The 72,089-nt window shown below is 35.7% G+C and overlaps 1 long non-coding RNA gene and 1 pseudogene across 1 annotated transcript; one reads left to right on the top strand and one right to left on the bottom strand.

Moving 5' to 3' along the window:
* Positions 1-18,328: 18,328 nt before the first annotated feature.
* Positions 18,329-55,062, top strand: LOC116561777. Its single transcript, XR_004273600.1, has 3 exons — positions 18,329-19,219; positions 52,803-52,920; positions 54,579-55,062. It is a non-coding gene; the product is annotated as an uncharacterized LOC116561777 (long non-coding RNA).
* On the bottom strand, positions 19,515-19,619 carry LOC116561867 (annotated as a pseudogene).
* Positions 55,063-72,089: the final 17,027 nt, after the last annotated feature.

Here is a 72,089-nt window from a genome sequence, read left to right as displayed (position 1 = left end):
GGATTACAGGGTTTGCTCTTTCTGGCCACTGTGAGCTTGGCTCTCACTAAGTTCTTGGGGGAGCCGACCTTAATCTGAGAGCCATTTGTTGCTCCATTAGCTTAATGATATCTCATAAATGCATGCTCAGTTTCAAGCTAAGTACAAGGGAAGCTTCCCAGAGTAATCAGATTGACTATAAACATTTATCTATATCTGTGGGGTTTCATTTTTCATTTGCCAATGGTCCACCTTCATCAGCCTTGTAAACACAATCTAGGGCACTAAATGCCAGTATACTAGTCAATGCATCATCACTGACTTTACATGGGAATTCATCTGTTTCTGAGAAACCTTCCTGAGAAAGCTGAAGTTTACATGTAGTTTCCAGGACTCGCTTAAAAGCAAGCAAACAAACAAACAAACAAAACAACTCAGGTTTTTTACTGTCATTAGCAAAAACATCAAAGCTTGGTGTCATGGATTCCAGAAGTGGCTGAGCTGTAAGACTGCTCAGCTCTTGCCAATGTTATGAAAGCATAACAAGGGTGAAGCACCTCACACCCTCACTTTGCAATTGATCTAATAATGTATTTTGTCATGCCCATAGGCTACAAGTTTCCATCTATTCTCTCTCAGCATAGGTGCTCAGCTGTTTAACTTTTTTTTTTTTTTTTTTTTCCTGAAAGGAGTTGGAACTTTTTGCCCTCCAGGACAAATCTTAATACTGGTTGTTAAGATGGGTAGACACAAGGCTGACTGAACCCCTGAAGGGAGTTAGCAGCATGCCAAGCAATGGTCTCAGAACCTACTTCTTGGTACGTTCACCCTGCAACCATACCTCCAATCCACTGACAGAAGGACGATATATTACTTGGTTGACCATATATTTTAGTCAATATGTTTATTAATTCTTATGGACTTTCCTCATATCATGTTAATCAACTCATGAGGTTCCCATCCTTCCTTTTCCAAAAATCCATGTTTCTCTCAGCAACCCATCTTTATCACCAGAACTGTTAAGAATTATGAAAGGACAGAGATTGTTTCCTTATGTGCAAGCTAACACATTAGCCTGCTGCAGTTTCATGAAAGCAGAAGATAAGAGACTCCTGAGTTAGAGACAAAGGATTTTATGACTCACATCAATAGTCATACCCACTCTATCAGCTTTTATCATGCCAGATCTCAGAGCTCCAATTCCCACAGGGTAACATGAAGAGGGCTAGGTGACATCTCATGTACACAGTGGATTGTGTTATATAAGAAGAACCTTAAACATTTTATAATGGTGATTAAGCTTGACTGTGTTTTGCTCCAAAGGGAGATGATATTTTTTTATTCTGGTAAGTAAACATGGCTGCCCTTTGCCCCAAAAGATACTGCATCTGTCTTCCATAATTGGCTCATTCCTGCCAATTCAGTACATTACTGAGCAATGTTCATTCCTTCTCAATAAGGGTATCATGTATTTCCATAATCCACATTTAATTTAAGGTCATCCGTCACACCTAGAATTCTCTATGGAGGTTAGAGTTTTAGTGGACCATATTTTTCATTAACATTGACTATCATGTCTTGAGATAAAAGTTGTAAAATGATACTGATTTCAAAATATCTGCCTAATATGGTAACTATTAGCAAATGCAGTTAGTTAGACTCTTCCTTTCAAAATGTGTGTAAAATGAGAAATACAAAGAAAGTTTGAATCTATAGTGGCAGTAAAACAAGAAAGAAAATGCAAAAGAATATGCACAGATAAAACATGCAAAAGCATTTAGAAGTATTATTTTGTGTGTGTGTGTGTGTGTGTGTGTGTGTGTGAGAGAGAGAGAGAGAGAGAGAGAGAGGGAGGGAGGGAGGGAGAGAGGACAGAGAAGAGCAAGAAAGGAGAGAAAAAATCTTCTGATGTGAGAAAATTAGAGAATTCTGAAACTATGTTGAACCTTTGAACCTTTTTGGTTCCTGACTTTCACACACATCAGACTCTGTGTAACCAGGGGTTTGCATTACAACAAATTTCCTAAAATTTTGGTTCTCCCCGTTATCCTTTGAATGATCATCTGTTATATGATAATATATAAATAAATCTGTATTTCTTAGAAGGAAAAAAGCCTAATGTTGATGAATATCCTAGAATTACCTTGCTTTGCATGACTCTCTTTGTAAAATTGTTTTAGCAAAGCAAATTTTCCTGGGGGCTTTAAAGCAGAGTTGGATGGATTTGTTTATATCGCATAGTTTTTACAGCATATACATTAAAAAGACAGTTTTCAGAAAGTTTTTTATTTTTATTTTTTTCCCAGCCTTTGGGGAATACCTGAGCAAGGTTGTGTGTTGGAAGGGGCTCAGGTTGGACAGGAGCGGACCAATACTAATAATAATCCTGCTCCCGCGTGGTCAGTCTTTGGCTGAAAGCAACCTGGGCTTCAGCCATTTGTGGAGGCCGTCGGTCAGGTACGCACCCAGCTGCATGTTATCTTGAAAGACATATGAATGGAGCCACTCCATAGCCGTCCCAGCCTACATGGAGCGCTTTTCTTACCCCAACTTGTTTACTATATTAGAACTTAGCCTCCATTGTGTTATGTTCTTGCCTCTGCTTCTCAATTTCTGGGGATGTCATTTTCTTGTCTTTACGTTGATCCATTATAAAGCTCAGCCTTTAATCAGCTTCAGTAACAGCTACAAAAATCACGCACACCAAGCGTATTTGGATTTTACAGACTTTAAAACAAAGCATTTTTAATTATATTGAAGAGGGTTTGCATCTCTTGGCTATGCCCATGGGACCATTCCCCTGGTTGCCATGTTTATTTTCTATATCCCTACTTTTGATCACCTCCTTCCAGGTTGGGGCTCTACATTCTCCCACCTCACTTATCTAGATAGCCTTCTTTTCTCATTGGCAAAAAACACACAGGGACCTAGAGTGATGCTCATATTCAACCCAACGCTGTCATTCAATTATGCTTTCCAGGAAATACTTTGTTCCCTATGAGAACCTCTTGACTAATATACTATCATTCACCACGAGAGACTTGTACTTTAGAATTTTAACCATGTCAATAATATTCACTCTGTAAAGTTTGTTAAATAGCACAGCTAATTAAAAATCTTATTCAGAGTTGAGATAATTTCAGAATCCAAGAGTCACATGTAATCAGATAGAAGTGCACTTTTTGGCTGTTCATGTCAGACTCTGAAATAATTATTTTACTAATTACATTTTTACTTCCAACCATAAGACCTGTTACTTTATTCCAAATAACATACATTTCTAACTCCCTAATATAAAATATCTACTGCTACTGTTGCTGCCCCAAACACACAATATGCAAAAATCAGTAACAACAAAATCCTGTTGCTGTGTCATGGCAGAAAGCAGTGGCCTACTCCAGTCACAGGAGTTTTATAAAAACAGTGTTGTTGATGGCTCTCAGTTGCTTGGTAACCACCTTGATGTTGAATCCTGCATGTGTGGTATGCTGATGTTTCAGTTGTTCTTTTACCCAGAAAATCTCTTTACTGGGTGAAGCTTTAGAAATCCGTAGTTTTGCAATCCAAGTGAATTACAAAAGAAAGTCATGAAGAAAATGTTTTTCACCTTTTCCTGTTGCTCTTCTTATAAGACTAGAGACTACTATTGTCAAAGTAAAAAACTACTCGTGACAACGTAAAAAACAAGCAGATTTAATGACAAGTGGTGGGAATACTTTCTGCATCACACTGTTGACATGGCTTCCCATTCTGCTCTACAGCAATGATTGGTAGGGTGAGACTGTACTTGGCAGACAGAGTGACAGTGACATGCTCTTAGCTGCTAACTGATCACTAGAACCAAAGGTTTTTATTTGTAGGATGGATGAAGGGGACAGGTGCTTGGCAGTTGGAAGGAATCTATCCTGACCAGAAAGAAATAAAAACCTATTACACTGTACTCTTACTATCTCGAAGTGGATACACTAAAGAAAATACAATATCTTCAAACATTGTACTTAGGAATATTTTTAAATGATTCAAGGTCACTGTTAGTAATGTAACAGCAATTTTTCTCCTTTTCATCCTTATTAACTTCTCATGTGAGCAAATTACCATTAGCTTAAAATAAAGTTAAATACTACTGGCAATTACCTCAAAATTGAGGCCTGATTAGAAATACAGGCTTATTCATGTAGTTAACATACATCAATATCTTCATTCTTTACCATACATTAAAATCTTAAAATGGAAATTTAAAAATCTTTCTAAGAATGACTGTTAAAAGTAAACCTCAGGTATTGTTTTGTTTTCTGTTTATATGAATACATAATTTGGTGCCACCACAGTTAAACAATGTTGTAACATTTAGCTCATATTTGGATGTCTTCATGCTGCTATGAAATAATCTGTTTTCCACATAGATTTCCCTACTGGCTATGGGGTAAATGTTAGAAAGGCCACAGCCTGAAGATTGCTTTTCTCCTGGAGATGCAGACTTATTTTCAAGCATCTGACTCCTTAGAGTAAAAATTTCAGCTATCTACTCCACATACTACTCTCTAATATTCACTTACTGAAATAAAAGACGTATTCTATGATATGAGCTCTTATCTGCTATACATTTTAAGCACCTCCAAATCAGAATACATGTCTATTTTGGGTAGTGGAGCAGCAGATTTGAGACACGGTTTGTATTTCATCCAACAGAGGAAGAGTGACCTGGTGAGGAAAGGACAGTGCTTAGGACTCGTGCTGCACTGGGCTAAAAATGAACATGCTTGGACCACAATTTCAGTCCAGAAACAACCTTAACTATCATGTGGCTCACTCACTCACTTCAGAGGAGAGGAAAATGAGATGGTTTGGAATCAAATAATTGACCTAAGCCCATTATACTTAGTTATTGCTGAAAACGATTAGAATCTGTCTCCTTGACTCTGCTGTAGAACTAAATTCTAAGGAATAGAGCCATAGCACATGTGGGAAAATGACATATTCTATTTGTAAATCATTGTATTACAATATGATTAATTTTTATCAATTCAACAGTACTTATTGAATGCTAAAATGCCAAAATATGTTATTTAGTTTCCAAGAGGGGTTGACATTCCCAAACTTCAGCAACTTGAAACTGGATTTAGAATCCCAGGGGTATGGGGAGGGTGGCATATTAGGGGCACAAGATGAGGTAGAGTTTGCTATAAATGCAATAATTGTTATAGAGAGGACAAGAAACAATGTATATTAGAACAGCAATACAATGGAATCAATGATAGACATTGAGGTTAGGGAGTGGGGAGGCATACATTGGGACTAAAATTGATAGAATAAATGGAGAAAGACTTAAGTAAACATTTTGTCAGACTGTGGTACAGAATATTTTAAAAATAATAATAATATGGCTGTGCACAGTGGCTGGTGCCTGTAATCCCAGCACTTTGGGAGGCCAAGGTGGGCAGATTACCTGAAGCCAGGAGTTCGAGATCAGCCTGGTCAACATGATCAAACCCCATCTCTACTAAAAATACAAAAATTACCTGGGCGTGGTGGGACATGCATGTAATCCCAGCTACTCAGGAGGCTGAGGCAGGGTAATTGCTTGAGCCGGGAGACAGAGGTTGCAGTGAGCTGAGATTGTGCCATTGCAGTACAGCCTGGTCAACAGAGTGAGAATCTGTCTCAATCATCATCATCATCATCATCATCCAAGCAATTAAATACCGTTTTTAGAAAATCTACCATATAATACTTAACGGAAGCATGATGAAGACATTACTCCCATTATTAGTCAATACTATTCTAGAAGTAGAAATAATGCAATTAATAAGGATAATGGATATTGATATAAAGGAGAAAAATGATCATTTTGTCTGATAATATAATTGCTTACTGGAAGAAATAATACAAAACAATTAGAACTGAAGACAATTTAGTTGTCAGTTATAAATAAATTAATAAGTAAATACAATTTTCCTCCAAATTCTTCAAAACTTAATAGAAAAATGAAGCAGAAGAAAGTATTTCATTTATCCTAGATACAAATATAAAACACCTAAAATAAACTTAACATGAATAAATGGAGAAAATATGTTGTTGGATGATATAATTTAATATAATATGCATCTAGGTTAGCCTCAAGATGATATATAAAAATAATGCAATTATTTAAGAATCTCAAAAATAATTTAAAATACAAAAATGTACTATTACCAGATTGGCCAAAATTTAAACACAACATTAAATGCTGGAAATAGGCTTTCCTCCATCGTTGGTGGGAACATAAAATGGTACAGCCACTGTGGAAGATAGTTTGCCAGGTTTTTTAATTAAAACAAATCATATTCCTATCATAGGATCCAGTGGTTTTGCTCCTTGGCTTTTACCCAAATGAACTGAAAACTTATGTCCACACAATGACCTGCACATAGATGTTTATAGCAGTTTTATTTATAATTGTCACACCTAGGGCACCACCAAGGTGTCCTTCATTGGGTAAATGGATAAACTGTAGGACATCTGTACAGTGGAATCTTACTCAGCACAAAAGAGAAATCAGATATCAAGCCATAAAAAGAGGAAAGTGTGGTACATACACACCATGGAATCTTATGCAGCCATCAAAAAGGTTGAGTTCGTGTCCTCTGGAGGGACATGGATGAACCTGGAAACCATCATTCTCAGCAAACTGGCACAAGAGCAGAAAATAAAACACCGCCATGTTCTCACTCATAGGCGGGTGTTGAACAATGGGAACACATGGACACAGAGAGGGGAGCACTACACACTGGGGTCTGGTGGGGGGAAATGGGGGAGGGACGGGGGGGTGGGGAGGTGGGGAGAGATAGCATGGGGAGAAATGCCAGATATAGGTGAAGGGAAGGAAGGCAGCAAATCACACTGCCATGTGTGTACCTATGCAACAGTCTTGCATGTTCTTCACATGTACCCCAAAACCTAAAATGCAATAAAAATAAAAAATAAAAAAAAAGAGGTGATGCAAACCTAAATGCAAATTACTAAGTGAAAGAAGCCAATGTGAAATGGCTTTATACTATGTGATAACATATATATGTGTCTTACTATATGGCATTCTGGAAAAGGCAAAACTCTGGAGACTGTAAATGATATTGGTTTCCAGAAGTTGGTGGAGGGCAGGATGAAAAGGCAGAGCATAGAGGATATTTAGAGCAGTGAAACTATTCTGAATGGTACCGTGATCTATGCATGTAACAACATAGCACTCATACCCCATAAATTTATATAAAAAAAAAGAAAAAGGAAAAAAATTTGAAATCTCTTATCAAAAGCTTTAAAAATGAGGCCCGGCATGGTGGCTCACGTGTGTAATCCCAGCAGTTTGGGAGGCTGAGGCAGACGGATCATCTGAGATCATGAGTTCAAGACCAACCTGGCCAACATAGTAAAACCTGTCTCTACCAAAAATACAAAAATTAGCTATGCATGGTGTTGGGCTTCTGTAATCTCAGCTACTTGGGAGGCTGAGGCAGGAGAATCACTTGTACCTGGGAGGCAGAGTTTGCAGTGAGCCGAGATCACACCACTGTACTTTAGCCTGAGTGATAGAGTGAGACTTCTCAAAAAAAAAAGAAAAAGCTTTAAAAATGAGGATATGAAACAATTTTACAAAGGTTTAGCTCTTGTAGCATTGTTTGTAAGAGTAAAAAAGAAAGGAAATATAATTGATATGGATAGATTAAATACATAATTCAATAATAAAAGAAATATAATTTATCAATTATAATTTTTATTGTATGAAGTTTTAGGAAAATAATTATGTTGCCAGAATATGTAATTACTATTCCTTTTTGTAAAACAAAAAAAAAAAACTAAAATCTAAATACTGTTATCCTTGGTTTTAAAAATTATACGTGTGAAGTTTCTATCTTCCTGTTTCCTGATATGCATGTTTTTTTCTCCCTAAATTAAGCATATACTACTTTTGTATTAAGTAATTCTGCTATTTATAATTAAAAGTAGTTTTATCTGGCTTAGCTCTTGAGAAGCTAAGTGAGATCTCATGAAAAGTTTTAGGTACTCACAGAAGAGCTGATGTTAAAGAAAAAAAAAAGTATTCATGACCCAGAGATGTTGCTTCATATTACACATGAGAAAGTGGAAAAAAAAAACCCGCTGAATTGTGAGAATTTAGTGAGGTCAATAATATTAACAGGAAAAAAAAACCCATCATGATAAAAAGGGGTATGTGCCCCCTTTAAATCTGATGTTGTATTGTAGTCTCCAGTGTTGGAGTGGGGCCTGAAGTGGGGCATGGTGGGAGGTGACCAGATCATGGGGATGGATTTCTCACGAATGGTTTAGTGCCATCCTCTTGATGCTGACCTTGGCGATACTGAATGAGTTCTCATGATGTCTGGGTGTTTAAAAGTGTGTGGCACCTCCCCACCCTTCTCTTGCTCCTGCTTGGGCCATGTGATGTGCCTGCTTCCCCTTCACCTTGTGCCATGAGCAAAAGCTCCTTGAGGCCTCCCCAGAAACCCAGCGGCACCAGGCTTGTACAGCCTGCAGAATCATGAGCCAATTGAGCCTCTCTTTATAAAGAAATTACCCAGTCTCAGGTATTTCTCCTGCAAGAATGGCCTAATATAAATCTTAATGGGTATATTTTGTCAATCAAATTTGAGATATAGAAGCTACAATACAATATAATATGCATGGTGAAAATTACTTCGCATAAATAAGACAATATGTGAAGATACCTCTAATTAAACATTTGTATCTAAACAGTATCATAGATTTGGGTAAATAGAATACTACAATATGACAAATAAATGAATGTATCAATAGAAATTAAGTGTGTCAAGCTTTATTCAAGAGTACTTAGATTAGAAGCAAGCAAGCAAGCAAACAAACAAATAGCAGCAGAGTTCATAAAAACCCTGGGATTCTATGCATTCAAGGATAGTATTACTGCTTCATCTTATCACTGATGTTAATTAAGTGCCAATTACTCTCTTCATTCCTATTTAAACCTAGGTTTCATCAAATACTGATTTATGCCACCTGCAGCCTAAATCAAGCAATTCTCTGGCAGCAATCAAGCTTCTGTCTTTTCAAATTCAAAACAATTGTTTCTGCACTGGAAATAGCTGTTTAGGCTAGGGCTGGGAATAGGGTGAAGCAAATGAGCTGGTCACTTTGTCTACAAAATTTTAAGAGGCATCAAAAAACTTAGAAATCAAGATACATGATATTTCAATGCAATTTTAAGAATTTTAAATTAATGCAAATATCTATATGGAACAAAATATCGAGATTTTATATAAATTATCTGATTATAATTTATTATAAAGCAGGTAACAAAAATCTATTATTAAAATTAAGTTGATAGGTGATCAAATGGCAAAATTAGCAATTTGGCTTCAGTGTTTAATACCGATCTCTTGAAAATCTTCTGTAATTTAACTTTTTAAACTTGACTTTATGAAAGTTTTAAGAATAAAAAGCAAATGCTTGAGAGACAAGTCTAAGTTACTAATTGGTTGATCAAAGTAATAATTCAACAAATTAATTCTTTGACAAGGAAGGTCAAGTTTCAAAATCTACCACAAACAATAACAAAAACGAGACTGACCACCACCTGTCAATCAGTTCACCAAGTGGCAACAGAATCTAATTAAACTAGTGAATGACTAGAAATATGGGAGCCTTTGGAAACAGTAAAAGGAAAATAAATGAACTTATTTTTTACCATTCTGAGAAATGTGTGGTCCATGTATTGCCACCAAACATATATTCATTATTTCAACGGTTGGGGGTTACAAGCCTTGAGTATAGCCTATGGTTTGGAATCTGAAATGGAGTTGGGTCAGAGCATGAATCACTGGCACTAGATCCGAGAGTCCTCTTTCACTTGCTTCAGCTGCTTTCACTTTCGTTTGTTGCTGAAAGAGAAACTGACAGCAGAAGGGTGCATGAGCTAGAACTGCCAGTGACTGAATGGAGATAGTTCCCTGATTCCTTTCATAAGAAGTGTGTGCATAGGTATGTATACAAACACACATGGATAAATATGTGTATGCTCATATAGGCATACATACACACATGTATACATGTATGTCTGCCAATATGTGCATACATACACACACTTTACATAGCAGATTATATACTTATATATTTATAAGCACATGACTCAGCATATGTAATTTTTATAAATACAATGTTATATGCATACACAACAGGGAAATCTGAACAATAATTTAATAAATTATTTTTAATTACTGTGTCTGTGTGTCTGAATAGTGATAGTATAACAGTTTTTAAAATGTCTATCTTTTGGTATATTTGCAGATGAAATTATATGATATCTGGAATTTTTCTACCTATTTTGTGTTAAGGAGGTTAGGATGAAGTTGGCATTACAGATTTAACATGACTGGCTATGGGTTGGTAATTCTTGAAACAAGGAGATGGGAACATAGAAGTTTTGTATACTAGTTTTGGTATCTGTATCTATTTGAAAACATTTATAACATTTTTTAATCAAAAGGATAAAATATTCTTTTACTTCTTTATGTATGCATTAGTAATATGTTAGCTATTGAATGGGGCTACATCAATGGACACATTGCTTACAGTGGCCGGACCCCAAGCTTACTCACTCACACACCCCTCACCGCTCAGTGCCTGGCTCGCCCTTGGCAGGCGTGAGATCTGGGCTGGTAGTACAAGCCAAGCACAGTCTTCTGGGCCGAGTGGGCCAGATGAGCCCAGTGGGCACAAGCAAAACTCAAGCAGAGATGTCACCAGCCACAGAGGTTTCCGGCTGGCAAAGCAACACCCTGAAGATCCTGTGACAGTGTGATGTTTTCTTACAGGGCAACTTTGATTTTTAAATAACAAAGCTTTCCCTATTTGCTTCATCTCTTGTTTTTTTTTTTTTTTTTTTTTTTTTTTTTTTTCTTAAATGTGCCATTTGCATAGAACTAATATTAAGATGGGCCCTCTTTTATTCAAACATTAAAGAATGAGATTGTTAAGAGTATGTGGATTAATTATATACCATTTCAATTTAATAGCAGCAAAATACGCTTTCTGAATCAGCCAGTCACACTCGTGTTATAGGCCATATTCTCAGATCTATAAATGATAAGGATAGAGGCTATAATCTTTTCTTAGGTAAAATATTTTCATTCATCTTTGTATGACATAAATTAGACTCAAAAATATGTCAATCAGCTTATTAAAAACATGCTTCTCATATAAATAGGAAGTTAGAAATGCAAATAGTTTATTTTTTCACCTCAAATATCACATAATGCCATTTTCATTTTGGGGATGAGATTCCACGGTTGAATCATAAAACTGATGCTGCAGAAAATACTTTTCTAGATGTTTTAAATGTATCCAGTGGAGAATGGAAGTGAGGCTGACTAGATAACATAGTGGAGTCAGCCAGGCATGATGTCTTATGCCTATAATCCTAGCATTTTAGGAGGCCTACGCGGGTGGATTGCCTGAGATCAGGAGTTGGAGACCAGTCTTGCCAACATGGTGAAAACCCATCTCTACTAAAAATACAAAAAATTAGCTGGGCATGGTGGTGGGTACCTGTAATCCTTGCTACTCAGGAAGCTGAGGCAGGAGAATCCCTTGAACCCGGGAGGCAGAGGTTGCAGTGAGCTGAGATCTTGCCTTTGCACCCTCCAGCCTGGGCAACAACAGTGAAACTCCATTTGAAAAAAATAAAATAAAAAGAATAAAAAAAAAAAAAACAGTAGGGCTGGTGGGAGCATGGAGAGTAAAACCTGAATTTTCTCTCTAGGTACCGATAGAGGAATCATTTTTTCTGACCTGTTGTGTTTCTTCAGCAAAAGAGAACATACTGAACAGTTGTATTGATTCAGGAATGATGCATGTGGACATCAGGGCATGAGACTGTAGTTAGGTTGTAATATAACTGTGGGGAGAAAGAATATGAAGATAAGAGATCCCTGTTGGGAGAGTATTCAGGCCAGATGTGGACGATCTTCACTAGAGCTAGCCCTAAAATGAAGGTTGGGCAGAGCCCTTGGGGACAGTAGTACCAGAGTCAGAGGAAGCTGAAGAAGAGCATAGAAGAAAAGCTGCTAAGAACTGTAGGTGTCCTACAACATGACAGCTTGGGAATGAACCAATTTTTCTATTGTGTGTAAGTGTTGTCTTTAATCACCTTAATGTGCTGAAATAATTGATTAAATCAATTTTTTAAAAGTAGTATTTTAGAACACCTGTAAAATATGTATGTGTAAAATGTATAGGAAAATGACGAAAACCTTAACCATGCTATTTATGTAATGACAACTTCTTTACAAATGCTGCTATTAAACAGGTGATTAAAAATAACTTGCAAAGGTTAAAAACACCAAGCAGTTATAATATTAAACTAAAAATTGATCTACTATCACTCTTTGTAAACTGCAGGCTTTTTACACTGATGATAAAGAAATTTATCACTTAACAGTCTTTTATTTATCTTTTTTTTTTTGTAGTTACCATAGTATGTTTTTTATCCTTGCAAACTGTAAACAATTTTATGAACTCAAATACACATTGTTTTAGTCAGAATATTTCTTTTCTAATATCACTTCAGGTTTTACAACACGTGATGGAGGAACTGAGCTTGCTCTGTCTCAGAGGGGTTTTTGTGACATTAAGTAAAACTGGCATACTTTTATCAGTTTCTGTGTCATTTTTCCAAAACAGCTGTTTCAAGAAATATCAAGTGAGTTCACATAAAATATTTTGCCTTCTAGCTTCAGAAAGCAGCAGGTGGATCTTCCTTTGTTGGTGTGCTTTACTGTGAAAATAAGAACTAGTGCCAATACTCCAGGGAAAAGAACAGTATCCTAGGGATTGGAGCCAATAATCTCATCTTATTTCCATTATTTATGGAAGTAGAGAAAAACTACACTCAAACCAAACAATAGTACAATATTCAATAAGCAGATAGTATTTTACCGTACAGAGCAAGTACATATATCACTAAATAGCAACAGAAACATCTATCACTATGTTCCTAGATCTGACAGGGTCAGCCTTTGGGTATGTGTTCCTCCCTCCAGAAGCTTTGAATACTTGATTCTTGCTGGTGTTCTACTGCCAAGAATTCTGCTTGCAAACTCCCAAGCCAGACAAAAGAGTTGGTTTCTAAAGTCCAATAATGTAAAAAGGTACTTACACAAAGGATAAAATTATAAGGTTCTATTACAAAAACTAGAGATAATTGCCCATTTAATTTAAGTAATATCTGAATAATCAGTACAGTGCAGTGCAACACACTCAATTATATAAACAAGATTCATGTAATTTCCAAGCTTTCACAAATACAAAATGTTATTTTATGTGGTCAGAAGCCAAAATACAAAGCAAGTTGGGAAAGTTTGTTCCAAGAATTCCAGAGGAAACATATTCTCCAATTGCTGAAATACAGTTTCTTGAGCACTTCTTGCTTATTCTCAAAATGCAAAGGAAAACTAACAGGTTTCAAACTACCTCAGAAAAAGTAGCCTACTTTTTAATATCAGCAGAAATACAAGCAAAATATATCTCCTTTTTGCAAAGATAATAGTAACACAGTGTTCTCACAGTTATAGAATTTTTGTAATGTTGTCAGTCACATACCTTAATTACAGACTCTCTGTGGGTGAGTCAATTCACAGAAATTTTATTTAGCCTCTATATTTTAAGTTTATTGAATGAGAATGTCAAACATCAATTTTATATATGTCATTTAACAAGAAAATGAGTACATAATGGACAAACAGACTTCCAAGAATTTACCGTGTCTAATATCTGATACTTAAGATTCTCTGAGTGTTTTTTTTTTTTTTTTTTAGAGCTACGTCTCCTGCTGGGACAATAATTTAACACAAATTTAACACATTTTACCCAATTTACGTACTGACAAAGAGATGAACTGTTACCACGTGTGTAACGATAATTGCAGCAGGGTTGTTGAAGCATCTTGTGACAAACTCTACTTTCTTAGAAATTGTTTACAAATTCCGAATGAAGGCATCTGACTTTCAAGGTATTATTTTTTGTTGTAAGATAAATTTGCTTTATTGATAAAGATACACATGTACCAGGTATGTTTACGCTGAGAAGAAGCAAAATGTTGATGATTACTGAAAAATGTAAAGCCATTTATTTCGATCATGTTGTTATCACCATTGAAATGAGACAATCTGGGTGAAATAAAATTTCAGACAAGATTAAGAGCCCACTTTATAGATATTAGACACTAACTTAAAATGAAGGACAGAGAGATCAGGATGTATTCATACTTTGCTACCATATTTATGACATTACCTGTTACAAACCATTGAGATATACTTAGTTCTTCATAGATAAAATCATGTTAGTCTCATATAATTATTTTTGTTTAATTTTACAAATTTGAAATCTTGAATCTCTACATATATGGAATGTTACTGCTCTGCCAATTTTCCTAACACCATGGCTTAGTCTGTTTTGTACTGCTCTAACAGAGTACCACAGACTGGGTAATTTATGAACAACAGAAATGTATTTCTCACAGTTCTAGAGGCCAGAATAAAATAAAGGTACCGGCTGGTTTGGTGTCTGGTAAGGGCTTGGCCTCAGTCATCCAAGATGGTGCCGCGTCTCCCAGAGAGGAAGAACACTGCCCCTCACGTGTTAGAAGAGCAGAAGAGAAAGCCGTCTCTTGCAAACTCTTTTTATAGGGGCATTAATCAATTCTTAAGGGTGAAGCTTTTATAACATAAATGCCCTCATTAGACCCAGCCTTCCAACACGGTTGCATTAGGGATGAAGTTTGCAATGCATGAGTCCTGGAGGGAACAAAGACAATCAAAGCATAGCACACTATTTGCCTGGGGATTGCTACACAAAGTTCCACTCAATAATTTTCTACTCATATGGTAAATATTCACTCATTACATATGTAGACAGCATCTCTTAAGTGTCAAAAGTGGTGCGAGAAAATGCAAAGTAATGTTGATAAAACAGCCACAATTCTTACTCTCATAGATTAGACTCCTATCATCTTTTGTTCCAATTGCTCACACTTGCTTTTCTTTTATCATGTAGGTAGACAAATGACATCCTTCAGGATGCCTTCAAAAAGGGTATTTTGAGATTCGAATGTCAGACAATGTAGAATGAATCATTTTTGAGGATGGATTTAAGAAAGTGTCTACCTGCGGTCCTGGAAACCACTCCTCCTTTCCAAATCTTGGTTATTTATTTATTTATTTTTCTGCTTCTGGAAGTCATTCAAAGCCGCCAGTCCCATTTCCATATCTCTATTCAATTCTCAGACTTGGCTATATGTGGCCTGGCTCCAAAAATAGACAAACATTGCGTAACTTACCAGGAGCTATCTGAGCTACAATAGAGGAGCAAGTTTTTCTGCTATGAGTGAGGTGCTAAGAGTTAACATGAGAACTTCAAAAAGAAAAAAAAAAAAAAAAAAAAAAAACAGGTTTGGAGTAGTGTGTTAATGAGATGTCAGTAAAACCTGGCTGTAGATTAGTAAAATTAATACATGAAAGGGATAGACTAAAAGTGCAAATATAATAATGCTGGAATGAAGGAGAGTGGAAGACATGGACATTCTTACTACATGCAAATCACAGATAATACTTAGAGATATATTTATAAAGGATATTATTGCAGTTATCTTATATTGCCTCCCCAAATTGAAGGTTGTTTGTACTATTTAATCACACATGCATAGAATATGTAGAATACCTACATATATATATATGATATTTATCCATATACGTTTATATACCTACTTGTCAAGTAAAAATGAGCATGATACGCTGCATTAACATTCACAAAGCTCTTTCAAAATACTGTGAAATAGTCAATTCTCATAATTGTCCTTTCATGCTGTCAGATTTCACACTGATGCAAGGACAACATTTTCTAGCACCAAAAGAAAAATACTTGTCAAATGTTAAATTACAAGATTCAGGAGGCATTGAGCCATTATTTACAAAAACTTTCAAAAATGGGCTGCCCATTAGCCGGAAGTGGTGCTTTGAAGATGATTCAAACATAAACAGGGAGCCTGACATCATAACCTTTCCCACTCCTTCAGAACATTGTGATTCTCTAATTATCAGAACGATGTCTTTGTTCATACCCCTTGGCTCTGCTTCACTGTGAGAGTGTTAAACTCACTAACTCTACTATTTTCCAGATGATACTCAGGGGCCATTTCCTAATTAACCTGGTTCTTAGCATGGTATTCATTCATTTTTGGTATTACTGACACTTTTATGAGCAAAACCGCATTTCCTACTTACACAGCTTATCAGCTGCATTTTAGTCAAACTGGTACAACAAGGATAATGTTCTCAACCTCTAATGAAGGACTTATAACATTTTTTGCTATTTTCACTTTACTCTATTTAATTGCTGCAATGATAAGGCAAACAGTTTGTTGAAAGCTTTTATATTTTCAAGATCTAAATAAATTAGTTTATTAGTCATGAGCATTTTCTATTTAAAACAAATTAATATTATTGAATGTTGAAATTATCACTCTTAAAACTGCATGGATAGTTTAATTCAGCTGAAATATAACAGTGAACAAGGGAGAGAGATCTGTCAAAACATCAGCACTCTGCAGAAGACAGTGTAGTTTGGTGGTCATGGCCTTCACATACTATGTGTCTTAGATGAAGTTATAAAATGACATTAAACCTTGTTTTTAATTCTGTGAATGAGAATAATAATAATGCTTTTCTCACACAAACATTGATGGTATTAGTTGAAATTGTGCAGTTAAAATATTTAGTACAGTGTCAGATACAACAGTAATTAATCAATAAATGATACAGGACAAATGTCCTAGAAAAAGAAATACAGAATCTTGTATTTGATCTATATCTCAAGTGAGAATTGCTTTCCAGAATTAACTTGCAGGTAAGCTGGGTCATTTAGAAATAGAAGAAATGCCATGCGTAACCCCCAAATGCTACTGCACTATCCTTTCACAGAGATAAGTTTGAAAAACCCTGTGCAAGCAGAAGTTGGTTTTCCCTGAACATCAGGAAGAGGATTTTGCAAGCCAGACACCTACCAGTTCTGATTCTATCTCCCACCTCCCCAGGCATTTTCTCAAAATGACACAAGTCTTCTTGGATAGTCAAAGGAGTCACTGGTGTTGTGCTCTACAAAACCTAATATCTGGAATCATTGTGCACTTTATGGAGAATAATGCACAGGAATTGCCTGTGAATGCTTTTTAATAGGAATATAAGGAATCTTGGAGTCAACATCACTGAAATTATCATAAATGACCTAATGGGACCTTCTATAGAGATTGTAGACTCTCTCTGTCTAACTACAGAATTAAAAAAAATTAATTCTAACTATAGGTTTAGGTATCATAGAATAACAAGAAAATCCCACACTATATTTTCTTAAAAGTACCACCTTTCCAAAGCATATACTCTAGTGGGAGTGTGTAGTATATCATTAAGGGCTATAATTAACAATCCGCAAAGGCCTAGCTCTCCTTCCTGCACTGTTGGAACAGACAGATGATATTTTAGAAATTTCCAGTCTTCAAGACAGAAATTAATAATTCATCTGAACTAATTTATTTCAGAGCAATGTCATTTTTCTAAATATAGTTCAGTTACACATCTGTTTGTTGACATTGTAATTGAGTAACCATCAGACTATTATAAATGTAAGACTTTTTAGTTTGATTTAAAAATAATTTTAGATTATTTTTGTGGAAAGCAGACTAAATAACAGTGAATCATATAGGAAATAAGGAGCATTTATGAAGATGCTGTGGAAGCCCTGCTGAGTTTTGCCTAAAATGTTATCTTAGTCATTCACTGACAGATATTGATCAATCAATTAAATTGTTCCTTATTCAGTGAGAAATACAACACACACACACACACACACACACACACACACACACACATATAAAAGAATGTTCTTCATATTCAAGTATACTACTTGGTAAATAATTCCACAGGTGCCATTGGCCATCACATATTATACTAGCACTGTCCAAATGCATGTGAATGACATATGGTGAATTCTTGTTGTATGTTACAAAGGGTATGTATGGACTTTAAAGTCAGAATATTTTTATTATAAATTTTAAGTTAGTTTCTTTGCTCTATGACCTAGATGTTTACTTTATCTAGTGTTGAGTTTCCTAATATGTACAACTCAGAAAATAATTCTAATAATGCCACTGCAATAATGGTCCAGGTACCAACACATTATGAGGGATACATAGAATGTTAATCTGAGTAACAGACCCGAGTGTATTAAAAATCCAACTGAAACAATATATATGGTGCTGGAAGACAGAAGTATTTTCTTCATCCTTTCACCCCACGTGGGCACCATATGTACACATCCATTTTCATCGTCACCTTCATTTACTTTGTTTCAGAGCTACCTATCTCTTCAGCACCACTCAGTATACATATATACATCTCTTCAGGTTCGTTTCACCATGACTTACTCCTTTTACATAAGGCGGTCCATTCTATCAGGCAATAAAGGCCAACATTTTAGCAAGTTTTGGCACTTGCAATCCTCTTAATTTAAGGTTAAAGCTGACAAAAAGCACAATGACTCAGAAGATGTTTAAGAGTCACATCATCTGGAACTGCTGGCAGATTGGCTTTAAGGGATAAATAAAAGGAAGATTAAGGAAGGCTCTGTGGATTCAAAACTATGTGGATGGTGACACTATTTACTGAAATGGGGAAAACCAGGAGACAGACAGGTCTGGATGAGGGGGTGAAATTAGGAGCTATAGTCTAGGCAGAGCAAGTTTGACAGGCCTAATGCATACGCAACTCAGAAAAGGTTTGCAGAAAAGAAAAGATTTACAGAACAAGCAAAGATGCTTTAAAAGTTAGCCTGAATAAAATTCATCAAGGCCTAGTATTGCAATTATTATCAGGAATCTTCGTTATTATCAATTATTAGGAATCCTCATTCCTAAATAATGGAAGATTTTGGACCCAAAGCTATACAGCTTATAGGAATCTAATATAATGCCAAAATTTGCTTATTTAAGCTGTCACTTATCAATTTTGTTTTATGAAAAAAATGTTTATTTTTTCAATTATCACTGCTTTTCTTATTTAGTGAATATCTGTATTTCACATATTTGTCCAGGAGCTAAGAACCAGGAAAGGAAAGATGTAGCTCCTGCCTTCATAGACTATATTCCAGTAGAAGAGTCAGGAAAAAACAGGTAAATACCAATAAAATAACCTGAAGAAAAAAAATTAGAAGACTGACATCAATAATACAGGAGGAAACATTCTTTAGTAATTTTAGAGAAGACCTTTTTGTGGATTATATTTGTGCTGAAAAATAACTAATGAGAAGAAAATAGCCATGAAAATAGTGAGGTTTCATAGCATTTAAGGAGGAAGAAACAGTATGCCAATGGCCTTGAGTTGGCACAAAACTGATCATGATCAAAAAACTGAAAGAAAACCAAAGTGGCTTTACTTTATTTCAATAGGTTGCATGGATGCATAATTTAAGAGTCACTGACTAGAAAAAAACTTAATATGAAATATGTCAGTATTTTGGGTAAATCATAGTTAATTCTACACTTGATCTTAGCCAAAAGGCCAAGAAGCGATAATCATAGTTAATTCTAAAAGCAATGGATAGTCATTAAATAATTTTAAGCAAGAAAGCAATACTTCCTTATGTGGGTTTATGCTTTCTTTTTTTATTATTATTATACTTTTAAGTTCTGAGGTACATGTGCAGAGCGTGCAGATTTGTTACATAGGTATACACGTGCCATGGTGGTTTGCTGCATCCATCCCCTGTCATCTATGTTAGGTATTTCTCCTAATGTTATCCCTCCCCAATCCCCCCATCCCCTGCCATACCTCTCCTAGCCCCCAACCCCGACAGGCCCTGGTGTATGATGTTCCCCTCCCTGTGTCCATGTGTTCTCATTGTTCAAAACCGACTTATGAGTGAGAACATGTGGTGTTTGGTTTTCTGTTCTTGTGTCAGTTTGCTGAGAATGATGGTTTCCAGCTTCATCCATGCCCCTGCAAAGGACATGAGCTCATCCTTTTTAATGTCTGCATAGTATTCCGTGGTGTATATGTGCCCTATTTTCTTTATGTGGTCTATCATTAATGGGCATTTGGGTTGGTTCCAGGTCTTTGCTATTGCAGACAGTGCCACAATAAACATACGTGTGCATGTGTCTTTGTAATTGAATGTTTTATAATCCTTTGGGGTATATACCCAATAATGAAATTGTTGGGTCAAATGGTGTTTCTAGTTCTAGGTCCTTGAGAAATCATCACACTGACTTCCATAATGGTTGAACTAATTTACACTCCCACCAACAGTGTTAAAGTGTCCCTCTTTCTCCACATCCTCTCCAGCATCTGTTGTCTCCTGATTTTTTAATGATTGCCATTCTAACTGGCATGAGGTGATATCTCAATGTGGTTTTGATTTGCATTTCTCTAATGAGCAGTGATGATGAGCATTTTTCCATGTTTGTTGGCTGCATAAATGTCTTCTTTTGAGAATTGTCTGTTCATATTCTTCGCACACTTTTTGATGATATTGTTTGTTTTTTTCCTGTAAATTTATTTCAGGTCTTTGTAGATTCTGGATATTAGCCCTTTGTCAGATGTGTACATTGCAAATTTTTTTTCCCATTCTGTTGGTTGCCGGTTCACTCTAATGATAGCTTCTTTTGCTGTGCAGATGCTCTTAAGTTTAATTAGATCCCATTCGTCTATTTTGGCTTTTGTTGCCATTGCTTTTGGTGTTTTAGTCATGAATTCCTTGCCTATTGAGTTTAAGGTCTGTTTTGCAGATATGTGGAGACTACTTTCAAAGATGGGAGGAGAGAAAGTGGGAAACCAGTTACTTTCAAATTATACTTCCCATGAAATATAGTATATATACTTCTATCATGCTGTAGAGTTGTAGAATTGGCATACAATAATGCTAATTAATTTGATTACATACATTATTTTCATATTGTTTATTACTTTTTCTTAAAACATACATAAAGTGGCCTTTGATAGAGAAAACTAATTAAGAATAGATGTGATTTTTTTCTCACTAAACATTTCTTTCTTTTGAGTATGCCTCTTCTCTAGGTTGATAAAATAATGTTATCAACAATAGGTGCACCCTATGTAATTGTTTTCTTACTGTATGTAAGTTTGTGCCTCAATTTAAAAATTATTAACGTTATTAAGGAAATAATACTTGTCATCTTAGCTGAATGGTTTTTTCTTTTTAATGATACTTTGAAAACTCTTGTATTCAGCAAATAGATCTCTGTTGCTTACTTAAAAATAGGTTAATATTAAGATATTAATCAACACTTCATGCCAATTATAAAGATGTTTTTCATTATTGTATTACTCAAGATATATCATGAAGAAGTTCAGTTCTAAAATATAATGCACTTGAACTTAACTATAGTGTTCATTATTAGCAATGCTTGGTTTAGACATGAATATTTCATTTGGGTTTCTCAGTAAATACTTTCTAGGCTGTCTACACTGATATAGGCAATCATTTGGTGCATTGCAAATTATATAACATTCAAGGCACTGTTCTCTCCAGGTGCCCCTCTTCCAGATGTTAGTTCTAATTTAATAATATCATTTATTAAATAATAAACTATTTAAAAGTATGCAGATTTCTTTAAGTCTTGCCATTTGATTTGTTTTAATGATGAAAATCAGAAGTATTATGAAATAGTGGAGAAAGGACTATTGGAAGAGTTAATATGAAGGAGTTGGCAAAGGCAAGAGTCTGAAAATCTGTGTCTATGGGGAAGCCACTTCCCAACATTTTCTTAATTGATTGATCGGTTAGATAAATGCACACTTCAATATAAATACTAATGCAACCAGTGGTAATTTGGAGGATTTTTAATGTTGTGTAATGGCAAATCATAAAATCTACTTGCTGTGGTCTAAAAACTGAAATGAATAAAATGAATATGCAGTAAAACCAAGAGTTGTTAGTGGTAGGGATAGGTGTTAAACAAAACGTCTCAAGGCAGTGAGTGAGAGCGCTTAGCGGTAAAAACTTTACTAGCCTTCTAAGCTAGACTGCCTGGATTTGGATCTTTGTTAGTGAAGTGATCTTGGACAACTTAATGTCTCCACATTTCAGTTTACAAACCTATACAATAAATTTAATACTTGTACACAATTTCCCAAGGTTGGTGGGTGGCTAAACAAGTGTTAATATGTTTAACAAAAACAAGAACTGTATCTAATAGGTTCTATATATGTTTCAAATATTCTTACAGATCAGAAAGCCCTTACATCCTATTTAAGAAGCTTTATGCATTTCTTTAATCTGAATACTCCCAGATAGTAGCTGTGTAATGAATTCTGCTTATTTTGTTGTCTGCACGAGTTTCGTTGATGAGGGGAATGATTTATTCCAGTGTGCTACTACTGCATTGAATAATTATAGTGATATTGGGCATCATAATTATTCTTGACTTTAATGGAATTTCTTTTAATATTTCATCATTAAGTATTTTGTTTACAGAAATTCCTGGTAGATAATTTTCAGTAAGTTGAGAACATCTCTTTCCATTTATAGAAAATTAAGAGTTTTTTCTTGTTTTAATCAGAAATGAATATTCAATTTAAACAATATCCCACTAGTAGGTCCACCTTTAAATCTCTCCAATGAGGATGACATTCTATTTACATACATCTTATTTACATATTCAGATACTATTTAATTCTATCTTATCCCCACTTAATAATTTTTTCCACTTCTCCCACTGGAATACTTTTCCACAGAAGTAGATTATACTCGTCTGAATCACAGTACATGCTTTTAATCTTGCCAGAGTGTGACTAACACATTTTTTGTGAGTTTATGTAGCAGGAACCACAATTACCAGGGATATTAAAAAGGCACTCTCCCTGCAAATTTTGCTTCTTTCTCTCTGTGTGTGTGTGTGTGTGGGCCGGGTGGGACGGGCGGGGGGGGCTCATAAATTTTACTCAAGAAAAATTTTTTTTAAAATGGTCAATTGGATAATCCATCTTCTGTTCCACACTGTCTTGTCTACTCCATGTACCAAACACTAAGCCTCCTACTCACCAGCTAGCATCTGATGCTTCTCCTCTGAGAAAATATCTTAAGTGACTGTGTTACTTAAAAGAAGAAAATAGAAATAACAAAAACAATTCTGAATTTTACTTTTCTCATCATTATATCTTTATCACATTTGTGGTCCTTGTAGCAGCAACATCCCAGGAGGGTAAAAACCCAGAAGTCAATATTAAACTCTTCTCTTGGTAAATTCTCACCAAGTCCACATGCCCTTATCAGTACATGAGGAAGTTTGGTAATTTAACTCTAAAATTTATCCTGAATCAAATCACTTATTTCCCTTGCACTACCACTTCCTCCCAATCTGATCTATTTCATTTGTCAATTCCTCTCCACTCTCCCAGATCCCACCTGGACTCCTGAAATAGACCCAGCACTGGTCTCCTTTGTCGCCTTTTTATCCTGTCTATACAGCAACCCAAGTCATCATTTTAAAATTACACATCAGCTGACGTCTAGCCAGCTTAAAGCTTCTCAGAAAGTCAAATATGGTATCTTCCGATTTATAAGTAAGTAAATAATATGCACACATGGACAACCAGTGTGGAATGATAGGTACGGGGGACTTGGAAGGGTTGGAGGGGGTGAGGGATAATAAATTACTTGATGAGTACAAGGTAGGTTATTTGGTTGATGGTTACATTAAAAGTCCAGACTTCGCCACTATGCCTTATATTTGTGTAACAACACTGCACTTTTACTCCTTAAATTTACACAAATGATCATTAAAAACTTTTCTTACAGCTTATAAAGCATTTCATAACCTGACTTCTGTGTAAGTCTTCAACTTCATTTCTTGTTTCTCACATTCATTCAGTTTTAGTGACAATGTCAGTCAGCCTGTCTTTTTTCAACCTCAGGGAGCTAATCATAGTCTTTGGTGTATTCATGTCATCAAATTAAATTTGCTTTGTTACATTTTATTTTCTATTTTGTTCCCTTTACCCTGGTCTTACTCTTCGGCACAATCCCCTTACACTCGCTTCTTACGTTAGACTTTCATCTGCTTTTACTGTTTAAACTTCATCATATATTTTGAGAGCTGTTTATATTTATATTGGAATATTGAGCTCGTTACTTCTTTCACCATGCACTATTTCATCATTTGCACATGGCAGATTTCATGGTAAAATATGCTTTTATGTCATGCAGTGCTCTTTCCTAAGTCAGGGCCTCTGCATCTGCCTTTCTCACTTCTGGATCTGGCTTGTTCAGAGAGACTAATTTGGTTAAGAGAAAGATCACTAAGTCAGTGATTTCCATCATCAAATCCAAGATGACACACTGTCAGAGGATAATTTCAAAAATGTTTAAAATATAATCCTAATATACTTATTATTAATCAATTAATTATATTACTTATAATTGATATAAATTAATCTTATTGTATATGATATTACTTTAATAATGTAATAATGCATGTTACACTTTTATATAATTAATATATGTAATATATCATTTAAAGTAATACTTTATTATTTAAAGTAATATTACATGTTATATAAAGTAATAAGTAATACTTAGTTAACTACTTGGTAGAGTAGTTAACATCTCACTGGAAGATAGTAAAGTTGCTGTATGGAGAGGAGTGAATAGAAAGTGAGGAAATAAAAGCATATTAAAAACACATTTGAGAAATTTTGCTGTGAGAGAGAGGAAGGAGATCTGAAGACAGCAGCAGGATGATGAAGGGTTAAGAAAGGGGTTTAGTTGTGCTGCTTTCCCCCCTTAGTTGCAGTGAGTTTAGTAATAAGTGGAAGGAACTTCTAGAAACGCACAGGCTTAAAATATATGAGAGATAAGGGATATACTTTGGGGTAAGGTTTATGACACCTTTATGAATACCAAAAATGTCACAGAAGGTATTACTTAAGAACTCTAGGGTTATGTTTTTAATGATCTCTATTATACATATTCATTTGTATATTTCAAGGCTAAAAAATCAAAATGAAGAAAATTCATCTTCACTAGGTTTGCTTACAGAAATTATAATGTGGGTGAATTGTATTTCCCCAAGTTTATTAAAGTTTATGCTATGCCAGAAAGTGACTTTCCTTACTACCTACTATATGAATGATTGAAGCCGTAGAAAAGATCCTATGCTAGTTTCCTAGGAAGGCCTTATAGGCCCTGATCCCACAAAGAGCAACAATAATGTTGCATGATTATTGTTATCAGCATTATTGTCATAAATCATGTCTGATTTTCATATGAAGTTGATTTTAAATACGATCCCCAAAGTAGGAACTTCACTGTACAAAGTATTTGTCTAACTATAAAGTGGCAAAAATAGGTTTGCTTTTTACTGAATGCATGCAGATAACAACATTGCTCTTAAAAGTAATATCCTTAGAAAAAGCATTTTTTTCCGTAAATTCTCTGGCATCAGTGAGAAAAAGATGTCACTCTAGAAGTGTTGCATTTCAGTTTATACAAGAATGGTCTGCTAAAGTTACGGTTAGAAATAGATGAAGAGGAAGGTGAAAAGTCTTCTTCGTATGTCTATTAGCATATAGACAATAGCACAGTAACAACAGTATTCCAAAGCAGATGACAAAATTATATTCTTTTATTGTGTTTTTTCTTCAATGAGTTCCTTTTTTCCTGTAGGGTCTTAGATGCATAGTCATATTTCATTAAGTCTCGTTCTTTGGGATGAAGAAAGAATCATGGAAATCCACGTCCATCTCTTGAACAAGTCTGATTTACAAGTACACTGTTTAGTGGAATGGTGTTATCAACTCCAATGGAAAAGTCGCTACCCAGGAGTCTGTCACTGGTAGTATTAGAATTATGAATACTTGGTAGATTCTTTTACACTAATCTAATAGTGCCCTTTATCACTTGGAAAAAAAAAATAGAGGTCACATGTTGATGATAGAATGGGTTGTTCTAGTTAATTTATTAGAGTGATTAACTACCTCAGTGGAAGATGGTGAAGTTTCTGTATAGAGAGGAGTGAACCGAAAGTGAGGAAATAAAATAATATTAAAATATGTTTCAGACATTTTGCTGTGAGAGAGAGGAAAGAGATCTAAAGGTAACAGCAGGATGATCAGGGGTCTGTTGTGCTGTTTCCCCAACTTAGTTGTTGTGAGTTTAATAAGAGAAAAATAACTATTTGAAAGGCACCGGCTTAAAATATATGAGAGATAAACGATACACTTTTGGGTAAGCTTTATGAAAGAGAGCTACAAACTACTGAGCAAAGGGATTAGCCTTTCATTGGAAGCAAAACTCCTCTACTTTATCAGGTGAAAAGGAAAATAGGTTTCTAAATTTGGTATCAGAAAGTGAGAGCATTCCTTTCTGAGGCCATCTGTTTTCTCTATGCAGTGAGAAGTGAGCTCATTTTCTGTGAAAAATAGATGAGAAGGTTTACAAATTTGAGAAGAGTAGTGAAGGTTTCAAATGATCTGTTGTGATGCTTGGTGAGTGAACTGAAAAGATAAATATCAGAGAATCAGAAAGCAGCATGGAGACCCAAATGTATTTTGTGATTAAAAATTTTCAAATGCACATAAAATATTCACACATGTCAGTAGTAAATAGAATGTATGATCGCAAAACAAGTCTCAATATATTTAAAGTCTTAAAATATTTCAAAATAAGGTATTTGACCAAACAGAATTAAATTTAGAAATAAATAAATTACATGTAAAAATAATGACATATTTAGAAATTAACATAATTTTAAATATCACATGGATAAAAGAAAAGAATCTCAAAGTAAATTATAAATATTTTATTTAAAAATAAAATTGAACATATGAAAATTCATAGAAAGCAGCTACATTAGTCTTTAGTGCTAATATTAGAAAGAAATAAATCTTTAAGATTTGTTTTCTAAATTTTAACCTTAAGGATATAAGCAAAGATAAGATTAAATGGAAAATTAAAAGCATAAGGTAATAAATAAATTAGCAGAAATCAACAAACCGAATGTTAAAAGCATAAAACAAGTGAGCAGAAATCAATAACACAGAAAAGAAAAGAAAAAGAGAGAATTAATGAAGACAAAGTTATTTGAATAGAAACAATAAATTTATAAACTCTAAATTGATGGAGATGCTTTTTATAAAAGGAGAAAATATTAGTATCAGGAGAGAAAACAGGATATTACTAACATCTTTTGATTATTGAAGGCATAGTAAGGGAAAATTATAACAATTTTATGGCAATAAGTTCAACAACTTTAGAGAAAATGAAAAAAAAATCTTTAAATAGATAAAATTTTAAAATTGACAAAAGAAGAAATAGAAACGCTATATATCAGTATATCATAAATGAATTTTTAATGAAAACCTTCCAACAGTGAAAATTATGGAACCCAGTGGCTTCACTGATAAATTACATGAAACATTTAAATATATAATACCAAGCTTACACAAATAAATTTAAAAATTGTTAGAGTGAACACCTCCTTCTCAGTTATGATGCTGCCATATCTAACTTGAAAAATGAACAAATAAATATAATATAGAAAAAGATAGCTATAGAAGACTTTCCCCATTAACATGGGAAAAAAATTAATAAGTATTAACAAGTGAGATTCATCATTATAAAATGAGATAATCAGTAATGACCTAATGGTGTTTATTCTAGGCTTGATTTACATCCGGAAATTAATAAATTCAGCTCACAAATTTGCACAAAAAAGAAAAACATTATTTTAATAAAATAAGAAAAAGCATTTAACAAAATTCAATTCCCACTTATAGTAAGAATGATCAAAAAGTAAAAACAAAACAAAACAAAACAAAAAAACCTTGTATATGAAAAGGTACCTTTTTAAAAATTTTTTTTTCCTTTTTGGTTTTGGGGTACATGTGAAGAATATGCAAGACTGTTGCATAGGTACACACATGGCAGTGTGATTTGCTGCCTTCCTCCCCTTCACCTATATCTGGCATTTCTCCCCATGCTATCTCTCCCCACCTCCCCACCCCCCCGTCCCTCCCCCATTTCCCCCCAACAGACCCCAGTGTGTAGTGCTTCCTTCCCTGTGTCCATGTGTTCTCATTGTTCAACACCTGCCTATGAGTGAGAACATGTGGTGTTTGATTTTCTGCTCTTGTGCCAGTTTGCTGAGAATGATGGTTTCCAGGTTCATCCATGTCCCTACAAAGGACATGAACTCATCCTTTTTGATGTCTGCATAATATTCCATGGTGTATATGTACCACATTTTCCCTGTCCGGTCTATCATCTATGGACATTTGGGTTGGTTCCTGAAAAGGTACTTTTAAAAAATATCTTACAAAACATATTGTGCTTAATGATAAAAGACTGAACACCTTTTTCCTCAGATCAGGGATGTATCACTCTGTTCTTGCATTGCTGTAAAGAAATACCTGAGACTGGGTAATATCTAAAGAAAAGAGATTTAATTTGCTTACATTTCTTCAGGGTGTAGAGGAAGCTTGGTGGCTTCTGCATTTGGGAAGGCCTCAGGAATCTTCCAATTATGGTAGAAGGCAAAGTGGGAGCAGGTGCCTTACATGGCAAGAGTAGGAGCAATAAAGAGAGAGGGGGAGGTACCACACTTTTAAACAACCAGATCTTCCAAGAACTCACTATCATGAGAACAGCACAGAGGAGATGGTGCTAAGTCATTAATGAAAAAGCCACCCATCAATATAATGACATACTATACTATCACTGAAAAATACCACATAGTAATATTTAAAATGGTTAACAAGTGAGAAATCCTTACAAATATTAAGTGGGAAATGCTTACAAATAGCAGAATAAAAAAAAAAAAACAGTTTAAAATACACAATTGTCGATATGAATATGCATTGGAGGGTAATTATTATATTCTCTCTTGCCCACCAAGAAATAAGTGGGGTGAATAAAGAAGGCAGGAAAAAATCATCAATGTCCAAAGAATTTTAAGTCAAAGGATAGCTAATATTTAATTTGAAGTTATTTTTGTATTTTTCTTTTTATTCACTTAGGCAAACTTTAATAAAATCTACTAGATATACTATTAGGGGTTAAAAGAGAGAGAAAGAAAGAGAGTGAGAGAAAAAGAGAGAGAGAGAATTTGATGCAATCCATGCAATTCATTTTAAAAATCATTTCCTCTGAGGAGGGTGGATCATGAGGTCAAGAGATCGAGACCATCCTGGTCAACATGGTGAAACACCGTCTCTACTAAAAATACAAAAATTAGCTGGGCATGGTGGCACACCTCTGTAGTCCCAGCTACTCGGGAGGCTGAGGTAGGAGAATTGCTTGAACTCAGGAGGCAGAGGTTGCGGTGAGCCGAGATCGCGCCATTGCACTACAGCGGGAATAAAAAAAAAAAATTTCCTTTAAAAAAAAAAAAAAAAAAAGCCATTTCCTGTTAAGGAAACGTATGTACAAAAGGTTCTTCTTCATCAGTATGTTGGCTAGCTATTGTATTGGTTTCCTAGAACTGCTGGCATAAAGTACCACAAACTAGGTAGCTTAAAGAACAGAAATCTATTGTCTCACAATTCTGAAGCTTAGAAGTCTAAAATCAAAGGATCAGCAGGGCCATGTTTTCTGTGGCTTTTTCAATCTCTAGCTCTGTTTTTGTGTGGCATTTTTCCTCTGCAAATCTGTGTCTCTGTCTCTTCTCTTTATAAGGAAACCCAACATTTTTGTCTAGGTTGGCCTCTTTGTAACATTAAAAGTGGAATACGGAAATTATATACTATAACCGTGCTGCCATATATTTTACCTTCCAGTTTTCTTAAGTTTTGGGTGTTCTAATGTTGGATGCACATATATTTATAATTGTTGTATCTTCTTGGTTAATTGACCCAGGAATGATATAACATCATTCTATAATGTCTTCTTTTCTTCTCTTGTGATAGTCTTTGACTTAAAGTTTATTTTACTTGCTGCAAGTATAGCCACACATGCTGTATTTTGGTTATTGGTTGCATTAAATATATTTTTTCTATTCTTACACTGTTAACAGATATGTGACCTTAAATCAAAAAGAGTCTCTTATAGACAGCATCTAGTTGGATCTTGCTTTTATTTTAATTCAACTACTCTATATTTAATTCATTAAATTTAATCTGTTAGAAAATATCTGAGACAAACATTAAAACACAATATCCCAAAATTAATGGGAAAGAACAAAAGCACTACTAAGAGAAAAGTTTATAGTGAGTGAAATATTCATTAAAATGGAAGAAATATCACAAACCACTTGACTTTACACCTCAAGGAACTAGAAAAAGAAACACAAACTTTGTCTGAAACTAGCAGAGGGAGGAAATAATTAAAATTCCAGCAGAAATAGATAAAATATAGAACAGAAAAAACAATTTTAAAAAATCAAAGCAATGAGTAGTTTTTTTTACAAAGATCAATAAATTTGTTAAAACTTTAGCTAGATAACTAAGAAAAAAGATCCAAATGAATAAAATCAGAAGTGAATGAGGAGACACTGAATTCACAGAAATTAAAAGAACTGTTAAGAAATAACTGTGAACTCAATACTTAAAAATAAGACCTAAAGCTATACAACCCTAAAAGAAAACATAGTAAAAAACTTTACAACATTGGTTTTGGCAGTGCTTTTTTGGATATGAAATGATAAAAAACCACCACCCCAAAAAAAAAAAAAAAATATATATATATATATATATATATATATATATATATAGAAACAGGCAACAAAAGTAAAAATAGGCAAGTGGGACTTACATCAAATTACAAACTTCTGCACAGCAAAGGATATAATTTGAAGAGTAAAAATGCAACCTATAGAATGTGGGAACGTATTTGCCAACCAAATATAAAGAATTAAAATAAAAAATGAGGAACTCCTACAACGTGATACAAGACAAACAATCTGATGAAAAAAATGGTCAAAGGACTTGAACAAACCTTTTTCAAAAGATGACATACAAATGTCCAGTAAGTATATAAAGAGATGTTCCACATCATTAATCATTAGGGAAATGAAAATCAAAGTCACAATGAAGTTTTAACACTTATTAGGATGGCCATTATCAACAACAGCAACAACAACAATGTGCTGGAGAGCATGTGGAGAAATTGGAAGCTTTGTGCACTCACGGTGGAAATGCAATATGTTGCAGCTGCTACAGAAAACAGTATGGAAGCCTCTCAAAAATTAAAAAAAACACTTGATCTGGGAATCCAGCATCTGGGTATACAGTGAATAAAATTGAAATCAGGATTTCGAAGATAATATTTGTACTTCATTTTTATGGTAGCATAATTCATAATAGCCAAGAGGTAGAAACAACATAAATGTTCATCAATGGCTCAATGGAAAAAGAAAATGTGGCATGTACATAAAGTAAACTATTACTCGGCAATAAAAAGAAGGAATTCCTAATAAATATGACAACATAAATGAACCTTCGCCTGTAATCCCAGCACTTTGGGAGGCCGAGGCGTGTGGATCACGAAGTCAAGAGCTCGAGACCATCCTGGTCAACATGGTGAAACCCCGTCTCTACTAAAAATACAAAAATTAGCTGGGCATGGTGTTGTGTGCCTGTAATCCCAGCTACTCAGGAGGCTGAGGCAGGAGAATTGCCTGAACCCAGGAGGCGAAGGTTGCGGTGAGCCGAGATTGCGCCATTGCACTCCAGCCTGGGTAACAAGAGCGAAACTCCGTCTCACAAAAAAAAAAAAAAAAAAAAAAAATGAACCTTGACGATATGCAAAATGAAATAAGCCAGTTACAGAAGGACAAATACTGCATGATTCCGCTTACATGAGGTATGCAAATAGGCAAACTCACAGAAACGTAAGAGAGAATGATTTTTGCTTGGGGTTGTAGGGGGGAATGAGGAGTTGCTGTTCACTAGGTATGGAATTTCAGTCATGTAAAATGAAAAAAGTTCCAGAAATCTGCTATGTAACATTGTGCTTATAATTAACAATACTGTATAGTTAAAAACTGAAGAGGCTTTTCTTCATGCTATGTGCTCTGTGCCACAATGGAAAAGTAAAAAGAATATGCAATTTGATTAATGCCAATGCTGTGTTCTATGGGCAAAATCCATTTCATTTTTCTTCAAAGAATATTTTAACTCTTTTGATGCTTTCAAGGGCATTGTGTGTTTGCATTTTGCTTTCAATATTATTCAGTGAAAGCAATGGTTTTCCTCAAAATTTAAAAGTAAATATTTTAAAAATAAAATATCATTAATAATTTCTAAGCAAACTTAGCATGCAGCCTCTAAATAATTGTTCGTATGTACATACATGTGCACATTGGGGAGAGAGAGAGGGACCTAGTAACACTAACCTTAATGACCCATTGTGAGTTGACATTGGTTTCAAATTTTTCTTTTCTAAATCTATTTGCAATATATGGGGAAATTTCACTGAAACTGAAAATATTTGTATCATTGTTGAATAAAGTAAACTTTGTACATTTTCAAGGCAGCTATATGCTTCTTCATTTATGCTCAAACTTAAAGAATGCCCAATAAAAGGAATATAGGATGACATAATTTTTTTTTTTTTTTTTTTTTTTTTGAGACGGAGTTTCACTCATGTTACCCAGGCTGGAGTGCAATGGCGCGATCTCGGCTCACCGCAACTTCCGCCTCCTGGGTTCAGGCAATTCTCCTGCCTCAGCCTCCTGAGTAGCTGGGATTGCAGGCATGCACCACCATGCCCAGCTAATTTTTTGTATTTTTAGTAGAGACGGGGTTTCACCATGTTGACCAGGATGGTCTCGATCTCTTGACCTCGTGATCCACCCGCCTCGGCCTCCCAAAGTGCTGGGATTACAGGCTTGAGCCACCGCGCCCGGCCTCATAATTTTTAAAATATCTTCTATTGCAATTTGTTAGGATTAGGATGCATAGCTATGTCATTGTCATTTTCATGCACTCTCAAATAAGTATTGCCCGTGTTCAGGTTTGTAGGAAGATTTTAAAATGTGATAATCCTCTGAAGTTATTGTCTTTGGATACACCCTGAAAATATTTTCAATTATAAATATTTTAGCATCTGTAAACCCCTTAATAAGACAAGAGCTATTATTCATGTTTCATGGTTTACAGCCATGTGTTTAAAATAGTTGCTTAACATTCAGCATTTCATAACTTGCTTGAAATAATTTTATTCATCACTTTTTAATTATCTGTTTTATGTTTTTTCCCATAATAGATCACATATTTTTGTTGTTATTCCCAGAGTTTATCATCTTTGTAAATGACATGCCACATTTTTCTTATGTATTGATAATTTTTTTAAATTACCATATCATGCTCATAAAATTTCTTGGACAACTCTCTCAGCACTAGATATATTTTTTTAGCAAAAAATATCCATATTATGCATTTGACAACAAAATAGCAATTTTTCTTATTAAATTCTATTTTTATAACTGACAGTTATATTTTTCCAACAAGTTTTCAGTTTGAATGCTTAACACTATTGTTGAGGTTCATTTCATTTTCTTCATTGTTAATATGAATATATGACAAGTAAGGCTGAACTTTGCAGCTAACCCCATTCTTCATTTGATATTTTTTCATCTCCAAAGCATAAGCAATATAGACAAAATGCATAACCTTTTAAGTTAGTAGTCACAATTCAGTCCGTTTTTTTGTACCACTGAGAATAATTTGTGTGTTTTAAACTCCTATTTCCTACTTGTCTGGATGTTTATTCTTGAATACAACCAAATCAAATTTCAATTATTTTTCTCAGCTATTGTCACACTGGCTTGAAAATTAGTACACCTACCTAAGCAAGCAGGATGTCTACTTTTTCCCTTGTGTGATTCTGTCACTAAAATGGGCAAATACCCTGGAATTACATAGGTCAAACAGAAAACCAGCCAACATTCATACCAGATAGTAAGGAAAAATTCTGATTAGCATATGAATGCTATTGATGTCACTATTTCTGATTATTATAAGCAATTGCCAGAAAAGCTTATTCTCCATACTTGAATAGAGGCATCTGTTCTACTCTACAGAAATAGTTGATTGGTTCAAATTCATGCACAATTATATTGTCAACTGCAAGAACAAGTGTCTAAATTCCTTCAGAATTAATTTCAGCGAAGGGTATTTTTTTTTTAAATTGCCAATATCTCTCCTTTCTATTCCATACAGACCAGTCCCCCTGAGCCATCACCCACCCTAAGAGTGCTATTATTTCACATTTCTATTTTTCCTATTTCTAATTTAGGGTGCAATATTTTATCAAGAGTGTTACCTTGCTAGTATTCTGGAGGAAAAAAAAAAACTATTCTGTTTATTGCATTACTGTGCATTTCTTTTATTTCAGATTTTAAAAATCATCAGTTATGATTCTTGATGGATAAGAGAAAGTTATAATAGCTCTGGAGATTTGCCCTCTTTTTATTCTATCATCTATTTGCTTGAAGGCAATTTTAACATCAAATGACATTTTTGTTTTCCTTTAAAATTTTTCATTTATGTTTTCTGAGAGTGATTTATTTATTTCCTCCATGTGTGAAATATACAATGGCTTAGTGCTCTATGTTAGAAATTTCAAGTATTTTAAAATAATATATGTATAATATCTATATAACATTATCTTATGTGTTGTCAGAATTTCTATTATTCATTCAATAAATATTTATTGAGTTCTCAATTTGCCAGTCCACATCTTAGACATTTGGATAAAGATGAGCTAAAACATAACTAGTGAGTTTTCATGTAGCAAACCTGCTCTTATTCCCTCTTCATTGAAGCTCTTTACCCACTTGGCTACTAGAACCTCTCACTCTCCTCGTCCATGCACTCACCCCTCATTGTACCTGGCCATTGAGCTTTTTCTCTTTTACTTTCACAACCTCCATAATCCCATATAATCCTATAACATTATTTGTATTCTCAAAACTTTATATAATCACCAATACATTTACTCTAATAAAGACTTTTATTTCCAATTGTAAACTTGGCTCGCTAATCGTCATCTTAAGCTTAACATGTCCTAAAGAAAAATACTAATCCTTCTTTCTCAGCTAACCCTTTTATCTCTCACTGATTTATAGAAACTTTAACTTCAGTACAAACAAAACATCAGCAACAACAAAACTTTAACTCCTTAATTTTCTTCACACAGCATAACCACATCTTAAGCAAATCTTGTAATGTATGCATAAATATGTATTCAGAATTCAAACACATTATGTAATTTCCTTAGTTTAATCAGCTTAGTCCGATAAAACATTTCTCACCTGCAGTATGCACATGCCTCCTAGCTAGTGTTTGTGCTTTCATGTATTTCCCTGCTTTTAGCCTCTTTCCAAAGCAGTAAATGCAATTATTTCATAAATGTGAGTCAGATCATATCATTCCTATGCTCGAAGTCTTCTAGTGGTTTCTTACCTATAGAGAATAAAAGCTCATGTCCCATAAGGGAGATACAGTTAAACTCCCATTATCTCATGCTGTCACCCACTGTGCTCAAGCTATAGAACTGCCTGAGCTGTCCTCATCACCTAAGAATCCATATTGTTTTCAACTATATATGAATTGTGTAAAACTACACACTTATCTTGAAAGCAAACCTCAACACATGACTGGATTAAAAACATATAAAGCAGGTGAGCAGATCACAATAAAATTTATATAGAACAAAAGAGCAAAAAGAGAATCACTTGAGGTCAGGAGTTTGAGACCAGCCCAGCCTGGCCAACATGGTGAAACCCTGTCTCTACTAGAAATACAAGAAAAGAAAATTATCCAGGTGTGGTGGAAGGCACCTGTAATCCAGCTACTCAGGAGGCTGAAACACGAGAATAATTTGAACCCACATGGCGGAGGTTGTAGGGAGCTGAGATCACAGCAAGGCACTACAGACTTGGCGACAGAGTGAGACTCTGTTGAAAGAAAGAGAGAATGAGAGAAACAGAGAAGGAAGGAAGGAAGGGAGGGAGGGTGGGAGGGAGCCCAAAATGTCCTACATTTTGAAATTGAGACACATTTCATAACACTGTATTAATAAAAGAAGAAACTAACTGAGGAATCAGAATATATGTATAATTGGAAGATATGCCTGTGATGTAACTGAAACGATAGAGAGAAATTGATAATTTTAAACAAATATGTACAAGAATATGAATAGGTGGGGATGAATGAGGGGGAAAAGGAGGAAGGGAGGGAGGGAGGGAGAAAGAAGGAGGGAAATGAGTTCAATGAGAAGGTTGAACGGAATGTTTGATTCACAGCAGCAGAGATCATAGCATGGCTAGGAGGTGGCAGGAGCACATAATCAGAGACAATTATGAGAATATAAGCTTTTCAGTTACCTGCAGAAATTTCAATCTGGACTTTGACTTCTAAGGAACATGAAATGCAATTTAGTGCAAAATGTAACATAGATCTTAAATAGAAGGGAAAGGCCAGTGGATGTCTGCATATGTATAAGCTGACTAGTAGCAAGGACATGTGAGTATTTTACACAGAATTTATTAGATTAGGCGAATTATTGCTTACTTATTTCTAAAAAATATTTTTGACATATGTCATTTATAGGGCAGAAAATTAATATTACTACAAAGCTAGTATGACAATATGAAATTTTCAAAACTACTATCGATGTTTGTTTGAGCATAGATAACTATAACCAGTGGTAAACTTTTGATGCTTTTTCTTCTCTTTCCTAAAATATTCATTTTATCTTTATTTCTGAACACTCTAATGTGCATAACAGTCTTCTGAGGACAGCATTAACACATTTATGTTTGTGTCAGTTATTTCAGTCAAAGTCAGGCAGTGATTCTGAACTGGCATTTCTTTTCTTCAATTATATAAAATAAAGCCCCCCCCCCACGAACATAAGTTTTATAGAAAAAATATAAATATGACCAAAAATAATTCTACTACTCATCTTTTAACTCTGATCACAGACACATGTACAATAATTGTATTATTTGATGCAGTATTATGCAGTAACGTTGGAGGAGTGTTTACACATACATGTGCAGTAAGCACAGAGAGTATATAGTTTTTAGAGTATTAGTTGTTGAGACAATGCATTGTGTTTCTTTCACAAGGGGAAGAAATCATGGTAAAATAATTTTAAACCAGAAATATCCACATTACTTCTCCACTGAGAAGAAAGCTAGTCACTGTCATCACAATGAGAATAATATTAAGAAGAATATAACAAACAGTATCAGCAAAATATTTGGCACTGGAACTTCTTGCAAAATAGAAAAATAAGCAAAAATATAAGAAAACTAAGAAAAAATAATTGATACTTTAAACAGAAAGATCAGGGAGAAGAATAATATGTCAGGAACACTGCACAAAACCCTGATTTATGAGGGAAGAAAGAAACAATTACGCTTTTCTTTCAGTGATGCGTTAATGTAGGTTCGCCAATTGTAACTAATGTAATAATCTGGTGGAGAAAGTTGATAATGGAGAGGTTGTGCACTTACGGGGCAAAAATTATATGGAAAATGTCTGTGTCTAACTTTCAATTTTTTTGTCAATCAAAAACTTCTCTAAAAATAGTCTACTTTTTAAAAAATAAAGCTTTGAAGGTGGGTTAAAATAAAACAGTAACTTGAAGGAATTAGTCAACAAGTTAAATGTTATCAATTTCTGTCTTAATCCATTTCTATAGGCTTTAGGCCTTGTATCCAAATATTTTTCTGCTGGAAGCAAAGTGACCTGGGATTTTGCTACTGAAAAGTGACCAGATGACTCATCTTTCCTTTCTTCCTTGCACCAAAAAGGGGCAGAGAATCAATACTGTTGCATTACCTTTTGGATTCATATGCTCCACATGCCCACTCAGGAGGAAGTGTACAAAACAAACCTCAATATAATCATACCTGTGTTTTTTTCCCTTTTACCTCTTTTCTGACTTAGAAAAACATTCTTATTTGATGATTATATATAGTATCAAATAGTTATGTTACTCCTACTTCAGAATATTCCATTTCATTTGTTAAGACCCTATTAACAATTTGAGTATATATTTTATTTAGTGATAAATTTTTCTCTAAGAGAGTACAGTCTCCTAGATGATGTTGGGTGACACAAACCACCTTTAGAGCTCAGTTTGATAAAAGCTAAGTGTAACGTCAATTGGTAGGAGACGGCTCCACATATGTCTTCAGAGACCCAAGCTCCTTTCAACTCATGGTTTTGCTTTCTAGGGCATCAGAGTACTCCATTGGGTTCCCCGTATATGGCCAGAGAGAAAGATAAGAGACAGAATGGAGAGGGCACTTTTTCTTTTCCTTAAGTGCCTTGGCTTGGCGATGAGACACTTCACTTCCACTCATATCGCCTTGATGTTAACTGTTTACTTGACCCAGCTCAATGTAAGGGAGCCTGGAAAGGTGGTCTCGCAGGGCATCAGGAGACAGTAGAGCACTAAACATGAATGCAGTTGTGGTGTCTGTCACAAATTGTCTTTTCATAAAACAACTGAAAACTAAATAACCAGACAACACACCAATTCACATGTTAGTTCTCCACCTAGAAGAAAGCTAGTCACTCTCACCACAATGAAAATCTTATTAAGAAAAAGATAAGAAACAAAGACAGTAAAATATTTGGTGCTGCAACTTCTTGCAAAATAGAAGAATAAGTGAAACAAGAGCTAAAGCAAAGGAAAGGGGCAAAAGTAAAATACCTGCACACCCAGTAATCTCATTCTTGTCCTGCACATGTCATGAAGAATAAACGAAGGATAACTTTCTAAGGTCCTATGCTTACCCTCTTACTCCTCTAATTTATCTGTGTATTATTCAATTCATTCCTTGACCATTCATTACCTTGATTTATCTTAGCACTACTTGTGCTTACATTGTTGTCTTAATTACTACGGTTTTCTGAACTTCTTGATGTATTTCTTTGCAACAAATTTTCAAATTTTACAAGAAACTCCATATAACATAAAATCCTTTAAGTCTGTTGTTTGATTTAGAGAGAATTGTTGATATCATCCAGTCAACAGCCACAAAATATTTATTTATTTGGGTCCTATTTTAAGGATTTCAATAATGTTTTGGAATTCTCTTTATAAACACTGTTTGTGTATTTTATTAGATTTATTCTAAAGGATATTGGAGCTTTTTGTAATTTTGCTAAAATTTTAATTTTTCTACCAGAGTTAATCACCAGTACAACACTGATACATTATGCTAGTGCATCACTATAAATTTGTTTGTTGTTGGATACCATTTTATTTAAACAGTTCTAAAAGGCTTTTGCATTTCCTTAATTTTTACAATGAACCTGACAAATAATCTAAGAATCAAAATGTTGACTATTTCTACATACATCTTAGGGTTTCTTTTTTCTTGTTTCGTGTTTGTTTTCCCAAGGACCACTATAAAATTTTGAATATCACTGTCATTTTTGGTATGATTGACTTTAAAGAGGATGCTCTAAATGTTTTTCTAGTAAGTACAATGTTTTATGTAGCTTTTCCCCCCAGTATACTTGTAATAGTCCATTTTCATGCTGCTGATAAAGACATACCTGAAACTGGGAAGAAAAAGAGGTTTAATAAACTTACATTTCCACATGGCTGGTAAGGCCTCACAATCATGGTGGAAAGCAAGAAGGACCAAGTAAGCTCTTACATGGATGACAGCATGCAAAAAGAGAGTTTGTGCAAGGGAACTGCCCTTTTTTAAGCCATTGGATCTCATGAGACTTATTAATTATCATAATAAAGCATGAGAAAAACCTGCCCCCATGATTGTTACCTTCCACTAGGTCCCTCCCACAACATGTGGGAATTCAAGATGAGATTTGGGTGAGGACACTGCCAAACCATATCAATACTCTATCAGGTTAAAAAATTTCTTCCTTTCTATTTTCGGGAGAGGATCCAAGATGGCTAAATAGGAAGAGCTCCAGAGTACAGTTCCCAGCAAGAACAATGCCGAGGTTGCATGCCCACCACATTTCCAAACAAATTTGCATTGCTCACAGACCAGGAGATTCCTGGGCAGAAAAGTACCATGAGCTTTCAGCACGGCAGTTTCAGCTGGTGCTGGGTTGGCACACAGAAACTCACACAAATCTGGGCGGCCATTTCAACTGGCACCAGGAACACCTGGGAGACAGAGCTGCCCATTCTACTGAAAGGGAGGGGGCAGAGACAGATAGCCAGGTGATCTGGCTCAGCAGGTACCACCCCCACAAAACAAGCAATCTGAAATGCTCTGGATTGAGATTTTTGCAGCAAGTGCAGCCGGACCAAGAACGGTCCAGTTCAGTGGGGGGAAGGGCGACCACCACTACTGAGACAGTCTGCCACTACCACAACAGTTCACACAGCAGCTGGGCAGAGCCTGTGCCAGCTCAGCAACACCTCTGCTGGCAGACTGTGACTAGTCTACTCTGTGGGGCAGGGCATCCGTGAAAAAAGGCAGCAGCATAACAGGAACTTAAAAATAAAGCCAGCCTTCCTAGGAGAGAGCACCTGGGAAAAGAGGTGGTTATGAGTTCTGCTGCAGCAGACTTAAAAGTACCTGCCCAGCAGCTCTGCACAGAATAACGGAGCTCCCAGCACAGCACTTGAGCTCCTGTAAGGGACACACTGTCTCCTCAAGTAGCTCTCTGACCCCCATAGAGCCAAAGAGACACCTCATAAAGGAGAGCTCAGGCCAACATCTGGCAGGTACCCTTCTGGGATGAAGATAACAGAAGAAACTGGCAGCAACCCTTACTGTTCTGCAGCCCCTGCAGATGATGCCCAGGCAAGCAGGATCTGGAGTTGACCTCCACCAGTCTTGCAGCAGAGGGGCCTCACTGTTAGAAGGAAAACTAAGAAACAGAAAGAAATAACTTCATCATCAACAAAAAGGACATCCACTTAGAGAGCCCATCTGAAAGTCATCAATTACAAAGACCACAGGTAGATAAAGCCACTAAGATGGGAAGAAACCAGCAAAAAAGGATGAAAACAGCAAAAACTAGAACGCCTCCCCTCCTCCAAAGGATCACAACTCCTCACCAGCTAGGGATCAAAGATGGATGGAGAAGGAATCTGATGAATTGACAGAAACTGGCTTCAGAAGGTGGGTAATAACAAACTTCTCAGAGCTAAAAGAATATGTGCTAACCCAATGCAAAGAAACTAAGAGCCTAGAAAGAAGGTTAGATGAGATGCTAACTAGAATAAACAGCTTAGTGAAGAATATAAACGACTTGATGGAGCTGAAAAACACAGCATGAGAACTTCGCGAAGCATACACGTTTCAATAGCTGAATCGACCAAGCAAAAGAGAGGATATCAGAGATTGAAGATCAACTCAATGAAATAAAACAAGAAGGCAAGAATAGAGAAAAAAGAGTGAAAAGAAAAAAACAAAGCCTCCAAGAAATACGAAATTATTTGAGAAAACCTAATCCACATTTGATAGGTGTACCTGAATGTGACAGAGAGAATGAATCCAAGCTGGAAAACACTCTTCAGGATATTATCCAGGAGAACTTCCCCAACCTAGAAAGCCAGGCCACCATTCAAGTCCAGGAAATACAGAGAACACTACAAAGATATTCCTCAAGAAGAGCAACCACCAAGGCACATAATCATCAGATTCACCATTGGTTGAAATGAAGGGAAAAATGCTAAGGGCAGCTAGAAAGAAAGGTCGGGTTACCCACAAAAGGAAACCCATCAGACTCACAGTGGATCTCTCAGCATAAACCCTACAAGCCAGAAGAGAGTGGGGTTCAATATTCAATATCCTTAAAGAGAAGAGCTTTCAACCTAGAATTTCATATCCAGCCAAACTAAGCTTCATAAGCAAAGGAGAAAGAAAATCCTTTATGGACAAGCAATTGCTGAGAGATTTTGTCACCACCAGGCCTGCCTTATAAGAGCTCCTGAAAGAAGCACTAAACAAGGAAAGGAACAATGAGCATCAGACACTCCAAAAATGTACCACATGGTAAAGACCATCTACACAATGAAAAAAATGCATCAACTAATGGGCAAAACATCCAGCTAGCAACAAAATGGCAGGATCAAATTCACATGTAACAATATTAACCTAAAATGTAAATGGGCTAAATGCCCCAATCAAAAGACACACACTGGCAAATTGGATGAAAAGTCAAGATCCATAGGTGTGCTATATTCAGGAAACCCATCTCATGTGCAATGACACACATAGGTTAAAAACAAAGGAATGGAGAAAGATTTATCAAGCAAATGGAGAGCAAAAAAAGCAGGAGTTGCAATCCTAGTTTCTGATAAAATGGACCTTAAACCAACAAAGATCAAAAGAGACAAGGAAGGACATTACATAATGGTAAAAGTATCAATGCATCAAGAAGAGCTAATGATCCTAAATATATACTCACCCAATACAGGAGCACCCAGGTACATAAAGCAAGTTATTAATGACCTGCAAAGAGACTTAGATTTCCACACAGTAATAGTGGGAGACTTTAACACTCCACTGTCAATATTAGACAGATCAACAGGACAGAAAATTAACAAGGATATCCAGGAATTGAACTCAGATCTGGACCAAGTGGACCTAATAGACATCTACAGAAATCTGCACCCCAAATCCACAGAATATACATTCTTCTCAGCACCGCATTGTACCTACTCCAAAACTGACCACATAATTGGAAGTAAATCACTCCAAAGCAAATGCCAAAGAACAAAACACTCTCTCAGACCACAGAGCAATCAAATTAGAACTCAGAATTAAGAAACTAACTCACAACAGCACAAATTCATGGAAACTGAACAACTGGCTCCTGGATGTTGACTGGAAAAATAATGAAATGAAGGCAGAAATAAAGATGTTCTTTGAAACCAATGAAAATGAAGACACAGTGTATCAGAATCTCTGGGATACGTTTAAAGCGGTGTCTAGAGAGAAATTTATAGCAATAAATGCTCACATGAAAAGTGAGGAAAGGTGTCAAATTGACAGTCTATTGTCAAAATTGAAAGAGCTAGAGGAGCAAGATAAAAAAACTCAAAAGCTAGCAGAAGGCAAGAAATAACCAAGATCAGAGCAGAACTGAAGGAGATAGAGAAACAAAAAAACCTTCAAAAAATCAATAAATCCAGGAGCTGGTTTTTCGAAAGGGTCAACAAAATAGACAGACTGCTAGCCAGATATATAAAAAAGAAAGGGGAGAAGAATCAAATAGATGCAATAAAAAACTATAAAGGGGATATCACCACTGATTCCACAGAAACACAAACTACAATCAGAGATTACTACAAACAACTCTATGCACATAAACTAATAAAACTGGAAGAAATGGATAAATTCCTGGACACTTGCATCCTCCCAAGACTAAACCAGGAAGAATTTGAAACCTTGAATAGACCAATGACAAAAGCTGAAGTTGAGGCAGCAATTAATAGCCTACCAACCAAAAAAAGTCCAGGTACATATGGGTTCACAGCTGAATTCTACCAGAACTACAAAGAGGAGCTGGTACCATTCCTTCTGAAATTATTCCAAACAACACAGAAAGAGGGAATTCTTCCCAAATCATTTTATGAGACCAACATCATCCTGATACCAAAACCAAGCAGACACTCAACAAAAAAAGAAAACTACAGGCCAATATCCATGAAGAACATAGATGCAAATATCTTCAATAAAATACTGGCAAACCCATTGCAACAGCACATCAAAAAGCTTATCCATCACTATCAAGTAGGCTTCATCCCAGGGATGCAAGGCTGGTTCAACATACACAAGTCTATAAACGTAATCTGCCACATAAACAGAACCAAATACAAAAACCACATGATTATCTCAATAGATGCAGAGAAGACCTTTGACAAAATTCAACAGCGCTTTATGCTAAAACCTCTCAATAAACTAGGTATCGAAGGAACATATCTCAAAAGAATAAAAGCTATTTATGACAAACCAACAGCCAATATCATACTGAATGGGCAAAAACTGGAAGCATTTCCTTTGAAATCTGGCACTAGACAAGGATGCCCTCTCTCAACACTCCTATTCAATATAGTACTGGAAGTTCTAGCCATAGCAATTAGGCAAGAAAAAAAAAATAAAGGGTATTCAATTAGGAAAAGAGGAAGTCAAATTGTCTCTATTTGCAGATGATGTGATTGTATATTTAGAAGACCCCATCGTCTCAGTCCAAAGTCTCCTAAAATTGATAATTATGCAACTTCAGCAAAGTCTGAAGATACAAAATCCATGTGCAAAAATCACAAGCATTCCTATACACCAATAACAGACTTAAAGACAGCCAAATCACGAATGAACTGCCATTCACAATTGCTACAAAGAGAATAAAATACCTAGGAACACAACTAACAAAGAATGTAAAGGACCTCTTCAAGGAGAACTATAAACCACTGCTCAACAAAATAAGAGAGGACACAAACAGATGGAGAAATATTCCATGCCCATGGTTAGGAAGAATCAATATCGTGAAAATGGCCATACTGCCCAAAGTAATTTATAGATTCAATGCTATCCGCATCAAGCTACCAATGACCTTCTTTACAGAACTGGAAAACAACCACCTTAAACTTTATATGGAACCAAAAGAGAGCCCACATAGCCCAGTCAATTCTAAGCAAAAAGAACAAAGCTGGAGGCGTCAAACTATCTGACTTCAAACTATACTATAATTCTACAGTAATCAACGCAGCATGGTACTGGTACCAAAACAGATATATAGACTAATGGAACAGAACAGAGGCACTAGAGGCAATGCCACACATCTACAACCATCCGATCTTTGACAAACCTGACAAAAACAAGCAATGGGAAAAGGATTCCCTGTTTAATAAATGGTGTTGGGAAAACTGGCTAGCAGTGTGCAGAAAGCAGAAGCTGGACCCCTTCCTGACACCTTACAATAAATTAACTCCAGACGGATTAAAGACTTAAACATAAGACCTAACACCATAGTAACTCTAGAAGAAAACTTGGGCAAAACCATTTAGGACATAGGCATAGGTAAGGACTTCATTACTAAAACACCAAAAGCATTGACAACAAAAGCCAAAATAGACAAATGGGACCTAATTAAACTCCAGAGCTTCTGTACAGCAAAAGAAATAATCATTAGAGTGAACTGGCAACAAACAGAATGGGAAAAAATTTTTACAATCTACCCATCTGAGAAAGAGCTAATATCCAGCATCTACAAAGAACTAAAACAGATTTACAAGAAAAAAGCAAACAAACCCATTCAAAAGTGGGCAAAGGATATGAACAGACATTTTTTATTTTATTATTTTTATTTTTATTCTTATTTATTATTTATTATTATTTATTCAATTCTTATTTTTATTAATTAAGCTACAGTAAAATTGGTTTCATTTAACACTGTTTTGCTTAAAACTGCAGTTTCCAGAAATCTATCAATGGAATTGAATGAAGACTTACAATGTATAAGAATCTTACTACAGTATATTACATTTACCTTAAAAATATTTATCTTTACCTTAAAAAGTCAATTATCTAAAGAAATGAAAAATAGTTTAATATTTTATATTTATCCACAAATTTATTATTTCTGAAACTATGTAGATATTTAGCATTATTTGAAGTAAACTTCTGCTGATGATTTATGCTTTTGCCTAATGTTTATCTGAAAATATCTTTACGTAGTCTTCATTTCTGAAGGATTAAATAATATTTTCATATATGTTGACAAGCTTTTGTTTTTAAGAACTTTATGACTTGCCATTGTTTTCTGGCTTTCATTATTTTCCATGGCAAATCAACAGGTATCCATTTTATTGCCCTCCTGTATATAATATCAGTTTCTATACTGCTATTCTTAAGATTTTTTTTTGTCGTTGATTTTGACACATTTTAAAATTATAAAAGGGTAAATTTAATGCAAAGATATAAAACTCCATATATGTCTACAGCAAATAACAGAACTGCAAAATGCATGAAAGCAAAACGGACAGAGCTGAATTTAAAAATAAACTCAGTTATAGTTGGAGATTCGATTCTCCTTGTTTGTTATCAATAGTGCAAGCAGATAGAAAATCCACAAATGGGGGCCAGGGCCAAGGTGGCTGACTAGAAGCAGCTCGTGTGCGTGGCTCTCACGGAGAGGGTGAGTAAATACTAGCTCAACTGCACCATCCAGGTGGACACGACGGGATTCAACAAGGAAACAACTCAACCCACGGAGAACAGAGAGGAGTGAGACAGGAGGACTGTCCACCTGGGAATGGCACGAAGCTAGGGGAGGACCCCCAAACTATGGGGAATCAGTGAGTGATTGAGGGTCCTTGGGGACCCACAGTTTTGCCAGGGACCTTTGCAACTGTGGGCTCCGGAGCTCCCCTGTGATCCCAGCCCATCCGGGCCTCCAGACTGACAGGGAAGCTGTGGAGTATGACCAGAGCCGCTGCTCAGGTTCATATGGAGTCATGGAGGAGCCTTGGATCGCCGGGTGTCCCAGCACCCCCGGCTGAAGCTCCAGGAATGGGGCCGAGTCCACAGGGCTGAAGAGCAATGGACCACAGGCCTCACTTCCGTGCACCTCACAGGATAAGGCCACTGGTCTGTGACCCTAGAGTAGCCCAGCCCTACCTGGGCTCTCCGCTGGCAGCAGCTCTGCACTTCCCTGGGAAGGAACTCCCAGAGGGAGAGGCAGGCCACTGTTTTTGCTGCTCTGCAGCCCTCTCTGCTCTTGCCCTTAGCCTCTGGGGGATGCGTGATTAAGGACTGGTACCAACCCCCAGCACAGCACAGCTGTTCCTCAGAAAAGCAACCGGGCTGTTTCTCATGTGGGTCCCCATACCTACTTCTCACTGGGCAGGGCCTCCTGGCCTGGGGCTGCAGCACGATGACCCTGCCCCACCAGAACTTCAGTGGGAGGCGGCTGTGTCTTTCTCTGAGGAGGAAATCCCAGAGACAACCCACCATTCCTCCACCATTGTAGTTGCAGGCGTGACACCCTTATGCTTTAGGCTTGGGAAGGAACAGAGGGCCTGGCCGCAACACTAGAACCTCCAGCAACCACCATAGGGAGAGGAGTCCAGTCCCACTTCCCCGCGACCCCCCCCACCCCAGACCCTTCACCAGGCAGAGCCCCTGGCTCCAGACTGAAGAACGCCTGCCTCACCTCCAGCTGAACACATATACTGGGAGTAGCTCTGTGTCTCTCTGGGCAGGGACTACCAGAAGCAACAAACAGCCCCCTGCCACAGCCACGGCAGCTGCTCTGCCCTGCCGCCCTCTGTCTGGGGAAGAAAAAGCTGGGAGAAAGACCCTACCTGAGCTGGGGGCTCCACTCAGCAGTACAGCTTCCCCCTAACCACCCCCCCGCCCACTTAATGTGCCCGTTAGCATCAGTTCTGCATCTCTGAGGTGGAGCTCCCAGAGGCAGCCAAGAGCCTGCTACCATCGTCACTGCAGTGGCACTGCCTTTGCACTGGGGAAGGAGAAAATACCCAGAGTACCTTAACTACACTTCTGGCAAGTCCTAACGTGAAGAAGCCAGTCTGTCTCCACCATGACCACCTCCCGCCTCCTGCTTGTCACCAGCTTGGACACACAGTGCAGCCACCCTACCCTGGGCTGATGGCACTGATTGATAATAGCTCTTTATCTCTCTGGGGTAGAGCCCCAGGAGACAAGCAAAGGCCCTCTGCCACAGCCATTGCCAAGGCCTTTTCCCATGCTGCCTCCAAGAGGGTTATGGAACATAAAGCCTGAGCTCGCCCCAGAGCTGCAGCTTTCCAAGCTGAGGAAAGAATCCCAGAACTTGAATACTGTTTTTTCTAAGTCAGAAAAAAAAAAATTAAAAGGAACAAATGAAACCTTTGTGAAATACGGGATCATGTGAAGAAACCAAATCTGTGACTCATTGCCATCGCTGAAAGAGTTGGGGGGAATGCAGGCAACTTAGAAAACTTATTTCAGAATATCGTCATGAAAAAATCGCCCTTAACCTCACTAGAGAGACCCATATTCAAATTCAGGAAATGCAGAAAACCCCCGAGAGATACTACCAAAGAATACCATCCCCAAGACATATAATAGCAAGATTTTTCCAGCGTCAAAATGAAAGAAAAAAAAATGTTGAAGTATGCTGGAGAAAAGGGACAGGACCACACCTATAAAGGGAACCCCATCAAGCTAACAGCAAACCATTTAGTGGAAAACCTACAAGCAAGAAGAGACTGGGGACCTGTATTCAGTATTCTTAAACAAAAGAATTTCCAGTGAAAAATTTAACCTCTAGCCAAACTAAGCTTCATATGTGGAGGAGAAATAGGATCCTTTTCAGACAAGCAAATGCTAAGGGAATTTGTAATCATTGAACCTTCCTTACAAGAGGTCCTGATTGGAGCACTATAAATGGAAAGGAAAGACCATTACCAGCCACTACAAAAACATACTTAAGTACACAACCTATAGACACTATAAAGCAACCAAGCAAATGAGTCTGCCTAATAACCTGCTAACAACATGATGACAGTACATATCAATATTAACCTTGAATATAAACAGGCTGATGCCACAATTAAAAGTCACAGAGAGGCAGGCTACATCAAGAAACAAGACCCAATGGCATGCTGTCTGCAAAAACCATCTCACATGCAGTGACATCCATAGGCTTATTAAAATAAAGGGATGGAGAAAATGCTACCAAGCCAATGGAAAACAAATCAACAGTTGCGATTTCAAATTCCGACAAAACAGACTTTAAATCAAGGAAGGTCAAAAATGACAAAGAAAGGCATTACATAATGGTAAAGTGTCCAATTCAACAAGAATTCTAACTATTCTCCATATATATGCACTCAGCATAAGAGAACCCAGATTCATAAAACAAATTCTTAGAGACCTGCAAAAAGACTTAGATTTCTACATAGTAATAGTGGGAGTCTTCAACAACCCACTAACAGTATTAGGCAGACTATTAGGGCAGAAAATTAACAAAGATATTCATGATCTGAATAAACACTTGACCAAATGGGCCTAATAGAGATCTATAGAACTCTCCACTCCAATACAACAGAATACACATTCTGCAACATCACCACATGGCATGTACTCTAAAATTGACCACGCAATTGGACATAAAATACCCTCTGCAGATTAAAAATAACTGAAATCATACCAACCTCACTCTTGGACCACAGTGCAATAAAAATAGAAGTCAATACTTTAAAAATACTGAACACTGTAAATGAGATGGAAATTGAAGTACCTGCTCCTAAATGACTTTTGGGAAAATAATGAAAATAAGGCAGAAATCAAGACATTCTTTCAAACTAGTGAGGACAAAACACAACACACCAGAATCGTTGAGACAAAATCAAGGAATTGTTAAGAGGGAAGTTTATAGCACTAAACACCTACTTCGAAAAGTTAGAAATGTCTCAAATTAACAACCTAACAACACAACTACAGGAATGAAAAAAACAAGAGTAACCTCAAAGCTAGCAGAAGACAAGAAATAACCAAAATCAGAGTTGAACTGAAGGGCATTGAGAAACAAAAAGCCATAGAAAGATCAATGATTCCAAGAGTTGCTTTTTGAAAACATTAATAAAATAAACAGACCACTAGCTAATTCAAAAAAAGAGAGAGAAGATCCAAATAAACCCAACTAGAAGTGACAAAGGGAACATTATCACTGATCCCACAGATATATAAAACACCCTCAGAGACCACCACAAACACCTCTATGCACACAAACTATAAAACTAGAAAAAATGTATAAGTTTCTAGGCACAAAGAGCCCGCCAAGATTGAATCAGGAAGAAACTGAATTCCTGAACTGACCAATAATTAGTTCCAAAATTGAATCAGTAATAAAAAGCTTAACAGCCAAAAGAAGCCCTGAACCAGATGGAATCCCAGTCCAATTCAATGAGATATATGATGAAAAGCTGCTACCATTCCTATTGAAACTCTTCCAGAATATTGAAGAGGATGAATTCTTCCCCAACTCATTTTTTGAGGCCAGCATCATCCTGATACCAAAACCTGGCAGAGACCCAATACAAAAAGAAAACTTTAGGCCAATATTCTTGATGAACATAGATGTAGAAATCCTCAACATGTTATTAGCAAACCATATCCAGTATCACATTAAAAAGCTAATCTACTATGATCAAGCAGGCTTTATCCTTGGGATGCAAGTTTGGTTCAACATATACAAATCAATAAATGTGATTGATCACATAGACAGAACTAAAAAAAACCACATATGCATCTGAATAGATGCAGAAAAGCCTTTTGAAAATTCAACATATCTTTGTGTTAAAAATCTTCAACTAACTAGGCATTGAAGGGATTCTTTTTTGCTGAACATACAGTTGCAAAATTATTTGACATTTTCATAAGTATATGTGGAAACAATATATTCATAAATGTTCATGACTTTTATGATGTAATACTATAATGTTACAATGTAATTTAGTAATTAATTCAATGAAAAACCAATATATTATACAATTTAAGCATAATGTATATATTAGTGTGAAGTTTATAAAGTATGCTTATGACTATAACTTGATTTAATAATACTAAATCCTTTTAACGTAATATCCTTATTCCAACTTAAAAAATATTACTGATAAGGATACTGATGGTAAGCAATATTATTTGTCCAAAAATCAATCAGCTATTACATGATAGCTTCAAAACTAATTTTCTTCTCCTTCCATTAAAGAATGATGCATTTTTATTGACGTATGAGAAAAATTTCTAAAACTGTAGATGTATTTCTTGCAAGTCAGTAATAATATTATTAACTGCATTATTCTTAGAGTTCAAAATTTATTAAAACAAAATATTTAAATCTTAACTTATTAAAAAACTATTATGCTAAATGTAAATTTATATATCTGATTTAAAAGTAGTGAATAGCAAATATGTAATATTAGCATGTAATGATAATATATAATGAATAGGTATCTTTTCAAAATATGTATCTGTGGTATAAAATACTAACATTAGAAAAGAAAAATCACTTCTATTGAAAAATTCAATTTCTATAAAAAGATATGCTATATTTATTTTCAAATAGCCTTATAATATATTTACATTTAAATGATTTCCAATTAAGTATCTTACATTAAGACAATAAAGTCTTTCCTTATAGATGTTCAATTATCTACATTTTCTTAGGTAAAAATGTAATAAAAGAAGCCAAGCCTCAAAGACAGCAAACTAAAATGATTTTTGCATGCTTTCTCCCCTAACTTTATAGCTGTAACCAGTAACTTCTACTTATTATTTGCAGTAACTTTTTCATGCTACAATAGAGGGACATTTCGCAAAGGCATCAAGGGCTGTGTGAATATTTGATATGTTGAAGAGCTGGTCTGAAACCTTTTTGGTGGAAAATTCATTAGCAGTTGCTTAGCAACTGAGGTGTTTGGATGTACTGAGAATTGTTTGACATGTTTTCAGTGGAAAATACTTTCAAAATGAGTGAAAATTTGGGATTTGGGATTTGTCTGTAAAATTTCAAAAACATTAATTGTTTCTTATGAATAAAATATTATATTTGGAAGACATTTTGAAAGGAACATTATTAGGACTGAGTCTTTAAAAAAAACACAACCAAAGAAAGTAATTGTCAAATTAAAGTAAGGAGTACTTTTCTGCTTTTAAACCTCTGGAATCTAAATAAAATATCTGAAGTTATTTTTATAATAAATAATGCTTCAAAATTTATATTTGGAAATATTTACTGGTTTAGCTAGCTGATGTCAGTTATTTCATGTAAAATTAATGACAAACTAAGAGGGAAGATCTTTCAGTAGATATTACATAAAAAGGAACTTTATTGTCAGGAAATAACATTGATTTAAAAAATATTTGTTACTTAAAGACATTATTATGAAAAACTACTGTGAGAATAGAAATGTAAAATTAAGACTCTCAACTTGGAAAAATGTAAAAAATATGGAAGTTCATTAAACATTATTATTTAATTATTTATGTAATTGTGGTAAAAAATAGTTACTATTTTAAAACACACATCTTTAAGATTACTAATTGTGATGCTACTAAGAAAAGTCAGATAGCAATTTATCCTCCTTTAAAACTTAAGAATTTTGTATTTATTTAAATTCAGTGAAAACAATTATCAGAAACAATTAACGGCAATATAACCAGTAATCATTCTGATGTATTTTCCTTAGTGGTTATAATTGGCAAATTTTATTAACACAAACGAATGTACAGAAACCAATAGTATTCTTATATATAAACAATAACCAGTTAGAGAAAATAATGTTAGCGACTCCATTTATAATATCAACAAAGATTATTAAATACTTAGGAGTAAAATTTATGAGAAATGTACATGATCTATAGGAGGAAAACATTAAAACACTCCTAATAGACAAAAATAGAGTTGAACAGTTAGAAAATCATGCCTGGTTCTTGAACAGGAAAGTTTCACATGATTAATAGGTCATTTTCCCCAAGTCAGTTTATTAATACTTAATATCATTTCAATAATCCATACCAACCAGGTTCAATAGGAGAACTAGAGTCAGTGAGAAATTTGATGTCTACATTTATGGGTCTAAACTCATTGCTGGAAGTTCCTGCTTGATTTTCCCCATTTCACAGTATTCTCTCTCTTTTGACTACCTGCCTTGCTGACTTCAGTCCCCAGCATAAATACAGAAGCATAGTTTGCTACCACAGACTGTTTACTCCATTCTCACCATTGTATGAAGTGTAATCATTTGACAAATTCCTTTTTGTATCTTAGACATAGTGATTCTGCTCTTCTGATCAACCCTGATTGACACAGCCACAGTTAGAGAACATGGAAAGAGCTCCTCTTCATTAACTAATTTGATATTAACATTGCTTTCAATATTTCCAATGTATGCTGATGACCACAGGACACATTTGAATATTCCATGATAGCCATATTTTCCTTATGAATTTGTAAATTTAAACTGTATGCCTCTTATGGTGCAGATCGTAGTGATTTTTTTTCCATATCAGTTTATTCATTTACCCAGTTTACATTTTGTCTGTCTTATGGGTTTGTACCTGAATTATAACTAATATCTTTCCAGTATTTCTCAAATAATATTTTTGTGATATAAAGTATTACTTAATTCGTCATTACCTAAAAATCAGATTCTGAGTAGGAATTCCTAGAAATATATAAAGCTGATATTTTCATATTTTTATGAATTTCATTCTTTGGAATCAGTCTTTTTCCAGAATTTTAAAGTGGATAATCTAAAATTTATTTCTTTAATATTATCCTTAACAAATAAGAAATATGTAGCTATAGATTATGCATAATAATGAGAATTGTAGTTACTGAAATCAAGATAATCCCTTAATATATGTTTATACATTGGTGTATCATTTTAACGCTAAAAAGGGTAGAATAAGAAATCTTTTCACAACCAGAAACTGCTCTAAATGCTCTTGCTATTCTATGTTATTTAACCATCCACATAATTCCTCAAGCAGACATTGTTGTCCTTGCTGTACAGATGATTGAACTCAGGCTTAGAGAGAGTAGTAAATTGCCCAAGATGAGAAAGCTAATAGGTAGCAAGTTTGGCATTTGAGCCAAGGTCTGACTTTAACACATACTCTTAACCTCTTCAATGTAAAGCCTTCTTATAAATGGATTTCGACCCTAACACCAGTATACAATTCCTTTCACTCAAATAATTTCGGTAATATCCTTTGTTAGTCAACACCAATTCTTAGAAAATACTTTCGTGTAAAATATGCTTTCCTGTAACTTCTTCCTGAATTCCTTCGACTGTTCTCTGAAGTGACACCAAATCAACACTCTGCTTACCCACATGTGGACATTCCTAAATCTGTGGGGTTCATTATTGTCTCGCTTTTATAAATAGTTATTTTTACTCTCCTCACATGTTCATTTTCAGATGGGCAGCCTCCTGACTGTAGCTTGCCATTACTCTTCTTAGAAATGGAATGCCCATAGGTGAAAATAAATTGACCAAACTTCCAAGCATATTAATAGCAAACGTAGCAATAAACAAAAAACAATAATGTAATGCTCACCAGTTTTCCTTTGGCATTGAAACTGCCACTGTTTTAAACTGCATTAACCTGCTTGGAGGTCATTGGCATTACTCACTTGTGATCGTCAATGAGGCATGATTTCCCTGATACACTCATGAGAACCTGGTCCATAGTGGATATGCACTAATTATTGTGTAATAACTGAGTATACATTAAACGAAAATTATTTTTGAAGAAACTTTTCATTAGAAGAGCTACATCCAATAGAATTTCATTTCCCATGGTTTGGAAGTCTTTCCCGTATGTCTATCAGGTCTTGGTTTGGGATTGTTATTTAGAACTAAAGTAGTACTCTCTTTATCAAAATGACATCATATTGTCTTTTAATTATCTCAGAGTATAGCCCCAGGTACCATCACCCTTCCTCTTTCAACCACTCTGTCTCTGGTATTTTATATGTGTTTCCTGCTCAATTGTCTCTCAATGGATTTTCATAATTCTCAACATTTTTTTCCCATAGCTCTGGAAAACTATCTATGAAATCATACCTAATAAACACATCAAAGCTTTGGAGTTACTCTTACCCCAACACCTGAATTTATCCTGGGCATTTGGTTGGTGAAGCCTAGTCAAGCCCGTGTAACTGCAATTGTCTGGAAGAGTGAGTCTAACGTGTTAAAATTGCTACACTTCAGTGTTCTGAATGCATCCATGTGTTCCATGATATTGCAGGAGTCACAAGAAAGTGAATCACAAGATTATTAGAAAGTAGAGAAAGCACTGCCTTCTGACTTACCTAACACATTTTTTTCATCACCCTGTTCTGAGATTATAAGATCAGGAGTAACAGAGTCACTTTACAAAGATATTACAGTATTTTGGTGAGAACCTTCGAAGATTTTAAACTTAGAAAGTTCTTTTCACTTGTAAACAACCCAAATGCCCATCAATGATAGACTGGATAAAGACAATGTGGCACACATACACCATGAAATACTATGCAGCTATCAGATGCATTCACGTCCTTTGCAGGGACATGGATAAAGCTGGAAACCAACATTCTCAGCAAACTAACACAAGAACAGAAAACCAAACACCACATATTCTCACTGAGAAGTAGGAGTTGAACAATGAGAACACATAGACACAGGGAGGGGAACGTCACACACCCAGGGCCTGTTGCGGGTTGGGGGGCTAGGGGAGGGATAGCATTAGGAGAAATACCTTCTTTTGTAAAGTTTGGGTCCTTTGTAGGGACATGGATGAACCTGGAAACCATCATTCTCAGCAAACTGACAGAAGAGCAGAAGATCAAACACTGCATGTTCTCACTCATAGGCGGGTGTTGAACAATGAGAACACATGGACACAGGGAGGGGAGCACTACACACTGGGGTCAGTTGTGGGGAAATAGGGGAGGGACGGTGGGGGGTGGGGAGCTGGGGAGAGATAGCAAGGGGAGAAATGCCAGATGTAGGTGATGGGGAGGAAGGCAGCAAATCACACTGCCACGTGTGTACCTATGAAACAATTTTGCATGTTCTTCACATGTACCCCAAAACCTAAAATGCAATAAAATAAATAAATGGGAAAAAAAAGAGAAATACCTAATGTAGATGACAGGGTGACAGATGCAGCAAACCACCATGTCACGTGTATACCTATGCAACAAACCTGCATTTTCTGCACATGTACCCAAGTATTTAAAGTATAATAAAAAATAAATAAAGAGAAAATCCTTTTCAAAGACAACCTTATACTGAATTGTGAAATTGCTGTCATTACGATTCCTGACTCTTATAGGTCTTTCAATCATGTCTCAAACATTTATTCCACTCTCCCTGGCCACCCAAGGTGCCCTACAGAAGTTATATATCTGACACATAGTTAATGCTTTAAATTCAAAACATCCCTTTATAACTTGTTCCTCATATTTGTTTTCCTCATGACTCTACTCTTTTCTTGGAATTTATAGCATTATTCAGAGGTAATGTTCCTGTGAAATCATGTGTAAAGCAGTTTTTGACTATGGTAAAGTCATCTTAATTTAAATTTAAAATTAATGGCATTTTGATATATGTATACATTGTGGAATGACAAAATAAAATTATACGGAGTAAATAAATACAATTTTATTTGCCAATTAAAAAACAAAAAGCAAATGAATGGTGAAATGCTGGTTCTTGCAGGGAGATGATGGGCTTGTCCAGGATGCCAAAGTCTCAGAGTATTTCTCATGGCATCCTTTACAGCTATTCAAGCTCTACTCTAGGCATACTTGATTTTGTTGGTGCTTTTATCTTAAAATGATTATTGATCACAATCATACTTTATTATTCCATAATTGCTGTTCTCTGCATACTGAACCATAACTCACATGCCTTCTTGCAAGATAAATTCAATCTCTCACTTGAAGAGTGTACTATATTATTTTAACTTAAATTTATCTCCTCTTTTTGCCTTTCTGCTTATACATGAGAGTCTGAGGATTAAAAACTTGGCTGTCCAGTGATACCCATCCATTTGAGGAGCAGTGATCAGATTGTTTAATGATACTCTTTGTTTCTAATTGCTTGTTGTTCCATACACTAATCAACCTTTGACCGAAGACATTTTTCACGAACTCCCTTGGTGCACTATCTTTTCTTAGCTTCAGCTTTGGTTCGTGGTCTCTTGTTTTTCAGTCCATTACCTCCCGAAACTATTTGTGACTTGCCACTTTCTTTGTCCTTCAAAGTTTTATTCAACTTCAATAAAATATTTTTTAATATTCGTTTGTTTGTAAGGTAATATTTTTCTACAGCTCTGCAAGCTGTTTATGTTTTAAGCTATTTTACTAGAAAAGAGTAGAATAGTTAGAAAAAGCTTTAAAATAAAAATATTCCAGTAAGCTAAGCAAAATTTGTTATTGGAGAAATAAAAAATATTTTATTATAAATTTAGGGTAGCCTAAGTGCACAGTGTTGTATTAGTCCGTTCTCAGTCTGCTATAAAGATACTACCTGAGACTGCATAATTTATAAACAAAACAGATTCAATTGACTCAGTTCTGCATGACTGCGGAGGTCTTAGGAAACTTATAGTTATGGCAGAAGGCAAAGGGAAAGCAGACACCTTCTTCACAAGGCAGCAGGAAAGAGAGAGAGAGAGAGAGAGAGAGGGCGCACCGGGGAACTGCCAAACATTTTTAAAAATAAATAGTGAACTCACTATCAGGAGAACAGCATAATGGAAACCACTGGCATAATCCAATCACTTCCCACTAGGTCCCTCTCTTGATATATGGTGATTACAATTTGAGATGAGATTTAGATGGGAACACAGAGCCAAACCTTGCCAAATGTTTATAAAGTCTGTAGTAGTGTACAGTGATGTCCTAGGCCTTCACAGTCACTCATCACTCACTGACACCCAAAGCAGCTTCCAGTCCCACAATCTTCATTAATGGTAATGGCCCTATGCAAGTGTGCCATTTTTAAATTTTTTTAGTCATACTCCTACTGTTGTTTTTGTGGTTTTACATATGTTTAGATTTGCAAATACTTACCATTGTGTTGCAGTTACCTACAGCGTTCAGTGGAGTAACATGCTGTACAGGTTTTCAGCCTAAGAGGAATAGGCTAGTTGGGTGGTAGGCTACACCATCTAGGTTTGTGTAAGTATACTCTGTGATGTCCATACAATAACGAAATTGCTTGACGACGTATTTCTCAGACTGTGTCCCATTCTTGAATTATGCATTATTGTATTTGTTTTGTTTTGCTTTATAAATTTGGAAATTAAACTGTGGTAAAGAACACAATCTCTTGGAATGTAGTTAAGTGGATTAAGAAACTTGACTAGAATGTTTCATAGTTGTCAAACATTTGGCTTTGTTGTTTTGTACATTATGTAGCTCAATATCCACTTTGCTCATACAATTACACCTCTGTTTAATTTTTAGAATATTTTTTCTGTTATATATTAAATATATATATATATATATCCCAAATTAGAAAAGTTCATGAAGTCATATGATCAAAATTCCTCCAATTAATCACCAAATGATCTTGAACTTGACAAGGATGCCTACTTTTACCACTATTATTCACCATATTACTAAATGATGCACAGAGTCATAGCTTGTTGTTTTCTGGCAGGTCAGGCATTTATACTAATTGAGGAAATGACACATTCTTGGGCTCCCTTTTATACAATTGGTTTACAGCTGCATCAACCACATTCTGATGAGTCATACACACATGTATGTGTTTACATGTATATGCCCATGTATATATGTAATACTTATCTATATATGCTGATAGGTTTTTTAAATGGGTTTTAATCCACACTTTTTATTTCAAAAAATTGTCGAATTTTTTGGTGTTGTCCAAAACATATTTACAACTTTAGTAATAGCACTATTTAACTCTAGTTTGCAATGCAACTATGTGCTTGACGAAACATAAATATGTTTATAGCTGCACTTTTCAAAAACATGTTTATAAGCAAAGAAACATTTCTAGTCATAAAATTTTACCACTTTCAAGCATAGCAAACATGTTAAAATTCACCCTCATTAAAATGTAGGAAGAATCATCTTTTACAAAATTTACTTCACACTTCCTACTTAACTATTATGGGTAACAAACAGTTGTAAAAATAAATTCTAAAAAAAAATCATGTTATTTTGAGTGCCATTTTTCAACTTGTTTCTAGTACTATTTGGCAAATTTTAAAATACATTCATAAAAATATCTTTTGAAAATTTAAGATATCTAACTAAAGACAAATGCCTAAATATAATACAGGATTTTTAAAAACATGAAATAGAATTATTTAGATAAAAATTTTTTTTGATAATTGGCATCCAAGTGATTTGTACTTGAGGATAGCAGTTTGCTGGTGGCTCAAAGTAGGGGAGAATGGGGATAAAAAGGCAATAAAGTTTTGCAAAACAAAACAAAACTTAATAAAATAAAATGGTACATATGAAATTGAAAGGACATATGTAACTGAAGGTACATATAAAATACATAGAAAAGGCTATGACATCAGGAAATTTTTCATCTGAATTCTAACATTCTTTACAATAAAACACTGTAAATTTCCTTCCTCCCTTCTAATTATTCTATAATAGTTTAAATATTTTTTAAGGTGAATAGGTTTCTCAGTTTTACCTTTAGGGAAAGAAAATTCAACAGTAATTCCACATGCTTCACATCTAGAAATAAAATATACATATGATAAACCATTTCTGATGTGCAGTAAATGGTTTATGAGTAAGGAGAATGAATACAGCTTGATTTTTCCTGGCTCAAAACAATATCTAAGGCTGACTTATTATAAAAGAACTATTTTGAAGTAAAAAATAATTAGGTACGGAATAAAAAATGAAGAAATCTGTATTTCTGGAATTCATGTACATATCCAAAATAACCTAAAATAAAATTTGTCCTTGTGTGAATCAATAATCAAATTTCAAAATTACCACTGCTGTATAATAAGAATCTGCAACTAAACATTTTTTGTGAAGCTGAAGTAAAATAGAAACACTTTTATGTTAATTCCACATTTTAAAGTGACTTAGTGGAGGTAGAAGAAAGACCAAACCACAATAATATGAGAATCTCTAATTAGGCTAATTACCTGCCATATCTTCAGTGTCTTCTATAATAAACACTTTTGTTATGGAATTATATAGTTTAAAACTGTTTTGTCCTGGCTTTTTCAAAACTCATTTTTATAATAATAATTACTTAAGAGCAGAATTTGAATCTTTCATTCCAAATAAACTTCAGCGCTAATTAAATGCACTAAAGGTGATTTACAATCTTCCTCTGAAAGTGACACTCTTCACTTCCACCCAGATGCCATTCACCTGAGCAAATTTTGAGACAGCCTTTCAAGAAAAGGGTAGAATAATCCTCCTAAGGGCACAACAATCTACCACATTGTCTTTGTTCTTTATGGATGTATTCTTTCCTTCCATTTTGCCACACACAACTTCCATTGGCTTTCTGATAATGTGGTCATAAAAAGTAATTTTTTTGAGAGGTTTTCAATTTAAAAGTGTCTTTATTCTAATATGTCACTAGTGATTTGGACATATAATGTGGAAGTGAAATCATCTCCCCTCAGATTATAAAGGAATTTCTCTAATGGCTTCATGCTTCTATTGGTGTTCTTGTGTGGCAGCAAGTTATCTGATTCATAACTGTGATTTGTGTGTAGCATGCATTTTAATCTGGTAGCTTTTAAGATTTAGTCTTTATCTCAGGTCTCTTGAAATTTCAAAACTGTACTTTCTCATGCATCTTTTTTCAACTCTTGTTTAATGTATGGACTTGAAGAGTTCATGGAGGCCTCCAAATATCAGTCGCTGGTGTAGCTTTTCCCTCTGGCTGTTGACTTTCCACAGGGAATTCGGGAACTTTCTGTCAGCGTTCTTGGAGCTGAGGGTAACCTTGAGATTGTGGGGCTTTAATCATTTAATTAGCCAATTTGAACTTTACAACTTATAAGTTTGTTTTCAGTATTTTATTTCTATCTTGTGCTAAGTTATGATTCACGTTCCTGAATTTTGAGCCTCACTATTCACATTTCTGAATAAAATAATTCTGTAATCTCCAGCATGGTTAAAGCAACAATAATTGCATAACTTAGCAGAATTTATTTTTTTCTGGCAAAATTCTAGTGATTATATATGTATTTTATGTTTCTACATGTTTCTTATATGGACTTTCAAAAAATTATTCAATTTCAGCTTCATCATATCCTACCTTAGAAGTGTATGTCACCATTTATGTTTTTTTCTGAGAATTGGTGACTTCAACAACCTTGCCGTGTCTCTTATCTACTTCTGTTCTTACAGGACTGCTCAAATTTCACTAGTGAGCTGAATGAGCAAATCAGTTATTCATCTCCATTTAATTTCCAAAATTTCTGGAGATTATTTATTTTAATAATTGTACATAAAATTTTATTATAATGTCATCTCAGTATGTTTTTCTAACCATCTGAAATTAAAGTTGTAAATATTTGTGAATCATGTAGTATAGGATTTGTTATGTTTTTCCAGTGAATAAATGATTATGTTAATACCATTTATCAACTATCTTTTAATCAGTGATTTTACATTCCTTATTTATCACATAGTTAACTTCTCTTTATAGGTTTATTTATTTGTGCTTTTTCTTATTTCAATCTCACACCTTTTCAATACTACAGCTTATTAATATATTTTAATATCTAGCTAACCTCGAAACAATTTTTATTTACTGTTTCTAGAAAACTGTATTACATATTTGCTACAATTTGGCCTCCAAATATCATAATTCTATGAAATTTGGTTCCAAGATCTAATTAAGTAAAACTTAATTATTAAAAAAAGCCTATATTTAGTAAAGCATCAGATGCCTTTTAAACTATTTTCTTTCTTCCCATTGATTCTTCTCATTCCTTTACATCACTGCTTGCCTAATCTCATTATTTATTTTATCTCTGTTAGTTACTTATTGCCAGAAGATCAGTTCTACCAAGACATTCTTCATTACCATGAATCTTATTTCCATGACGTCTCAAATGGTGCTTCATCAGTGAGCTTCTCCTCGACTACCCTGTTTAAAACTGCGAGTCCTGAGATGGCATCCATCCTCGTTTTATTTTTCTCAATTCAGTTTTTTGTTTGTTCGTTTGTTTGTTTTGCATTTGAAGCATGGGTTAATATGTTTATATTCTGTCTTACCCACTAAAATAAAAGCCTTAAGAGGACAGACACTTTGGCCAGCTTTAGACCCTGCACCTAAAAGGTATCTGGCTGATGGTGGATGCTTAATACATGTAGGTTGAATAAATATCTTTATTTGTGACTACATTAAAAAGGGTTCTATTATAATGGTACCTATTATTAATAATAAGGGCTCTGAATTTTTCCTCATTTTTACATGAGTTTTCTCTTTCTAATCAGTTTCCAGGTATACAGACCTATATTATCAATTGCCTGGTGTTATCTCCCAATTAGTCATGATCTGAAGCAAACATGACAAGCTTTCTTTCATTCTCATCAACCTGAATATTCTCTTGAGAGTTCTCACTACGTCTTTTTGGACCTCTTAAATCCACATTCTATCAAGTCCCCTGACTATTGCTTTACTTGAAAATTTCATCATCTTCTGTGCAATCTGCTGTGTTGTCCTTCTAAATTTTCTTTATATATTTTTTTCATCTTTGAAATCATTCTCCTGTTAGAAACAGAACGTTTATGTCATAGCCCTCATCTACTCATAACCCTAAGCAGATTCTTGGTATCATTAGCAGCCATTTAAAAGTATAAACTGTGGCCTAGGCATAGTGGCTCATGCCTGTAGTCTCAGCATTTTGGGAGGCTGAGGTGGACGGATCACTTGAGACAAAGAGTTCGAGATCAGCATGGCCAACGTGGTAAAATCACATCTCTACTAAAAATACAAAAAATAACCCAGCACGGTAATGCATGCGTGTAACCCAAACTGCTCAGGAGGCTGGGGCAGGATAATCACTTGAGCCCGGGGCCAGAGTTTGCAGTGAGCCGAGCTCATACCACAGCACTCCAGCTTGGGTGACAGAGTAAAACTCTGTCTCAAAAAAAAAAAAAAAAAAAGTATATGTACAGTGCAGGATTATTCTCAAAGAAGTAACTTGTCTAAGGTTATTAAAGTTTGTGACACGCTACGCATGATATATATTTCTTGAACATTCACAATGTGTCATCATGATATACTGAGTCATAATTTGCAAACCATTTATATGACATGTTTTCCAATAACAAATGAAATAGGTAAATAGGAGAAAACCAAAAATGTGTAAACTCAGAAGAAAGAGATTGGGATACGAACGTGTCATATAGGGTGTAGAAGGGATGCAGAGCTATGACTGTGGCTGAAACCTTTGGCCTCTGGGCTAAAATGCAGGCAGCAGAAGCTGGAGGTTCACATCCTATGGAGTAAACTCTGTTTCTCTCAAGAAGCCCAACTAGAACCTAGTTCAAACCTTGGAAGCAACGGCTGGAATGGGGCTGAGAAAACTACTACTAACTCATTCCCTTGAGATTTGGTTTTACAACAAGACAAGATCATAATGAGTTAAAAAAAAACAAAAGCTTATTCTTATCCATCAGAAACCAATTAAGCCCCCTGTGGCTGGCATCTGGATCTGTCACACCCAACATATTTTAGCACGAAAGCTCGGAGATGATGTTATATTCAGGGAGCTCAGGATGCTAAATGAAGGAGGCGCAAAAGGACTAGTCAGGAAAGGATATTTGAAAGTGGCACATCATGAAGATAAAAATAACAAACAAAACTTTCATTTCATCCAAAAAATCCTGCCAACCAAAATTTCAGAACAAAAAAGGAGAGAGTTCGATATAGAAGAGACCCAACAAAGCAACAATCATCCATTAACAATAATTTGTAGTGAATCTAAATATGCCAGATATTGCCCCAGAAACTACAAATACAGAGCAAAGATAATGCCTTAAACAAATACTCAGCCTTTCTGGCAGTTGCGTTTTAATGGACATGAAGTGAATCCAGAAAAGATTAATTTTATAAAACAATTCTAAAATAATTATGTGTGTTTAAGATGTTTAAACATATTATCAAAAGAATCATTTTAATTAACACCAAATTAAACTAAAATGTAAGGACAGAGAAGGCAGGGATCTTTATGTGCGGAATCATAGTACTCCTGCTACATAAAAGTATGTATGCAGCGTAAAAAGCACTCAATAAATATTTTTGTACCAATGTGTGGAGTTTGAAAGGTAAAAGATTATGGAGAAAAAAACAGCATGCCACAAAAAAGAGACATGATTTCTGAAATATTCTGCAAAAACAAGTACAATTATATATCTTGTTGAAAGTATACTCTCTAGTATTGAGCAAGCCAAAGGATAAGTGAAAAACTAAACACTTCACAACAGAAGTAGAGATTCTCAGGGATAATTAAAATGTTTTGTAATGATCAGAGAAAATGCAAAACATCTAAACAAAGATTGACATCAACATTTTTTATCCATAGGAATAGATAGAATACTATTTGCAAGAGAAAATAATTTTAATTTAGCTAAACTTTTATTAATAGCACAGGTTTTAAAAAGGTATTTGCAGGGATATAAGGATGAAACCCTGGCTGGGCGCAGTGGCTCACACCTGTAATCCCAACAGAGGCCAAGGCGGGCAGATCACGAGGTCAGGAAATCCATACCATGCTGGCCAACATGGTGAAACTCCATGTCTACTCAAAATACAAAAATTAGCTGGGCATGGTGACGCGTGCCTGTAGTCCCAGCTACTCAGGAGGCTGAGGCAGGAGAATCCCTTGAACCCGGGAGGCAAATGTTGCAGTGAGCTGAGCTCACACCACTGCACTCCAGCCTGGCGAAAGAGTGAGGCTCTATCTCAAAAAAAAAAAAAAAAAAAAAAAAAAATTCTATGTTGAGACCTAGCCTATGTGACAGCATTTGGAAATGGGGCTTTGGGAGATAATTAGTTCATGAGGGCAGAGCTCTCATGAATGGAATTAGTGCCCTTACAAAAGAAACCATAGAGCCCTTCCTTGTCCCTTCTCCCATGCGAGGACACAGAAATAAGATAGCATTCTCTGAACCAGACTCTCACCAGACACTCAGTCTGCAGGTGTCTTCAAACTTGGAATTTCCAGCTTCCAGTACTAAGCAGAAATAAATTTCCCTTGTTTTTAAATCATCCAACTTATGGTATTTTTTTGTAGCAGCCCAAATACACTGAGAGAGTATGATTAGATAAAAGGTAAAAATTCAAGAAAAATCGATAAATTTGTGAGCCAATTAAATTAAAATTTGACTGATGTTAAGTTACAATTATTGGTAGCCAATCTTTATTGTGGCTCACAGTAATCCTTTCCTCTTAGTATTTGTACATTATTGTTATTCCCTTCCTTTGAGCGTGGGCTGAACTTTTATTTCTAAGAAAAAATGACTGAAGTGATGGAATGTCACTTCAGAGATTAGCTCACAAAAACAGCTGTGGCTGCTGACTTAGACATCCTCTGTCTCTTGTTCTCTGTTGGATCTCACCCTGGAGAAAGCCAGCTACTATGTTCTTAGGCACCCTACGGGCAGCCCATGTGTCAAGGGACCAGGGCCTGCCAAGAGACTTGTGAGTGAGCTTGGAAGCAGATGAGTCTCCATTGAGACTTCAGGCAAAGCCAGAGCCATGAACAGCGGCTTGCAAGTTCTTGAGCAAGAGACACCCAGCTAAGTCACATGCACATTCTTGACTCACAGAAACTCTGATATAATAAATGTTTGAAGCTGCCATGTTTTAAGGCATTTTTTAACAGAATAAGCAATGACTAATATAATCATAATAACTATTGAAAATATAAAATTAAACCTTCCAATTATAACAGATAAGCAGTACGCAGTGGGCAATCATATGATACAATGCTTGTTACTATCAGAAGATAAGTTTTGAATTTGGAAAAAAAAATTCATGATGAAGAATTCATGTTAAAAAATTAAGGGTAACCAATAAAATAAAAAAATAATAACACTCTAAAGCTCACAATATACACTGAAAACTTTACAAGTAAAATATAAGAATATGTCAGGTAGAAAGTATGCAGTCTTAATAAGGAATTATTTTAAAAAAATACTCCCAAAGAAGTATGCATTAAAATCGATGGCTGGGCATGGTGGCTGATGCCTGTAATCCCAGCACTTTGGGAAGTCGAGGAGGATAGATCACAAGGTCAGGAGGTCAAGACTAGCCTGGCTAACATAGTGAAACCCAGACTCTACTAAAAATGCAAAATATTGGCCATGTGAAATGGCACGTGCCTATAGTCCTGGCTACTCGGGAGGCTGAAGCAGTGAGCCAATATCTTGGCTCACTGCAACCTCTGCCTTTTGGGTTCAAAAAGGCAAACCTCTGCCTTTGAACCCAAAAGGCAGAGGCTGCAGTGAGCCAAGATGTTGCCACTCCACTCCAGCCTGGCAGATAGAGCAATACTCCATCTCAAAAAAGAAAAACTACATTTTTTTTTTCTGAGTAGCCTTTTCATTATGTTACGCCTAATATTAACTGTAACACTGTAACAGACTCCTTTTGTGCCAGTTCTATATCTTGTGGGCCAGCTTGGACTTCAGGATAGCTGGAGGGGACATTCTTTACACACACAGGCTGCCTCCCACGTTGCTGCTTTCTGGATCACTTGGGTTTTCGGCAACACAGTTTTTTCTGATGTCCAAGCAACTTTCTCAACAGTTATTAAATAGAGAAAGTTAAAACCTTGAAGTTAACCTCAACCAACGAGGGACAAGATGACGTGGATAAATTTGCAGGCTCTGTGCTGTGAAAAAGCAATTGTGAGTTTCATTTGGAGGAAGATTTGTCGCAGTGAGCAGTAGTGGCTCAGTGATAACCAGCTAAATAACTACTCTGTATGGGTCCCTCCTGCCCTGTCACACTCTCCCACCTCTTCACTTGCTGCATTCACAGATCACATCCTAAATGTCCTAATTGTTCCCACGTCCTTGTCTGGAGTTTGCTTTTGGAGAAAACCTAAGTTATAATGAAAGAAATGTCTCAAATTTCCCATAATAGACATTGATTATAATCATTTCTTGCAATTTTCAGTAGGATCTCCAACTGGTAAAACTATTCTGACTTGAATTCATTACCTTTTCATTAGTAGTTTCACAGAGATAAATTAAGAAAAAAATTATTTAAACTATTTCAAAATATTTTTTAAAAGACAGTTTATAAATTATCAATTTTGGCTGTTGTCGTCCTCAACAGCCAAAAAGATATACTAAATGTAAGAACAGAATTTTTAAAATTACCTTGCATAAATAAATATTTTGTCTTTACCATACATCCTAGCAAAAGAGGATTCTTCAATTTCAGATTAATTAAAGGTATGCAGAGGTTCTAAATCAATACATTCTCTTCAAAAGACATATAAAATAAATATTATATTATATTTAAAAAGCAGTTAGACTGTCTATGTTAGTATATCAGATAGACTATATTGGATGAATGTACCTGCAAACATGTTTATGTTTTTTTTTTGTCTAATTTTTTTTCAATTTTTCAAGGAAGTTCTGACAAAAGGAATTTCATAATAAGGTGGATTACAATTTTTGTAGTTAGTTATTTTAAAACCCTAAACTTTATTGATATTCGTTATTTTCACCATGTGTTACATATATGAATTCAACAGTGATTAAAAATATCCCCACGTTTGAGTATTACTGTGTTCTACTTCTCAGTATTTTTAAGAGAAAAGCAAAAGAAAATTAAAACAAATTATGACAGAGGTAGTTTATAGTGATTGAAAGAAAATATGACTGTTCTTAAGACAATTATTTAATTAACTATTTTTGACTTTTTATTGCAGTCATTATAAGTGTGAACTTACTTTTTAAATTATCCTCTATTTTCTGAGTAGAACAGGATTACTAAAAACATCCAAATAAATAATAATCCTGGAATTTAGAATATGCAGGGTCATTTATTTATGCATATGTAATTTTATCAAGGCAAAGTATTTAAAACCATTATCAGACATGATTTTTGACTTTATCTTAGTTATAAATATATAATGGCATATAAGTAAAGTCTACTGTGTACATTGCCACATTACACACACAATTAGTATTGGAGTTTTGACACAGGTGGTATAAATAGTTTAGACATAAGATTTGGAGAAATTTGAAAGCCATGCCTTTCCTTTAATATATAGCAAGATATAGTCATGAAGGAGAGATAATATTAAAATCACCAAGAAATTAAAATGGAATAATGTATAAAGGAAAAGTTGTGGTGACAAGGAATTGAAAAATAATCACAAGGATTAAACTTCAGGTGGCCAAAGAAATGTGTAACATCATTGGGAAGAAAAGTGTACTAATAGTGTAGTCTTGACCTTTGCAAAGAATTCTACTATCAATGGAAAATCACTCTTTTATATTGCAAATACTGGGTTTTCTCATTGTAAATGACATTTGCCCAAAAAGGAACATTAAAAAGTTATAAACAAACAGTTTCCTGTTCAGTTAACATTGAAATAAAATTTGTAAAACTTATGAAAAAGTTTTATTGAATACCTATCTTTAAATTTATTTTCTGGTTTCCTGCTCTAAGGTTACGCTCATATTCACCAGAATTTAAACACATTCTCTCCAAGAGACACAGAAAACCTCAGGTTTTTTTTCTTCTGAATTTCCAAGAATTGTCACATCACAGGCGCTATTCACATTGAACACTGAAATGTAACAAATGCTCTATCCTTGAATGAACTCTTATATTGTATATAGAAGAATTTTATTTAAATGCACATAATATATTGAATAACAAATTGAACTTGGAAATGGAATTCCTAACACTAAAATGTTTATTTGTATCCCTTATGGTGAATGTGGGGACAAGGAATTGTCCTGTACTGTTCTTGATCTGAGGATTGATCCTGGTTCTTTGGTTTATTTCACTCTCTGCATCGTATTCTTCAAACCATGATCTGATGAGGTTTTAGAAGTATGCTCTCTTTCTTTCGTTTCACATTTATTAGTAGGCTTTTTGCAACGAATTATTACTCCTTAAGGAAAAGGAAAATAAAAAGATACATTGCAAATCATCTTCGAAAGACTCAACATTCCTTTTCCAATTTTTGTTTTTTGCTTGAAGTACTTCTAAATATCCGCATCTCCTGCATTCTCAGCCTCTAAATTTATTGTCTGCTTCCTCTAAGTGGTGGTCACATAAATTATCTGAAAGTGCTGTTTCTGCAAGATGAAGGGAACATTTCCTCTCTGGGGAGAATAAAATCCTGACCACACTTTCATAAACACAATGAAAGGTTTACTCAGTGAAACAACTTGTTTCTAGTGATTTCTATGCCTTAGGAATTCCCAAAGACCACTCCAATTTTCAGGTATAAACTATTTTTTTACTCTGTAAGTGCCATGTATTATTTAGGACATTGGCTGTATTCTTCCACAGCTGTTCGGTAGCTCTTCGATCACATGGAAATGAAAATTCTATCATGACCTAAATGAGTCAGCATGGAATATTTTCTCATTTTCCAAACCAAGTGACCTCTCTGGCTTCCAGACTGATTCCATGAGTCATTCTCTGAACAGACACACAGAGGTGTGGCCCTGAGTCAGAGAGTAATCTTAGAGCCTGATCAAGTCTCAATATTTAGGACAGGCTATGAGTTTTCTCTTCTCAGACACAGTTTTTGAAGTAGAAGTATTATTACCTTAAGTAAACTTAAGAGGAAGCAGAGGGCGTACACATAATCTAAGAGCAGTAGTGAGTTCCAGAAGCAAAGGCTGAAGGGTAAATTAGGAACTCCACAAAGGATCCTTATGAATACATTTTTATGTAACAATATAACTCAGATGCAATTCCTAAAGCATTATTCCTTTATGTATTATAGCAAACCAAACTAGAAATGTAAGAAAAGGCAAGTCCCACTGTATTAGGCCATTCTCACACTGCTGTAAAGAAATACCTAAGACTGGTTAATTTATAAAGGAAAGAGGTTTAATTGGCTCACAGTTTCACATGGCTGGGGAAGCCAAAGGAAAATTACAATTATGGTGGAAGGTACCTCTTCACAGGACAGCAGGAGAGAAAATGAGTGCAAGCAGGGAAAATGTCAGATGCTTATCAAACCATCAGATTTTGTGATGCTGGCACTTCATTATCACAAAAACAGCATGAAGGAAATTGCCTCCATGTTCCTGCCCTTCACACATGGTGATTACGGGGATTACAAGCCAAGGTGAGATTTGGGTGGGGACACAGACCCAAACCATATCATTCTGCCCCTGACCCCTCCCAAATCTCATGCCCTCACATTTCAAAACACAGGCATTTCCAACATCCCCCAAAGTCATAACTCATTCCAGCATTAACTCAAAAGTCCACAGTCCAAACTTTCATCTGAGATAAGGCAGGTCCCTTCTGCCTATGATCTTATAAAATCAAAAGCAAGTTTGTTACTTCTTAGATACAATGGTGGGGTGGGGGGAGGTAGAGGGACTGGGTAAATACACCCATTCCAAATGGGACAAATTGGCTAAAACAAAGGGGTTACAAGCCCCATGCAAGTGCAAGTCCAAAATCCAATAAGGCAACCATTTAATCTTAAAGATCCAGAATGATCTCCTTTGACACCATGTCTCACATCTAGGTAATGCTGATGCAAAAGGCGGGCTCCCATAGCCTTGAGCAGCTCCACCCCATGGCCTTGCAGGGTACAGCCCCTCTTCTGGTTGATTTCAAATGCTGGTGTTGATTGTCTGTGGCTTTTCCAGATACATACTTCAAGCTGTTGGTAGATCTACCATTCTGGGACCTGGAGTATGGTGGCCCTCTTCTCACAGCTCCACTAGGCAGTGTCCCAGGGGAGATTCTGTGTGGGTGCTCCAACCCCACGTTTCCCTTCTGCACTGTCCTAGCAGACACTCTCCATGAGGGGTCCATCCCTGTAGCAAACTTCTGCCTAGACTTCCAGGTATTTTAATAAATTCTCTGAAACCTAGGCAGAGATTCCCAAAGTTCAATTGTTGGCTTCTGTGCACCTGCAGGCCCAAGGCTATGTGTAAGCTGCCAAGGTTTTGGGCTTGTACCCTCTGAAACAATAACCAGAACTGTACCTTGGCCCCTTTTAGCCCTGACTGGAGCTGAAGCAGCTGGAATGCACGGTGGCATGTCCCAAGGCTGGACAGAACAGGCAGGGACTGGACCTGTCCTACGCCCAGAAAACCAACTTTTCCTCCAATGCTTCAAAGTCTATGATGGGAAGGGCTACTGTGAAGGTCCCTGATCTTGCCCTGGATACATTTTTCCCATGGGCTTGGTGATTAACATTCAGTTTCTTGTTACTTATGCAGATTTCTCCAGAAGGCTTCAATGTCTCCCCAGAGAATTTCTTTTATTTATTTATTTATTTTTGAGTGTCACTCTGGCAAACCAAACTAGAAATGTAAAGCTGTAGTGCAGTGGTGTGATCTTGGCTCACTGCAATCTCCACCTCCCAGGTTCAAGTAATACTCCTGTCTCAGCCTCTTGAGTAGCCGGGACTACAGGTGCATGCCAGCATGCCCGGCTAATTTTTGTATTTTTAGTGGAGATGAGGTTTCACCATGTTGGCCAGGATAGTCTCAAGCTCCTGACCTTGTGATCCACCTGCCTTGGCCTCCCAAAGCCCTGGGATTATAGGCATGAGCCACAGTGCCTGGCCAAGCTTTTCTTGTCTATCATATTATCAGGCTGCAAATTTTCCAAACTTTTATGCTCTACTACCTCTTGACATTTTGCTGCTTAAATTTTTTTTCTGCCAGGTATTCTAAATCATCACTCTTAAAATCTCCACAGATCAAGGACAGAGTCAAAATGCTGCTAATCTCTTTGCTAAAGCATAGCAAGAGTGACCTTTATTCTAGTTTATAACAAGTTCCTCATCTCCATCTGAGATCACCTCAGCCTGGACTTTACTGTTGGTATCAATATCAACATTTTGGTCAAAGCCATTTGACAAGTTTCTAGGAAGTTCCAAACTTTCCCACATATTCCTGTCTGTTTTGAGACTTCCAAAGTGTTCAACCTCTGCCTGTTACCCAGTTCCAAAGTCACTTCCACTTTTTGGGTATCTTTATAGCAGCACCCCACTCTGTGCAGTACAAATTTATTGTATTAGTTTGTTTTCACATTGCTATGAAAAAATACCCAAGACTGGGTAATTTACAAAGGAGAGAGGTTTAATTGATTCACAGTTCCGTATTGCTGGAGAAGCCTCAGGAAACTTACAAGCATGGAGAAAGGCAGCTCTTCACAGAGTGACAGGATGAAGCGAGGGCAAGCAGGGGAAATGCCACATGCTTTTAGACCATCAGACCTCATAAGACTCACTCATTATCACCAGAACCGCATGGGGGAACCGAACTCCTTGATCTAATTACCTCTACCTACCCCTGCCCTTGACATGAGGAAATTATGGGGATTACAATTCAAGG

Source organism: Sapajus apella, unplaced genomic scaffold (assembly GCF_009761245.1).
Source record: "Sapajus apella isolate SASKATOON/1434 unplaced genomic scaffold, GSC_monkey_1.0 scaffold30, whole genome shotgun sequence".
Lineage (NCBI taxonomy): Eukaryota > Metazoa > Chordata > Mammalia > Primates > Cebidae > Sapajus > Sapajus apella.
The sequence above is the reverse complement of the archived record's forward strand: the minus strand, read 5'-3'. Positions and strand labels throughout refer to the sequence as shown.